This window comes from Aquila chrysaetos, chromosome 4 (assembly GCF_900496995.4).
Source record: "Aquila chrysaetos chrysaetos chromosome 4, bAquChr1.4, whole genome shotgun sequence".
Classification (NCBI taxonomy): domain Eukaryota; kingdom Metazoa; phylum Chordata; class Aves; order Accipitriformes; family Accipitridae; genus Aquila; species Aquila chrysaetos.
Window position 1 is genome coordinate 42215730 of NC_044007.1, and position 72089 is coordinate 42287818.

The following is a 72089-nucleotide window of genomic DNA, read 5'->3' on the forward strand; positions in this document are numbered from 1 at the left end:
TTTCAGAGAAGTGTCTTGCTCTCCAGGAAACATTCACTTACATGGAAAAAGAAGGCAAAAGGTGGGACTTGGGAGGGAACCCTTGCTGCATTGGATTCAATGTGCTTGAGGCCGTGGCTCTCTAAATGCCTTGGAAGACTTTCAATTCATTCCAGAGAAACATTGTCATTAGCAGAAAATTAGCCAGATTTTGTTTGCCTACAGTTAGTCTTCGGAGTAAAAGTCAGATTAACATGGGGTGACTGCAGAAAAATAACTAAGACAATAGCAAAATAAGGAATAAATTTTTATGATAAATAAAAAAAAATCTTTTTTTTTAATTTACATTTAAAGCTCTTTAATATCAAAATACACGTATCAGTCAACAGCACTTTCTTTGCCTAACCAGGAAAAACTGTTTAAGGCATCAAATTTTACTCTATCTAAAAAATATTCTTACTCTTACTGCTCACAAGAATATGAACAATAAAAATCCATACTCCTATTCTAGAATATTTTGTGAGGATCATAACTACATGTAAAGATAAAATGCCAGACTGCAACGTTCAAGCAAAATATAGTTGGTTTGGAACAATTTTTCAAGTAATATCTAAAGATAGTTTGAAAAAACATCCACTTGACTGATGCAATCCCTGCACGTAGTTCTGTTCTGCTTAACAGAGTATTTTATTTGAATACATAAATATGCTTTTTCACCGGCGTGAGAACATTGCCTCATGTCTGACAGCACATTTTTTGCTTATGCGGGGAATGAGAGCCTGAGTTTGTGCCGCTCCTATCCTTAGTCTATTATTTCCAAAAATCTTCATGGAACGTGTTCATGTTCAAAAAACGACAAAGGCAGGCAGCCAACAGTTTGACTCTTTTTGAGGCAAAGGATAGACAAACAAGAACCCCTTTGTTTATAGACGCTTCATTGATGTGAAGATACCATGATAGTGCACTTTTCTTTCAGAAACGTGGAGCAAGGCACTGCCTACACAATACTTGTAAAAACCAAAAGGACACCATTCTTAACAGAGCTCCACAGTTAGGCATGCATTACAATAACAGTATTAGTACAAGCAGAAGGATGGCATTTTTAACAGAGTGGCTGTTACTTACTTAAGAATGTTTCAGCAAAATGTTTGTCACAACTTTTAATGATATCTACACAGACAATAAGTTTCCCATAAGTACTTGAGAACAGCACACACTGCTACTTTACACTCTTCATCCTTCAGCTAACATCCTCCTCTCTTCCCACTGCTCCTTTTCATCTGCCTAGTCTTACACCTAGAAAAGTATTAAAAGGAAAAAACAGCAATTATTCTTTCAGTTATGTCTTCCTGGGTAGTCTTTAAATCTCACCTGTGATCTCCTGATTTTCCTAATTAAAGTCAGAAAACTTTATGATTTAAAAAACATATTTTCCAAACTCAGTATTCTAATGAGGATCATATCAGAAAAATAGACAGAGATAAACATAAATATTTCAGAAGTTCTGGACCAAAATTAGCATTATTAATATTATTAACAACAAGGTAAACCAGTGAGGACTTGATTAGGGGAGTTAGAAGATAATGAATGAGACACAGGCGTGGCTGAAGGGTAAAGCCAAAAGCAACTAATTACCATGGGTTTCAAGGAGAATTATAATGTGATTAAGATCATGATCATTTAATCTCACTTCTTCCTTTGTAAACATTCCCTTGCAACTATTTATAAAGAGCATGAAACCCATTGTGGAATATAGAGAAGAGCAGAATGGAAACTAACCAGAGCCTTCTCTTTAACCATTAACTGGATCTCTGTCATACCGATCATCTTCAATTCACATCAAAACCGATGGGCAATGACTGAGCTATGAAGACATGCTGTGTAATCAGGCCTTCTTCAGGGAACATGGACAGTTATTTCTGATATGGCACTGCAAACAGAGTCAAAGACATCCATTTGATGACAGTCACATATTACCACCTAAAGCCCTGTCAACTGTCCATGGGAACAGAATGAAATCCAAACCCAGGCAGCAGCTCTGAATACTGAGCTGCTGAACACCTAGACCTAGAGGAGCTCTTCCAGTTTATAATTGCTGTAAGTCCTGTGGGCAGTTTGCACTGGAAATCCTGGTTACTACAGAAGATCTGGGGCCATCCCACATGGAGGAGTACTCCAAACTACATGGAACCAGTACAGAGACCTTTGCAGCATGGGCAGAGTATTCACTCAACCCCTGTGCAATTCTTATAAAAGACATTTCACGTGTAACTAGTAAATGAGCCAGTAAAAACAGAATATCTCACATGCTAAAGAAATCTTTATGATATGCAAAGAGACCAGCCAGTAGCCATCAGAACTATTGCTTTTGGCAAGTTAAGAATGAAACACTGGCATTTCCCCTTTGAAAAGTATGTGGTGCACAAGCACCAGCTTCTGGCTGCAAACAAGTCTTCCTCTGTGTTTCTCCTGGCATTAGCCAGCATGTGAGCTGGACCTCCAGCCTACCTCAGCAGTCATATTAAGAAAGACTAAATGAGTAAGTGAAGTCATCACGCCAGTTCCTCTCTTGCTCGTTCTCAGATATCCCTATAGTAATTTCTGAATGTGGACTTCTGTTTGCTGCACCACACAATTAACGCTGGCTGTCCCCACACTGCCTGAATCCTCCTTGTGCCTGAATTCCCTCATGTGGCAAGCCAGTATTTGCTCCAGGCTCAAGCCAATTTCAATTAATGTAGTGGCTACGTGAAGACCTCAAGAGCATGCACTCAAATGCAGAGCTGATGTCTGTGCTAACCTGATACACCTAATTTGAGAGTGATGCCAGATCATTAGGGAAGTGGAATTCAGGCTCAGGAAAGAATTAAATCCATTGACAATATTTAGAATAAAAATTCTGTATAATGGGGGCAGACTTGCTCATAGAAAATATTATTGATGTAATAGAAACTGTTGTACACAAACTATATATCATTGGATCAGTTTAATATAATAGTTATGTTTAAGTCACTGTTACATGAAAGTGAAAAGAACAAAATTTTCTCAAATAGTTGGCAAGCTAGTACCTGTAGAAGTATCACCTCCCCCCAAATAATCTCACAAATACTCTCGCTAATTTTCAAAGAACACAAGAACGGAAACTAAGTAATATTGATTCATCCACTTTTCGAATGGGAAGGCAACCCCTTCTCAAGAACAAGATCCTCTGTCCTGGCTTCAGCTGGAATAAAGGTAATTTTCTTCTTAGTAGCTGGTATAGTGCTGTGGTTTGATTTAGCATGAGAAGAATGTTGATAACGCACTGATATTTTAGTTGTTGCTAAGCAGTGTTTCTACTAAGTCAAGGACTTTCCAGCTTTTCATACTGCCCTGCCAGTGGAGGCTGGGAGTGCACAAGAAACTGGGAGGGGAAACAGCAGTGACAGCCGACCCCAACTGGCCAAAGGGATATTCCAGACCATATTACATTATGCCCAGTATGTAAACTGGGGGGAGTTGGCCAGGGAGCACCACGGCTCGAGGATTGGCTGGGTATTGGCCAGTGGGTGGTGAGAAATTGTACTGTGCATCACTTGGTTTGTATATTCTAGTAGTAGTAGTAGTAGCAGTAGTATTTTCCCTTCCTTTTCAGTTCTATTAAACTGTCTTTATCTCAACCCATGAGGTTGGTTTTTTTTTTCCCCCTGATTCTCTCCCCCATCCCACTGGGTGGGGGGGAGTGAGCGAGCGGCTACATGGTGCTTAGTTGCTGGCTGGGGTTAAATCATGACATCCTCTCACATAAAATTCTGTTCCTAACCACCCTGATGCTACTTTCGGGTTGACAGAATAGCAGCGGTGGCAGCAGCATAAAGATAGAAGCAACGAGATATTCAAAAGAGCCAAAGGAAATACAGTGCACATTTTTCATCAAATCTCAGTGCCAGCTGGCTGTCTCTTGTCTCTAGGTACACAGAAATTCAAGGTGAGCACAGACTGGTATACAGCAGCCAAGGGAAGCAATTTTGTTCAGACTAGTTTAATATTCCTACACTAAATGACCTTCCCATCAAAGTCAAGACTATCAAGCTTATTACTCAGTTAAGAACAGTCTACAGAATAAAAAAAATAAACCTTTGAAGTAGTAGATGGCATATTAACTGTTATACTATTATCCCTGTCTACAGTCTCATGCAATATTGTTAGATTTTGTACTAATGGAAACTCTGGATTGTAAATTAAGAAATTAATTTAAACTGATGTATACAGGATAGACACTCATCTTCAGCTTTTGACTAAGAATGTATATAAAAATAACTATCTTCTACCTAATACCTTTGCTTTTGTTCTGTAATGTTCACTACTAGATCATTGATTGGATCATGAATGGTTACTGAGATCAGTGAAACTGAGTAATTATCAGTAACATCTAGGTTCCCCCAAAACAACCTAGTAAGGTCTCCATTTCAGTTTCCTCTAAATCCCCAAACTAGACTGTTGGCCAGTTAAAGGTTATAGGTTATAAAAGTTGGTAAGTATTAAAAGTATTACGGTATTAAGTATTAAAAGTTACAGGTTGAGAAAAATTTTGAAACAACTAGCATAAAATCATACACTTTTCAACAGTGTCCTCCACAAGCAAAGGTAAAAATACTCACTTTATTTCAACATTCATTATCCAAATAAAGCCAGCACCCCAGTTTATGAGAGTAAACTTCCCTGAAGGCAGTGTTGTAAAGCAAGTTTAAAAGAGAAGAAAAAAAACAAAGGCCAGAGTAGAGGACCCAAAGAATTGCTCATTGTCACAAACTAGAGAGCTGCTTCAGGGAATAATGGAGTTCGTTCAAGCTCCTCAATTTTCAAAGCAAAATTTTCCCTAAATTCTGTTATATAACCCCTTCATAAAAAGTGCCTAGGCAAAGCTTGCTGGGAGGCTTTGCGACAGGATCCTCTCCCCTTCTCTACAGCCGGGTGTCCACTACCAGGAGGCACTCGCCATTCGGGTGTTTCTCACCAAGCACAAAGCACAAGTATCCTGAAACCAGATGTTAATTTTGAGGGCTGAGGCCAGGAGTGAACTAGACTTCAAGACTGCCTTCTTCAAATGGATTAACTGCGGGAAGACCTGGGTTTTATTACTTCCTTTTGAGGTAACCATCCTCAGATGTTCAAAGAGCACAGGCACTTTTATTGAAGGTATTCGCACTCTTTTGCAAAGCTAATTTGGAGCTGCAATAAGAAGCACAGGAGGCAGTTTCACAACACAGGACCTCAGAAACAATACTTAGGAGCCTTAAAGTGTTCTTGACCCTCATTTCCAGCCCTTGGCATGATATCCAGTTCCTCAGGACATAGCAACTTCAGTAGGAAAAAATCAATTTTGCCATCCAAAAGAGCAGCGTAACACCCGATCCTGTGCCATGCCCAATGCTTTCTGTTTGTTTTGCCAGGTTAGTTTTCAGATGGATGAGTTCCCTGGCCCAGCTCCCCATGTGGTTTCACTTACACTAGCTTGCATGGAGGTGGTGGAAACACGCAGTCGGGGACAGCTTGTTGCAGGGAGAGCAGACAGGTTTGGGCTTGCACCAAGTTAAAGAGCTCAGGTGGGCAGAGCCACACAAGGACATAAAACTGCTTTAACTCTGGCTCAGTTCACTGTCCCAGTTCGCAGGACAGTTCCATGAATAGCTGTGCTGGTACAACTGGAGGAAGAAGTGTGGGGCCAGAAATGAGCAGTCATGGATAGAAACTGAGGAGCAAAAACTCCCTTCAGCTGTGATCGCCACCAAACTACTGAGCAATTGATAGCACTTAGTGTCATTTCTGAAGCTTTCTGCAGTGCTGGAAGCAAGAGAATATGCTATCTTGTTTTGAGTGGACAGGAAATCTGTGAATAAACGTGACAGCTCTGAGAGGTGCCGCTGTAAACCAGCATGGTGTTAAAATGAAGTTCTGCCTAGCTGAGGGGATTTTACCACCACAACCCTTTCTGGAAGAGTCTGTTGGAATCCATCAGCAATTAAACCTCTTAGGTGATATATAATAGGCTTTTAAAGGAGAGTCTCCACAAAGCTGTGAAATATGGTATTTCACTGCCTTGTACTTATATAGTCATTTATTCCTTTATAAATTGAATGGGTATTTCACTCTAATGGATATTTCCAATTCATATGTAAATGCTGTTCTAATTTGATAGCATTTTTACTCACTTTACAGACTTGAAGATTTGCATTTAAGACCAGAAACGACTATCAGGTCATTTAATATCATCTCTTTATCTTGGACCCCTAACCTTACCCCACACTAAGCTAAGTAATTTATTTGATCAAAGTGTAGGTTGTGCTTGATAGTTGCCACAAAATCCCTTAATATTCCTGCAGTTCAGTGCCTTCCCCACTGTTTTATCATCATCACAGCAGTTTCCTTACTGTCACCAGCAGATTTTTCTGCTTTTCCTGATTTTTGCAACACTCTCAGACTGCTCTGAACAGCTTCAATGCATTTCACCTGTGCTGGAGTGCTGGGCTTTTCCTAAGCTGAAATGCCTGTGCACTGTGGTTCAGATTCTCCACAGCCTTGGACTTCAGTTACCAGTGAAATCACATTTAACTCTCAAGCTGTTTACAATTCAAACAAAAGGATTTGTCTGTACGGCATCCAAAACCGACAGTTACAAGTACTTAAGCTTTTTGCACCAAGGTCAAATATAAAAAAAATCTCCCTCCTATTTCCTGTGCTTGCAGTCTTCTGCATACCATACAGCTTAGGCTGCATCTACAGAGCCTCTTTTTATGTATCACATAAGTTTTTACAGATAAGCTCGCTCTTCTAATCCTCTAAGGGTTCCATACAAATTCAGCCTTTTCCCATCTAAACTTCTTACTTTCTTACTTATTCAGAAGATATTTCTGCACTTGACTTCTTAAAGACTTTTTCATTTCCTTGGAGATATAATAATTTTTTTGCAGAATAGCTGTTAAGCTCTGTACCTAACTGGACTATTAACAAATTTGTGACTCAACAAGTTAGTAAAATTCTGCCCTTTCCCACTGTCCTAAACCAGGTTTGACCGCACCTGTAAGATGGCATAATGTCTTGAAGGAGCACATTAAAACTTTTGCACTCAGATGAGTGCCGATCTGATTTATAAACACCGTGCCCATTAAAATTTGTTCCAAACATTTTGGCAAACCAGTTTAGTATCAGATCAAGCAGCAGGTGCCTATATCAGAATTCCCCAGACCACCCACAGGTCCTTTCAGGCCCCTTCTTATTCCCTTCCCACTCCTTGACTCCTGAGCTCATGGCACCTGGCTGCAGCTGCTCTTCCACAAATGCAGGCTTGGACCGTGCTCTTTCTTCCTGGAGCCTCACCATAGTCAGCTCTCTCTCTCTGTCACACTTTGCATGCCACTTTCCATCTGTCTTTCACCTTGGATGCCCTCTCTTGGACTGGGCTCTTCTGCCTTCCCTTAGGCCTTTTCTTGAATCACAAGTATTGCATAATAATCTTGGCATTGCCACTAAGCCAGAACCAAGCTCTAGCACAGAGCCAGACTTGCCATAAGCAGCATTCCCTGGATGCAGTTCAGTGCACTGAGATGTTCATGGGATCGAGCAGGGGGGAAGGCAAAGCAATCTCCCCTGGCAATCGGACAGTGAGGAGCTTTTCTGCATTGCTGCTGGCTGAACATCTCAGTATCAGCACTAAGCGGACTTGGAGCAATGCAGAAGACAGGCTCTGAACAGCGCATAACAGGGGACCATGAATGCCCATGACAGCTCTAGTTCTGGCAGTGTGATCTGCTGCAAGCTCCAGGAGCTGGATCCTATCCTGGTGAGGAATACAGACATAATTCCCACATGCACTGCATATTATGGCCCCCTCCCATATTTGGATTTGGATCCATTTCTTCTCCACTAAGGAAAAGGAAGCATCCGTAGCCAAGGAGCACACTGCTATGGGGAGGAAACCTTTGAGAAAAGCTGGGCTACAGGTACCTAGGGACTCTTCAGTTCCTACAGGACCTCAAGACAGATCGAGGATCAAGACCAAGTAAGAAATTCACTCTGTGGGACCCTTCCTAACACAGTTGTTTTCCCTTCTTTTGTGGGAATCCAGCCAGGTCTTAGGCATTTAACCAACAGAGTGATCTAGTGCAACAACTGGGATGCCTCACCTCCAGCAGTGCCCAGGCCTGTTGTCTTCACCATGCTCCAGACCCATCCTGCAGCTGCTCCCATGTTTTTAACAACTGTCCCATTTAACCTGTACCACACACGCTTTAGCGTGGGTCCTACTAGTTGACATTTTATTCCCAACTATGAAAAACCTTGCTCCAGTGCCCACAGACAGAGCTAAAGGTGTAGCCTGTCTGTACCACGCCAGGTAAAACTGAGCAAGATTTCACACAGCCTGTCTCTCTCAGCGAGTTCCAAAATTGCCCCAAGAATGCATATCACTTCAGATAGCGAATCCACAGCAGTGTGAAGGCAGGGAAGACACTGCAGTAGGGCTGAGAAGAAATGAAGTGGATTTTCATGCTCTTATCAGTGGTGGGTTGTTCTATGGCAGCAACAGGAAGTCATGTGGCAAGTACAAAATTTTTGTTTCTTACCAATAAACATAAAGTTGGTCTGGGAAGGTGAACAGATAGCAGAAGTCATCTAATCAAGGCCCTGCAGCAGCCATAGAGTCCTTCTGTACATCTCTTACTACTGCACTGTCATCTTCTACACTACACATGCAGCCTCTACAGCGGGGGTTTTACATGCCTCTCCCATGCACTGAGAGCACTCACTTCATGCTCTGGTTGAGTGGGTAGTAAAAAGCATGGTAGAAGCATTAGCTCACCCCTATTTGGGATACATGCTAAAACATATTCATCCATCTTCTTTGCACTGTTTAGTCCACCTTCATGCTTCACACATTTTGTAGTATCCTGCTTTTATTTTACATACTAAATTAAATAAAGCCCATTAAAAATACCCTGAAGTTCAGTAGGTCTCTGCACAACCCTCCCGAGGCTCTCAGCCCTGCAGAGCCAGCCAGGATATAAGAAAAAGCTGGCTATAACTGGGACTGCTGCTGCAAACAAGATTGGGTGAGGTGACGTTACAAGCAAAATTACCAGGCAAGCACAGGAAATATAAGGAGAAAAGAAAGGAGAGGGGAAGAAGGAAGAACCCAATTGCATAAACCCCACAATGACTATTCATAGCTCCCCATACACACACACTGCACCAATCAAACGCTCTATGCAAGGGAAAGCTACCCCACACTACAAAAGACTTTACGCTCAATAGTAAGTATGGGTCTCCCTCACGGACTACCTTCCCAGCATGGGCAGGGAAGTGAAGTGGCTGCAGCTGGTGCTGGCACTTGCACAGCAGGTTCCCCTCAGGTACTTTGGTCCCATTCAACAGCCATATGGTCTTTCCTGGCCTCTCAGAAGCACAGACACAGGAGATCTTTTTCATGTGCTGCAGATCAAACTCAGCTCTGACCCTGAGAGACTCCCCATCTCTTCCACAGATATACTACAGCTGCAGACACAAAACCCAAATGCTCAGGGAGGTTGCCCGTGAGTGCCTTCATAAACCGTCAGGGTTAGGCAGGAGTCACAGAGAAACAACCAGCAAGACAGCACTTCTGTTGCTGCTGACAGACCGCGTTAACCTGCTTGCACCGCTGCAGCTCTGGAAGATGTGGGCACCGCTTCCTTTTCCATGTGAGTCAGCGCTGACGCTGGCAAAGCAGCTATGGCAATATACTACACTGTAAAGTACTGTTGACAAAAAACTGCTAGCCCAGGCAAGGATGGGAGCTCGCTACTTTATACATTCTTGCCACAGACTCTACCCGTCAGAGACGCAAAACTCCCTGTGCTCTGCCATGCTCCCCACACAGCCGTAGCACGAGCAGGAGCTTTGTGTACGGCCATGGCTCTCTCTTCTCCAGCACTGACTTCCCTCGCAATGGTCAGAGGTTACCAGTACCTACATAACCTTCCTCATTGTGCTCCCTGGGGATCCCCACCTGGTGCTCAGGACATCTCTGTTAATGCCTTTTCCCTACCAGCAAGTGACCGCTTCACTTGTCAACTTCCCGAACTGAAAGTACAACCCTTCTGCCAAAGTCACCACCGCTTTTCTCATGAATGCTGCAGTGAACAGCACAACCATTGGTCTTGATAAGTTCAGGGAGGGAGTCAGACTGCAGTATCGTATTGCCTCTCTGTCGTGCACAGCCTCTGCTAGATGAAGCTAACAGAAAGCAACACATTTCACTCCCAGGACACTGCAACCCATTTGAGAAGCTCTGCCAAGCCCTTCCACAGCGACTGTTTCTGTGGGAAGCTAAAGGGGCACATTACTTTCAGCACATAAGCCCGTTGTTTGGGTCCTCAAGGTCAGGGCCGCCTTCACATAAAGCTGACTCTTCCTAAGATGGCAGCTGACACAGATCTAACAGGGATGTATGTAACATCAGATTTGCATCCTCAGCTTCAATCCAGGTTGGAGCACCTTTTTTTTCACTCAGTTAAGGATCACTTCAGTATTAGAGATGGATGTAATTTTCCTGTCAAAAACACAAATATGTTTAAAAACTTGGTTTGATTCAGGCAAAACTATTTTTTTTCAAATATATCAAATTATTTGGCCCACAATTAGCTAAAGTGTCCAAAATAATAATTTTGTATTTTCAGAAGGAAAATTTCCATTAGATTTTTACCTCACGCCACACGTAAAGGGATAAATCTCCTTTTGCTAAGAATGGAGACAATTTTTTTTTTTCAAGTTTATTTCATTTTGTGCCTACATCATGGTCTCTGGAAACACATCTTACAGGTTGAAGCCATAAAGAAAAGCTTTCCTAAACTCCCTTTATGCCAGGAGCACTTTGCAAATATCTCTGTGGTGATCTGGAGCCCAGCTGAAGTCAACGGCACCCTGGATAAACATGAGGAAGCCAATCTAGGGAAAACAGCATGGGAGGTGCCAGACTGAGACCTTTAAAAATTATATTGGTAATTACAGAATAAGACTGTTAGGGAGAAAAAGGATGCCAGCATATTGTCTATTGGTTATGTGATTGCATTCATCAACAAACACTGTTTATTCTGAAACCTGGCACAGATGGTACATACAGTATCACTGAAATAAAGAGCCCTCTGTGCACTGTCCTCTCCACAGTTTACACTACTGTTAATATTTACTGTCTATATTTACTGCAGGCATAGAAATGTTAGCAGCAAGTAATAAATCCATCATTCTTCTATGCCTCTGTAAGGTCTTTGCAAACTTCAGTGGGACAAAAATCCTAGTATTTTATTTTTCTTCCATTAAGTAAGAAACCAGTTCAGAAAGTTGCAGGTTTTCTTCCTTCTAGTGGGTTTCCTCTACCACTAGTTTAAAAGTCCTGTTTACTGAACACACATAAAGTGTTACTGATAACATCAGGCAGCACAGCTGTTGACTACTTTGCCCAGCATTTTTTAAAAGAGGACAAATTACAAGCATGCCTAGTTGTTAGTCTTGCATTCATGGCTCATTACAGACACAAGTTTACTCTTTGAGCAACACGAACCCTGTGTTGCTGCATAGCTTCTTACCATTAATTATTGCTATATGAAATGCTGAATCGTGAAATCAGTATTAACGAAAGTGATCAGTGTATCCTTTCAAGCCCCCTTTCTGCCAGAGAAGCAACTGCATAGAAAAAAACTTGTACCTTAAAAAGAATGGGAAGCTGGAACACGTGGACTTTCTAGTTGTTGCCTGATAGCATATAAAGTTAAAACTCAGCATAGCTAAGAGTAAAATCCAGCTCTTTTGAATCCCATTTCAAATGGAATGCTTTCTCTTCCTACAGTCCTTTCTTTCATTTCCAGTCCCTGCACATGCATGTACACTTCAGAGAGGGTATGATTCTGCAGGACACTTGGTATGTAACCATGTAATTCAAGATGCCATTAGAAAGGAAATGCAGAGGAGATGATATGGCAACTTCAGTTTGCAAGGCCAATCTTAATTTTGCTCCTTCCTAGTTTTCACATTCTTGATTACTGTATTGCCTTTGTGTGGCAAGGTTTTGGTAGTGGGGGGTGGTTACACCGGTGGCTTCTCTGAGAAGCTGCTGGAAGCTTCCCCTGTGTCCGACAGAGCCAATATCAGCCGGCTCTAAGACGGACCCGCCGCCAGCCAAGGCCAAGCCCATCAGCAATAGTGGTAGCGCCTCTGTGATAACATATTTAAGAAGGAAAAATAGTTGCTGGGACAGACAGAAACTGCAGCCGGAGAGAGGAGTGAGAACATGTAAGAGAAACAACCCTGCAGACCCCCAGGTCAGTGAAGAAGGAAGGGCAGGAGGTGCTTCAGGCGCCGGAGCAGAGATTCCCCTGCAGCCCATGGGGAAGACCATGGTGAGGCAGGCTGTCCCCCTGCAGCCCAGGGAGGTCCACGGTGGAGCAGATATCCACCTGCAGCCCAGGGAGGACCCCACGCCAAAGCAGGGGGATGCCCCAAGGAGGTTGTGACCCCGTGGGAACCCTGCACTGGAGCAGGCTCCTGGCAGCACCTGCAGACCCATGGAGAGAGGAGCCCACGCTGGAGCAGTTTTCTGGCAGGACTTGTGACCCCGTGGGGGACCCACACTGGAGCAGTGTGCTCCTGAAGGACTGCACCCCGTGGAAGGGACCCATGCTGGAGCAGTTCAGGAAGAACTGCAACCCATGGGAAGGACCCACATTGGAGAAGTTCATGGAGGACTGTCTCCCGTGGGAAGGACCCCACGCTGGAGCAGGGGAAGAGTGTGATGAGTCCTCCCCCTGAGGAGGATGAAGCGGCAGAAATAACATGTGATGAACTGACCGTAAACCCCATTCCCCATCCTCCTGCGCCGCTGGTGGGGGTTAGGTAGAGAATCCAGGAGTGAAGTTGTGCCCGGGAAGAAGGGAGGGGTGGAGGGAAGGTGTTTTGAGATTTGGTTGTATATTTTATTACTGTACTCTGGTTGATTGGTAATAAATTGAGTTAATTTTCCCCAAGCTGAGTCTGTTTTGCCCGTGACAGTAATTGGTGAATGATGTCTCCTGTCCTTATCTTGACCCACAAGCCCTTTGTTATATTTTCTCTCCCCTGTCCAGCTGAGGAGGGGGGAGTGATAGAATGGCCTTGGTGAGCACCTGGCGTTCAGCCAGGGTCAACCAGCCACAATTACACAAGTTTAACACTTTTAAAAAAACCAAAACACAAGATCCCAGGAAAAGAGTTATATTGTATGATCCCTAGTAATTACTTCTTCCCAGAGTCACTACTAAGGTCTGCTTTTATAAGCTGTATATCAGCAGACAAGAACTCAAACAATGCTGAATTAATTTCTTTTGTTTCTGATATAACTTACTCAAAACTGCTAGAGAGAATTAGAAAAGAGAACAGAAAAGGAATCCGAGATTTCCTGCTTTCCACCCCAGATGTCCATCCTGGTCATAAACATGCAGTTTCACACTCCCCCAAACCAACTGAGGTGCAAAGAAAAGTATAAATTTAGACAGGTAGGCCTTTAGCACATCACTTGGCTGAGAAAACGGTTGGATTTGCTTCATTCTACTGTATAAAAGGAATCCTTAACTTCGAGCCCCTTTCCTGCAGCACAAGGGGGCACAAGGGAGCTGAGAGTCCCAAAGTTCCCTAACCAGTAGGTGAAAGACACGAGATGCTGCTCAGCAAGGATGCTCAGAACCGTTAACGGCAAAGCTTCAGAAATTAAGCGGCAATTTATGCGAACAGCAACTTCCAACAGAAATCTCCTTCCCGGCCTGTCGTGCCGTCCTTCCGAGCCGGCCCCGGCCCCGGCCCCCGGCGGGCGGTCGCGCTGCCAAGAGCGGGCAGGGACGGCTCCCTCGGCCCCACCGCTGCCCGGCGGTGCGTGCTCCTCACGCACCTGCTGCCTAGAAGCAGATGAAACAAAACAAAACAAAAAAAACCCCACCGCCCCAAACCACTCGTTTCAGGAGAACCAGCGGGCGAAGGAGAGTGTGCGCTATCAGGCACGCCCGCGGTAGGGAACAGGAGAGATCCCCAGCCTCCCGCCGGGACACCCGCAGAGAAGGGGAACACCGGGTCGCGCTGCCCGCCGAGCGTGCGGTGGGCGGCGGGGCATGCTCAGTGCGAGCGGCGGGCCCCGCCTCCGCCTGACCCGGATACAGACGGCGTTGCCTCCCCACCGGCCCGCTGAGGAGCGTGGAGCCGGGCCGGCTCCGCCGCCGCACCAGCAGCAGAGGGAGCGGAGCGCCCCGGCGGCACCATGGGGCTGTGGTGAGCGCCCGGTACCGCTGCCCGCCCGCCCCGCCGTGCCCTCCTGCCCCGCGGCCATGGCCCCCATGGGGATCCGCCTCTCGCCGCTCGGCATGGCCGTGTTCTGCCTGCTGGGGCTGGGCGTCCTCTACCACCTCTACTCCGGCTTCCTGGCCGGCCGCTTCGCCTTCTTCATGCTGAGCGAGCCGGCGGCCGGCGGGCCCGAGACGCCCCGCGGCTCCGCGCTCGCCGGCGCCGTGGACCTGCGGGAGCTGCTGGCCGTGTCCGTCCTGGCCGCCGTCAGGGGCGGGGAGGAGGTGAAGCGGGTCCGTGAGGGCAACGTCCTCAACGCCAAGGCGAAGGGGAAGACGCGGGAGGGGGCCGAGGAGCAGCTGACGAGCGGCGACCTCCTCTCCAACCGCAGGATGTTCTACCTGCTGAAGGGCGCCTTCCCCGCCGTGCAGGTGGGTGCCGGGCTCCCTCCCGTGAGGCGGGGAGCGGGGTGTGCGGCGGGCCCGGGGCCGGGCACCCCCCCCCCTTCCCGCCCGGTGCAGAGCTCCGGCGCCAGGCTGCTCGTTACCGGCCGGGTAAGGGCCTGAGGCGAACCGCCGGGCTGCCGCGCCGCGGGGGCTCGGCCGTTTGCGGGGGGACACGTGTCACCTCCCCGTTTTGTAACCGCCGACGGGAAATACTGCCCTAGTTTTGCATTTTTTCCTTCCCCTCTTGCTGATTTTGTGGCGGTGCCGGCTCACAGTTGTTGCCGTGGGTGTTGGGTTGCAGGGGAAGGAGTTGGATCATGTGTAAGCGAAGCCATGCGAGGTGAAACAATATGTTTGAAATAATACGGGCCTGGGGGGGGGGGGAACGCCAAGTCTAACCATCGTGGATTATGTGCTCTCTGCTTATGGATAAAGGTTATTTCATAGCTCCAATTCTGCATATGTTTATGGTGCTGAGACTAGTGATGCTGTTATTTTCTTAATTATCCTTCCCGCCGCAAGCTATAGGCAGAGCCGGTAACGGGGAGAAGGGGTTGAGGATTTGACGTTTAGGAACATAGTGTTACAATATCTGACTTCTCAGCTCTCGTGACTTTGGGACAGCAGATAAGCTAACAGCTGTGCCACACTGTGGATCACTGCCTACGTGGGCAAAATGTATTTACTTTTCTTTCAGAGGTGTACACACCTCCCTGCTCTCACTCGCTTCTGAAATGTGGGTCTAACACTTCAGGTCGCACCCAAACCAGAACTATACTTTAGAGGCCTTTCGGGTTTTGTTGGCTTTGTTTCCACTTTAGCTTAAGTAAATGGGAACTTCTCTTCAGTGTCTTGATGTTAAATTCTTTAGCTTTTTACAGTCATTTGAAACGGATAGAAAACCCTAAGTTTGGATTTCAGAGGTGGTGATTGCATGCTTTTCCTGGACAAGTTGAGAAAAAAAGTAGCATAGTTTATTTTTTGCTTAAGTTTAGTTACTACTCAGTGAGTTTTCAGTGGCTGTTTTGGAAGTTCGTCAGCGTGGTGTGTAGTTCTTTGGGGTTTTTTTTTGTTTGTTTGGGGGTTTTTTAAGTTTGTAGAGAACCTGTTGAATATGAAATCTAAAGCAAACACCAAATACTTCAGTATTTGAAATAAACTTGATATGTGATTAATCGTCCTCTACAGAAAGATTATGAAGGTTATGTTCTGAAGATTGCTGGATTGTCGGTCACAGGCCCTACATTAAAGGAAGAAAAAGTATTGTCCCTTGTTCTCTTTTGCTATGCAGTGTCCTCACGGAGCGAGGCATTACCTGTATCGCTGCCTGAAACCTGTACGCTTTCTCCTCTTCCACGGATGGAGGGACTTCATTAGTTCAGATATAAGAGTTGTCTGTGCTTCTAGAGAAGGCTGGGGGTTCGGTTTGTGCTTGTAGAGCTCAGGGAACTGTGTTGCCTGTTCTGTGTCTGTGGTCACATGCATAAACTCCGGTGCCTGGGGTGCATAGCAGTGACAGTCTGACTTGTGTGTCTTCCTCTTAGAGGGTGTTAACTTTGAACATCTGCTTTTAAAGAACTTCGCTGCTCCTTTTTGTTTTCCCCATGGTCGACTTGTGCTGCTAGCCTTTAAAAAATAGTTGGTACTTTCTAGAGTGCAGATGTGTTCTCAAACACAGTATGAAGACAAAAATGGGTGTGTACATCTGTGGAACTGGAAAAAAATCAGGCATATTTCTTTTTTCTTTTTTTTCTTTTTCTCCCTCTCCCACCCCCCTTAGATTGACTGAGGTTGAGCACTGAGGATGACTAGGAAGAGTTTGTTCGACAAATCTTTCAGCTGATCTAGAGTTACTCAATCTGACAGATCAGCTCTGGGATATTTAGTATTCTGAGTACATGATCTGGATAATAACAGCTTATCTCATGCAGCGTTTAAAAAATATCCACTAAGCTGTATATACTGATAAGACATAGTGTCTCTTAAAGTCTATACTATGATGAAGTTGTATTCATAAACATTTGTCCAAACCAAAATAAAAACTTTTGGTTTACTGTATGCATGCGGCACTATACAATTTTCAGGTGCGAAGACAAGGTCTCATCTCAATCTGCAAATCCTTCATGTGTACCTTCAGCACAACACATCTAAAACTGCTGCTGTTTCATAGAACAGTTCTACTGTAGTTTTGGCGTGAATACGAGGATTATAGAGGATTTCCCGAGACACCTTTCATGTGATGCGTTATAAAGCTGCATCTTGTAAGAGGCATAGTACTTTATATCTGTAGCCTTATCCCTGTGTACAGAGTGACACCCCAGAATAAAAAACATTGAAGTCAAATAAAACGCCTCTTCTCTTCTTGCTAGAGAAAGTGCAGCTAACAAAAACTGTCAAACAAAAACTGAAAGAATTTGAAGAGTAAATTTATGCAAAATGCTGATTTACTCACATCATGGAGTCCTTGAGCCTAGCAGGGGTACCTCAACATTTAAAGTGGTGCCAAATGCTGCAGCCAGGAAAAAAACAAACCAGCGCAAAAACTGGGTGCCAAAATATGCCTATAACGCAAAGGAAATGATCCATTAATTGTCCTCTAAGAATAGCTATGGCTTTCCAATGTTTAAAAATAACCAGGGGGAAAAGTAATTTGACGGAAATAAAGTTAAATCAGTGAGCAGCCTTGGATTCCCTGTATTGTGCTGCTGGACATAATAAGGGAAAGCATGCAAACAGTCTGTCTGAAGCATATCTTTTCTTAAGGTATGATTATTAAGAGAAGATGGAAGAGTTAGGCTTCTCACTTGTGGAAGCTGAAATAAATCTGGAAAGAGTCTTATAATCCTTACAGTTGTGATTTATAAAAACACTTTCAAAATCTGAGGGGTGGAAGAGAGGGAAAAAAAAAACAACATAGAAATGTTTTGCCTTTGTCTGTTCTTTTAAGTAAAGGTATTATCTCTACAGAGGAAGAGGAACTCCGCTGCTTACATCACCTGCTCTATTTGATATAAATAGATGCATTTGCGTCAGTTCAAGACTTCTCACAGCTAGGTTAGGTAAGACCGAAGAGAAGGAGATTGATTCTGTTTTATCACTGTGTAGTAAACTGAGTGGTGCTGAGTGTTGTTGTTATATCCCTTAGAAATAGACGTGAGAAAGATAAGGGAGGAAGGGGCAAATCAGTTATTTCTAACTCAAGTATTACCCAGTGTTGTCTGATTGCACTCAACATCCATCAATGAATATTTGCATGCATCTTCTATGAAGTATGTTTGTGCAGTTGATTTTAAAATACATTTAATGCTAAGATATATGCAGTGGTTTCTCTTGATAAAGTCCTCAACTGCAGTTACAGGCTTGAGGTGTTTACTGCTCCTGCACTACCAATGTGTTGTCTTTGTCTATTTGTTTGTCATGCTGAGAATGAGTTAAAGCTCTGATCCAGCTATAATCATCCCCTCTGCTCCTTTTCATTTTTTTCTTTATCTTATTTATCTTTTCTGGGTTACTTCACTGCTTTTCTGGTTGGTTCTCCATGCAGCCCTATTTATTCCTTGTGCTAGCACAGTGGTGGTGCGATAAGAAAGACTGAGATGGGAATCAGGTGAGGGGATTAAGGAGATGCTCAAGCCAGCCCTGCTGCTGGGGGGAGAGGGGACTAGGGAGGCAGTGTTTCCAAATCCAGTTAAGAGACTGGACAGAAACACTGGTATGTTCTGCCCAAAAGAGCTTCGCCGTTTGAAGAGGTGATCTCATTATACAGGGGTTTCAGCAGCATTACCTCATAAAAGAGCTTCTTTCTCAGAGCCATGCATCAGAGTCTTCCATCTTTCTAACTCTGCTTGTCCAGGGGTCAGTGTCAGGAACTTGATACCTGAATGTATCCAAGGTAAAAATGTAAAATAAAGGTTATTTAGGAATACCCTGGTTCACTTCACATTATGGCCCTACCAACAGCCTGTGTCAGCACATCTGAAGGAGCAGCCTTACTTGCTCACAAAGGCGGGAGTGATTGACAGAGGAAGACGTGTTCCTTAAACAAGCACTTTGGCCACATTCCCTATGTCCTCTGACTATCAAAAAGCCAATCTTAAAGTGACCCACACAATTCTGCTATTTCGTTTCTACACTATACTAGTGTTATTTTCACAGGATGCAGACCTCAGTCTTATTTGCCAGAATGAATTCTGCCCTATACTCTCATTTTCAGCTGTTTGGGCTTAATATTGACCAGTGCATTGATTTATATTCTATAGTTGCACCAGCTATATGTCTTGCTTTCTAGTGTAAATCCTAGTCTCCAGGCATCTTTTTATCAGTCTGTCGTGGTTTAACCTCAGCCAGCAACTAAGGACCACACAGCTGCTTGCTCACTCAGCCCCTGGTGAGATGGGGGAGAGAATCAGAAAAGTGAGAAAACTTGTGGGTTGAGATAAAGACAGTTTAATTAGTAAAGCAAAAGCCGCACATGCAAGCAAAGCAAAACAAGGAATTCATTCACCACTTCCCATGGGCAGGCAGGTGTTCAGCCATCTCCAGGAAAGCAGGGCTCCATCACACCTAACAGTGACTTGGGAAGACAAACGCCATCACTCCGAATGTCCCCCCCTTCCTCCTTCTTCCCCCAGCTTTGCAGGCTGAGCATGACGTCCTATGGTCTGGAATACCCCTTTGGTCAGTTGGGGTCAGCTGTCCCAGCTGTGTCCCCTCCTAACCCTTTATGCCCCCCCAGCTTCCTTGCTGGTGAGGTGGGGTGAGAAGCAGAAAAGGCCTTGACACTGTAAGTACTGCTCAGCAGGGAGGAAAACATCCCTGTGTTATCAACACTGTTTCCAGCACAAATCCAAACCATAGCTCCATACTAGCTACTGTGAAGAAAAGTAACTCTATCCCAGCCTAAACCAGCACACAGTCTTGCCACTGCCCTGAATCTGAATGTTCTTCTACCCAGTGAAGAGGGATGATAAATACCTCATTTCAAGTTTCTGCATGATAATGCTGGAATTGGGTGTCAGTGTTTGAAATGGAAATTTAAGAACATGTCAGTTTAACTTTTAACAAGATTTTCCTCTAAATTAATTCCACTGTTTGAAGATTAATGTCTCCAAGCACTCCTTTTTTTTTTTTTTTTTTTTTTTTTAATCAAGCTACCTGAACTACTTGTGAGGTTTAAACCTGCTGTTTACAGGCTTCTGACTACAGTGCCAGCTATCATACTTAGAAAACTGGAATTTCATCTGAGATGGCAAGCTGTGCATCTGATGCCGATTCTGTGGGAAAGATAGATATGTTAAAGAAGTAGGTTTAAAAACCAAAATGCTGCTTAAACTTCAGAAGGATTTCAGCGCTTTGCTGAATAAGTTCAGTAATTTATTTGTCTCTTCATGTTGTGAGAATGGCATCCTCAGGTCTTGGGGTTTTTAACAAAATTACTGTTCTTCTGACCCAAATGATCTTAGCAACTGCCAACAGGTTTCTAAGTAAAGCAAGAAGTGTGAATGTTAATTGGGTATCTCGGTAATAGGTGTTGTCTGGAGATGCATCTCTTAACATGGGTTTGAATTGATGCTAGATGACTTATGCTGTCTCTCTCTACATAAAATGAAATTAAAGCCTGTAACTTTATGGTAATGAGGTCTGTGATGATCTTTCAGATGTAATGACAAGTAGTTCATTTGGCTTGTGTGTATCCCGGGGGTGTTTCATCTGTCAGCTGAGCATCTGGAGGTTTGAGTTTCTTAGTAGTGTAACCACTCACAAACAGCAAAAGTTTTCTCAGTGTTATTTATTGTATTGGTAGACTTCTAACCTGGCCTTATTTGGATGTTTTTTTAAAATGAAAAGTAGTGTTGCAACTCTCGTGACAAACTAGTCATCCCTTTCTCTTTGCTAGACTTGCATCTGTATATAACTGTAACAGAGAATTTTGCCATCTACTGAAACAACATGTGTGAGCTAATGAGCGAGTGGCTTTATTACTTTTACTGGCTTTAAATTCTAGTTGTTTCTACAGATTACTGGAGGAAACTTTGGATTCTGTGATCCATGCTGATTCCCTCTGTTGCACTTTTGTTGTTTTCACTAACTTCTATTTGTCTTAAGTCAGTAGAAGCAGAGTTGTAATCTGATACGTCTTTACCATTTGTGAAAACCTGTTTGTTTCACTCTGCTTCCTGCTGTCTTAATGACCAAACCATGTAATGAGTTTTGATAAGTACTAATTGAGCTTTTTGACATTTAGGTTTGTCCATATTCTTCTTTGCACATCCAGTAATCTTGTTCCTGCATGAAGTGACAACTTCGTATTAAAATAAATGAAGATGTAGTTGATGGTAGAGGAAAACTTCTCTCTGCCTGGACTTCTGTGCCTTGAAAAAAATGCGTGCCTCCTTTACCTGTTCCGTGGCATTATTATAGAAGTATTTGTTGTTTTCATTTCAAATGAATGACAACATGAGACCAGCGTTTTTTATACCTTTTATTATTTTATATATTAATCTATTTTTATACCTTCCACATTTATATACAAATATACTTTATATTTTTATTAAACTTTATTACCTTTTAACAAGCTATTTATTTAGAGAACCATGTGATTCAGCAAGGTCCTCTCTATCCTTTCATAACAGAATCTACCTTGCTAAAACTCTTTGTAAATTGGACCCTAGCAAGAGGAAACTTTTTGAAAGGCATGAAGGTCACCTGTAAAAGCTCATTTTTCCTTTCTAATAGGTTGAGGTAATCTAAGGAGGAAAAGAACCCTTTCAAAAGGAAACAGCTGGCTTTAAAAATGTCAGTGTATTGAATAAAACTAGAATTTTTTACTATGCTGGCAAGGTTACTATTCAAACTGTTTACAGCTTCAAGGCACTTTAAACTTAAAAAAGGAAGTGATATTTTGATTTCCGAGTTTGCGTTCTTTTCAGTGTCAAGTAACATAAGCTTTCAGGAAGCAGCTTTCATTCATAGTGAAAACTGCTACTCACTGCCCCAGAATTCAAAAGTTGGAGGGATCATGAGTGGTCCTGGCTGCTGGTGAGCTAAGTCTTGGTGTGAATGCAAGTCCGTCCTTCTGTAGCAGATTCTGGAGCCCTGTTTCATAACCAGGATAAGTTAAATACTTTCCTTGGTTATTGGAAATACAGTGCTTTGACTGCTTCTTGCTCTCCTGGAGAGTGCTCTCCTGTTGTGCATATTTATACATCATGACTCTTCAAGTGGGTGTTTACGTTCAGAGGTTTTGGCATCTGATTCCTTCACACAATTTGTGTATGTACAGATGCTGTGAGAAGATGAGACAGCTTTCACCTCTGATATATTTGAGGGAAAAAACAGAGAAGCTGAGCAAATGGAGTTAAAACAGTCTGACTTGTAGTGTAGTGGGCATAAGGGCGTGTTGCTTTTTGGTGAAACGCAACAGCAGTGGTTGGAGGGGTGAGATGTGAGGCTTGGCCCATAAGCGGGGGAAAGCCCAAAGGCTGCTGGTTGAAGTGCTCTTCCCTGAGTTGTGACATCTCTGAAGCACAGTCAAATAACAGCAAATCAAGTACAGTCCCGTGCAGACATCTAGTAGGTCAGTATGCCTTTCAAGGTGCTGGTTTCTCTGGACATAGTCCAGAGGATGCATATAGTGACAGGGGACATATCTCGGTCAGTGTCATGGTTTAACCCCAGCCAGTAACTAAGCACCACGCAGCCACTCACTCACTCCCCCCCCCACCCAGTGGGATGGGGGAAAAAATCAGGAAAAGAAGTAAAACTCGTGGGTTGAGATAAGAACGGTTTAATAGAACAGAAAAGAAGAAACTAATAATGATAATGATAACACTAATAAAATTACAACAGCAATAATGAAAGGATTGGAATATACAAGTGATGCACAGTGCAATTGCTCACCACCCGCGGATCGATGCCCAGTTACTCCCTGAGCGGCAATCCCCCCACTTCCCCCAGTTCCTATACTAAATGGGATGTCCCATGGTATGGAATACCCCGTTGGCCAGTTTGGGTCAGCTGCCCTGGCTGTGTGCCCTCCCAACTTCTTGTGTCCCTCCCAATTTCTCGCTGGCTGGGCATGAGAAGCTGAAAAATCCTTGACTTAGTCTAAACACTACTTAGCAACAACTGAAAACATCAGTGTGTTATCAACATTCTTCTCATACTGAACTCAAAACATAGCACTGTACCAGCTACTAGGAAGACAACTCTATCCCAGCTGAAACCAGGACAGTCAGCCAGTAAGAAGGTATCAGAATCATTGTTGTTTTATTGTTTGTAAATGTTTGCATTTACTTATTTACTTCTGTCCCTCTGCTCCATTCCTTCATCTCCTGTCATGTGAATGCAAATGGCAAAGTTAAGTTTGAATCTTGGGTATGCATAATGCTTACATTGCATAATCACCGGTGAAGTGGCTGTGTATGTCATGCAGAGTTAGTGCCCTAACAAAACAGAAGAACAAAGTCAAACATCTATTAATGTTGTACTAGCGTTCCTCTGTGCATGCTATTTTGTCTGGGCCTCCAGGCTTTCCATTTTCATGGTCCCATTCAAATCAATAGACTTATTCATTGAATCATAGAATCATGGAATAGTTTGGGTTGGAAGGGACCTTTCAAGGTCATCTAGTCCAACTCCCCTGCAATGAGCAGGAAGGTCTTCAACTAGATTAGGTTTCTCAGAGCCCCATCCAACCTGACCTTGAATGTTCCTAGGGATGGGGCATCTACCATATCTCTGGGCAACCTGTTCCAGTCTCTGTTCTTGAAATGTAATTCGTGGAATATTCCTGTATTCGTATTCGGACTAGTGAATAGTATCTTTTGTTGTTACCTAAACTGTGGGGTGTTTTTGTTTTGTTTTTACCTTGATAGCTTAATTAGTATTTGTTCTTTATAATACAGGTGGGATAGTATTTGTGTTGCTCTTGTTTTGTTTTCTATTTTAATAAAACAGTACTGAGATTTGGATTTGAGAGGACTTAATTATCAGATGAGGATATTGACACTCAGGAGTAACGAGCTGTTCTACCTCATCTTTTTTCAAGATACTGGTTTGTTTGCATATTAGAATACAAAATGAGTGTTGGGATGAATAAGGATGTGGGGAAGGAGGGGGAGTAATAAATTCAAATAAAATTCACATCCCACCAAACACTAAGAAAAGCATTGCATTTTCATGTACTGATGTTTATTTTTTTAAAAATAATTTATGTATTTTAACAGAAACTTCTATTTAATTTTTTTAGCATATGTTTTCGGTTTAATTTATCCTTAATGGGTGAATTCTAAACCAAAACTACAGCTGTGTCCTACTCTTTCAAACCAGGAAAAAGCCTGAGTTTGTTCACCTCGCCACAGACAGCTACCTAGTATTCAAGCAGTTTTGTTGGGTGATGATCTGCCACATAGACATCACGAAGTGCTGGTAGGGAGTAGCCCAGCACAGGACAATGAGCCACTGTGAGGTTCCCTGAAGTCTTTACGTGGTCGGGACTGTTGGCTGTTTGTTCAGAGCACTGCGTTTATCCACACGGGTTTGTAGTACACTCCTGAGTTGCTTCCCGTGTCTCTGAGCAGATCTGTATTCCAATCACCAACGTGCCAGAGGAGAGGGTACAAGGGGCTTCCGAAGGCTGGGGACACCTGGGTGTTTCGGAAGGCACACCATGTGCTGATCCCGATGTTGCTGTTGGACCTCTGCTGCCGGCTGCTGTGAGCAGCATCCCTCATCCGTTATGGGATTCCTGCACCTCTCGGACTCGTTTTGAAGAAGCTCAGTGCTGGCGAGATGCAGCCAGACTGCCTTTTTTATGAAATAATTTTTTTTGTTGACCTGTCAATAGTAGTCCATTCACCTATTTACATGTATTTTATTAAATCTCTGTGTTTGATGCAGCTCTTTGTGAGATGGGCTTTCCCTTCAAGCATGACTGGGGAAGATTGCTTAAATGTAGTTAAACTCTGTCGGTGGGCAGCTTACAGAGCTTCCTGAGACAGGCTTTTACAGCTTACAGCTGTTAGTTGGCTAACCCCAAATAACTATTTATTTCTGTCTTCTGCTTGCTGTCTCAAGTTCTTGCATGATGGGTTGCTATCTAAATCTGACTCTCAGGAGTAGGCAAAGTTATGTATATGATAGAGAACATGCAGACTTTATAATTATTTACATTAATGTAGCAGTTTGACTCAGAGTGTCTTGCTGGAACAAGCTCTGTTGTCTGAAACATTTGGTGTTGTGATTGTCTTTCTACCATAGCTGCTCCTAATTTCTGAGTGAAGACTTGGGAATGCAGTCAACCTCATATCCATATTGCTTCAGAAAAGCTTGAAATGTAAGGTCATGGCCTCTGGAGGCTTTCAGCAAATGAGAATGACAAGTAGGAAGGGAACATCGTATTAACACAAAGGCATGTTTTCCAGGTATATTCTCATGCATTAAAAAAAAATAAAGGGCGGGGGGCGAGATAAGTTCCCAGTGTTAAGGGTTGGTGATCCTCTCTCAGGCAGCTGCGTCTGGCAAAACGTATAATGTAGCTTTAGCTTCCTAACAATAAATAAATTTAATAACTGCATGTGGTGGAATAACTATGAATTTCTACTTGAACTGTAACTTGTGGAGTATTCAGCCAGGGCTACAGAGTAAATGGTGATATGAATGGAAAACTAGTGACCCAGTTGAATTTTTTTTAATTTATTTTTATTTTCTCCAGATGGCTCTGCAACCTGATCGCTATTGCCCCCGCCTCCCCCCCTGCCTTTTTTTTACTGGCAGACTAATTGTGACTGTTGAGAGAGACTCCTCAGAAGCATTATAAATACTGCAGCGTCATGGCCACCTCTACAAAAGTTGGAACTACTAGCAGGTCTTTCTCTGAAAACAATACCTTTCAGATAGTTTCAGTCTTTTAATATTAGTGTACTGTAACAACAGGTTTAACAAGATATTCTTCCTTTTGAGGATTGATTCCAAATTCCAACCCTTTAACTTTTGGAGGCCTCTTTCTTCTGTTGAGGAAATGTTTGTGGGTTTTTTTTTTTTTTTTTTTTTACAGTAATATGCTGTAGTGGAACTTAAACTGCCCAGGGGCTGTGTTGAGGCTGCCAAGTCTGTGGGACTAGTCATCTTGACTTTGCAGGACTGTTTTCCCTAGGGGAAAACACAATCGTCAGGTTTCTTGTACAGTGACAGATGTTTAATTTATAAATGTCATGGCAACTTCAAGGACTCTGTGTTTGGCACACAATGCTTCAAATACTGGTTTTACGTGAGAAGGCAGCTATGATGTATGGCTGGAGTTGCTGCAGTTCTGCTTGCTTTCTTTTTTTGAATTCTCTTGGAGAGATGGCCCTTAACCCTTTGCTAATAATGTGTTACAGTTGAGGTGTGTGATGTCTTTTCTTGTCATGATGTGAATTATGTAAAAATCCTGCTGTTACAAGTCTGTAACATTCAAATGTAGTCAGATTGTTTCTTTATTTTCATTGTCTTTCAATGTCACTTGCCTACAACATCTGTAATAACAAGTCGGTTTAGTTAGAGAGGATTTATCTGCTCTAGCAGTAAGCTGAATCTGAGCTAGCACACTACCTGTAGCAAGTAAAGGGAAATCAGTGGTTCTACGTTGTAGGCGCATTGTACCCCATGTGTGCCTACTATTTTGCCTTGAATGGACACAAGAGCTAGTCAGTTTGGCATCCATTTAGAATTATATTAGAGGAAACCACCTTTAAAGTTAGCAAGAATAAAAAAACTGGTTTTCCTAATATTCTTAAATGTCCCAAAAGTCCAGATTGGTTAACTCAACTTCAGACATATAACCTACATATCTAAGCCATAAGCATCATTGTCCTACTGAGTAATTAGTGATGTGTTTCTGAAGCATTCATACAGGCTGAAGCTTGAAAGGCATAGCAATGATTTCCTTTTTATTGGCAGTAGAAGGAGCATAGAAATACTAGTCTCCTACTGTAACTAAGGTGCTAAAAGTAAATGGGATGAATTTGTCTGAATTTCTATTAGCACTACTTATGTCCAGTTGCATTACAGCTCTCCTATAAACCACGTTTGTAGTGGTAGTAAAGCTGGTATGGATGGGTTAAGACAGATTGATCCATATTTCCCCAGCAGTTCCTCCTGACAGGTTATGTCGTGTTTTGTAACATGAGAGATCATTACATACAGTGTTTTGTGATAACCGCATCTCTTGCGATCCAAAAATACCTTGCTACTAGAGTCACAATGACATCGTATTGGGTTTTGCAGAACGTTCTTCCATTCAACAGACTGGAACTGTGTGCTCTGCTACTGGACCAAACTCTGTTCGGCATACTAAAATGCCCTCTGGTCCAGAATAAAATTCATTAAGCTGGGCAGCCAGTGACAATAGGCTTAAATGTGACCTTTGACTTCTGCTTATAAATGTTCTTCATGGGCCTTCTTAGGTCCTTAGCCCAACTTACCCTAAAGACAGGTAAGGAATATTATTAACTTGTTTATAAAATAACATTCATCTTGCAATTGTGTAATGGTTACATCCAGTTGAGCTGCTTAAATTGCTAGTTTTAACTCAATGCCGGAAGCAGGAATATATACTAGGATTCCTACTCCCCTAAGTCATACTATAGTCTGCAAAATATTTGTTGATAAAATATCTGTACATTTCAATCTGCATCTACTGATGTGTATAAATGGAATATTAGACCCCTGCTGTATCTGTATACCACATGACTCTGCAAAGTCAAATGTTCTGCTTGTAGTCTTTGAAGCAACTGCATTTAACTTTTGATTTAAAAAAGCTGTGATTCATACTGTGAGAATGTTCAGTAGGAAGAGTTGCAGCCAAAGAAAGTGTCCAGCTGTGGTGTGGTTCATAGTAAAATTCTGGATTGTAGTTTTCCATTGCTTGTCGCATGATGGTAATAGCTTGTGAGTTGCTGAAAAATGAGTAATTTGTGCATTTTTAGCTGGAGGTGAAGGGAGAAAGAGAAGATGTGAGCAAACCTGTAATTTCTCCGAGTACCACAGTTACTGTATCTGATAAGTTAACGCAACTACTTTCGTTGTCTTATCATAGATAAACTCTGAAGAGCGTGTTGATACAGCTGATCAGGAGACAGTCTCTTGGGATCGCAGTATTCCTGAAGACATAAAACAAAAAATACAGCCTAAAGAGGTTCCAGCAGAAAGTGTTACTGTCTGGATCGATCCGTTAGATGCTACACAAGAATACACAGGTAGCTGATTCTTGTTGACAAATCATGTGTGTAATTCTGATGTCTGCCTTTTATACTGGAGACAAAATAGTAAGTATTTAAAATGACATCTCTTGTTAAAGTGTGTTATGTCAAAGCTAGTGTGATTTAATTGAACAAATTGCATCATGAAATCTCTATAGTTATTAGACCACAGCATTTACTTTTATATATTCCAACTGTGAAATTACTTTGGCGTTCCTTGGAAGTAAGCAATTGCTAAAATAAATGGTAACTGTCATTTATGGATTTTGCTGGATTTACACATTTCTTTATTGAAGTTATTACTGTGGCAACACTAAATATCTCAGAATATTTTGTTTGTTTACTTAAAGGGAATACTAAGTAAATATTCTATTTAACCTGATTAAAAAAATTGTTATAGTTTTTCAAAAAAGCATGCATAATTCAATCTTCCCCTTTTTCAAGTGTTTTAAGATGTCACATAAGCAGTTCAAGGCAATCCAACTAAACTTCTTGCTGATAAGTACTGAAGAACAAACAGAAAAATGGGGATTTTTTTGTGAGTATTCCATTGATACAGTCACCTTTTCTGGTGAATGTTCTTTGATATTTGAATTATCAGCTTTGAACCAATAGAGGACAGGAGGTAAGGCAGAGAAGGGAGAGTATAGGGGCACAGATTTCCATGAAAATACATGCTGCATAAGACACAGCTGTTAACATTAGACCTGGTAGGATAGGTTACATCTACTGAACAGGAGAAATTGCTGGAAAACTGAAGTCTTTAAAGTTGTTTGAAAACTGCCAAGGTTTTTTGAAGATGCAACAAAGTTACATAATTGTAGGAGGCAGAATATAGACTAGTCTTGAAAGAACAACTTTTCTATAATGTCAGGTCTGCTTTCTTTTTGTGTTCTTGGCATCTGGCTGTAAACTTGCTCACTTTCTCATTTTGCCCACAGAGGATCTTCGACAGTATGTCACGACAATGGTTTGCGTGGCTGTAAACGGTAAACCAGTAATAGGAGTGATACACAAGCCGTTCTCAGCATATACAGGTATCTTTATGCCTTCACATATTTCCAGCATCTTCAGTCATACTGTTAATTAAAATTTGATGTTTAAGAGAACATCTGTAGGTATAAATGAGAAAATAGTACCTGGGGCAAAAGAGTGCTGCTGCAGACCTCAGAATTAGAGCTGCAGATGTGTTCTGTGCTGTAAAACCACAAAGGAAAATGGTGCCCTTGTTTAACATAAAAATGATGCATTTAAAACAAACTAACTGAAAATGTGTTTAAGAATTAAGATCCCTTCAGTTGGAGTGCTTATAGCAAAGCAAAGTGAAACCTACACATACTGGCCAGTCTTACGTGTGCTATTAGTCTTTAGCAGAAGAGCACTTTGCTCATTCAGCAGAAGAACTTGGGTCCGTGATATTATACCCAGAAGCTGCTGTTTATGAGTGTGAATAACAAAGATTGATTAAAGATCTTAATGGCAGCTGTGTGTAACAAGCAAGACTTTCTAGCATAGCCTCATTGACTATCTGACATGATTTTAATGCCACAACTGTGAACTAATTAATTCTTTAGTATTAATAAAGTATCGGTGAGCATAGCTGCAAGTTTGGCAATGTGTATGCACTTCTGAAAGCTTCAAAGTAGTTTTAGTATTCATGTCTGTGGTGGTTTGACCCTGGCTGGGTGCCAGGTACCCACCAAAGCCGCTTTATCACTCCCCCTCCTCAGCTGGACAGGGGAGAGAAAATATAACAAAAGGCTCGTGGGTCAAGATAAGGACAGGGAGAGATAACTCAGTTACCATCACGGGCAAAACAGGCTCAACTTGGGGAAAATTAACTCAATTTATTGCCAGTCAACCAGAGTAGGGTAATGAGAAATAAAACCAAATCTCAAAACAGCTTCCCTCCACCCCTCCCTTCTTCCCGGGCACAGCTTCACTCCTGAATTCTCTGCCTAACCCCCCCAGCAGCACAGGGGGATGGGGAATGGGGAATGGGGTTTACGGTCAGTTCATCACACGTTGTCTCTGCCGCTCTTTCCTCCTCAGGGGCAGGACTCCTCACACTCTTCCCCTGCTCCAGCGTGGGGTCCCTCCCATGGGAGACAGTCCTCCATGAACTTCTCCAACGTGGGTCCTTCCCACAGGCTGCAGTTCTTCCTGAACTGCTCCAGCATGGGTCCCTTCCACGGGGTGCAGTCCTTCAGGAGCACACTGCTCCAGTGTGGGTCCCCCACGGGGTCACAAGTCCTGCCAGAAAACCTGCTCCAGTGTGGGCTCCTCTCTCCATGGGTCCGCAGGTCCTGCCAGGAGACTTCTCCAGCGTGGGCTTCCCACGGGGTCACAGCCTCCTTGGGGCATCCCGCTGCTCCAGCGTGGGCTCCTCCACGGGCTGCAGGTGGATATCTGCTCCACCGTGGACCTCCATGGGCTGCAGGGGGACAGCCTGCTTCACCATGGTCTTCCCCACGGGCTGCAGGGGAATCTCTGCTCCGGCACCTGGAGCATCTCCTCCCCTCCTTCTTCACTGACCTGGGTGTCTGCAGGGTTGTTCCTCTCACATGTTCTCACTCTTCTCTCTGGCTGCAGTTTCTCTTGCACAGCAACTTTTTTCCCTCCTTCTTAAATATGTTATCCCATCACTGATGGGCTCGGCCTTGGCCAGCGGTGGGTCCATCATGGAGCCGGCTAGCATTGGCTCTGTCAGACATAGGGGAAGCTTCTAGCAGCTCCTCACAGAAGCCACCCCTGTAGCCCCTCCCCGCTACTAAAACCTTGCCACGCAAACCCAATACACTGTCTTACTATATATTTGAAACAAGAATTTCTGTTTTCATTTTCCCTTAGGCAATACTGACCTCTAGAGTTGTGAAGTTATGCAGTAGCTCTGGCACAGAAACTAATTCTGAATAAATGTATTTCCTATTTGTTCTCTTTTTTTGCCCACTGAATGCTCAATATTTTGTGCTAAATATTTTACTGTCTTTAAATATGAGCTTAATTTCCAGTCATTTAAGTGTGTACTATATTCCAATATGCTTTGAGAATCTTGGGGTTATTGGAACGTTTTTCTAACTATCAAGATCTACCTGAAGAAATGTTTTTTTAGGACTGTAATTTTGAAAATTTATCTCCTTTAGTGATAGTAAAGTGTGAAATGCTCAGACATGGCATCAGATGAGATGCAATGAAGTCTGTCATTCTATGTGAACAGTATTCATTTCCCAAGCTGGAAATAACAATATGTTGTGAGTAGGATTGTTCCTAATACTACCACACAAATACAAAGCAGTAAAGGGCAGTCGGCATTGTTATTACACATAACTCAGTCTGTTGCCATACAATGTGGCCCTCTACTGAGATGAAATTGCTGGTTAGTCTGCTAAGTAAATGTCAAATTAATGGTTAGGGGATGCCACCTACCAAGCTTGGCTTTGAACTTCATGATGAAACAAGTGGGAGGCTGTGTATTCTAAATCCAGTCCTCTGAAACACACCATCAAATGTTTTCCTTAGTATTACTATCCTCCCGAGCTATTTCCTTCCTTGCTACCTGCTTTGAAGGATAGTGGGGCTTTTTGTTCTTATAAAAAGTTTGTTTGAGGAAATACTGGATCTGTTTCTGACTCAGAGCCATCCTTTTAACTTCAGTGGCTTTCCAATTTTAAGTTCCAAATATTCCTACTTGGGATTTTTCCCTCTTACTCTGTTTTTTGGAAGTATCACACAAGAATAGTTAGGCATGGGATAATGCCATAAGCACAAAAGTGTGTTTTTGTGTGGGTGCTGTTTCTCTTCCACTTGTGTGCACATGTGGGCATGCCCCCCTTCCTTTTGTCAGCCCTAACTCTCTTCTACAATAGGGAGGGAAATTAAGCCAGAGGCATCAATTCCATTTTCTCAGATAAGTATCCTTTTATCTTTACACTTAACAGAGATTGTCTTTGTAAATCTTAGCAGAATTTGTGTTTTTCTTGTAGCCTGGGCAATGGTGGATGGTGGGTCAAACATAAAAGCTCGTTCCTCCTACAATGAGAAAACTCCAAGGATTATTGTATCCCGCTCCCATGCAGGAAAAGTTGAGCAGGTTGCACGGCAGACATTTGGAAATAAGACTGTGATAATCCCCGCTGGTGGAGCAGGTTTGGTTCCTTAAGCATCCTATCCATTTTATTGCTTCCGAATGATTTAAGGGGATAGCTGTTATTAGACAAAAGGATATAACTGTGGCATCTCTTCTTTTTCCTCTTATCTTTTGTCCTTTGCATCCCTAAAAGCAAGCACTTGACAATGGGACACAGTTTTTTCCTGTATATAGAAACCTACATGGAAACTTAGTTCAGGCTTCAAGCTATTCACAAGTTAGTACGTTAGTGAACCTAAGCCTGGGCCAGCAATGTTCTTGTGGTCCTTTCATTGAACACACTGATGTGCATTCATTGAAGGCACTGGTGCCTCTGTGGAGGAAAAAGGGGTTTGTGACCACATACGGAATCATGGAAGAGAATCTGTTGGTTCTTAGTTAGCTAGTAGTATGTTTCATTAAACAATTTTTTTTTTTTTTTTTTTTTTGAGAAAAAGCCTTTAAAGCTTGGTACTATGTCTTGCATTTATGTCAAAAGAGAAAACTAGTGTCACTGAAGGCCATTTTTATCTGCCTCATGTTCAGTCCAAAGACGTTTTAGCTTAGCTTTTGTAAGCTTACACAATATCCTTGTGTGTGTTGCTGACAGAATGGAAATACGTGAGACACTGGTGTGAAGCAATAGCTGTTTCAAAGTCTCAGAAAAGCCATGCAAAATTTGAATTTTACAGAAATGTATCATTCTATGTCTTTAATACGGGAAGCTAGAGCTCCCTTACTGATTGTTTAGTCAAGAAGATGTTGCATAGGTTCTTGACAATGAATCTAAATGAGTTTTCTTATGATAAAGGAAGTGAAAGTGTAACTGTTTATAGCAGATCTTCTCCAGGGCTTGACTCTGTGTAAGAAGATAAAGAAAGGAACAGTTTAATGAAACAAGGATTTTGGTTGAACAGTTGAAAAATTGAAAAAATTCCATAAAAGAAAGAATACTATTTTGAGCAATGACTTTGTACTGCATAATGTATGATAAAGAGGAATGCCCTGGGCTGAGTGGTATATGCATCTTCCTTCTATTGTAATAAAAATCCAGGAAGAAAAAGGTTGACTTCAGCATAATACAGAGATTGAGAAATAAGTGAGTGAACATTAAGAGCAAAACTGTATTTGAGTTTCTGGTCTTGTTCTTTTACTGTGTCTCTAGATAAATCTATAGCATATTGGTAAAGGCTGTCTAAAGATAACGTGTCTCAAATACCCAGGGTTTTAAATGGGGTGCAGTGGAAAAATCTTGTTGGGGGGTGTGTGGGGGGTGTTCCTTTTTCAAATTTTCTCTACAGGTTAGAGGGCAGACAAAGTTTATTGGTGCTTCTGCCATTATACTGGATGGCATGATGTAATTAATGACATCACTTTCCTAAATCTTGTATGTGCATGTTAACACTTACTATTAGATTTATCCTTTATGAGGAACAGGAAAACTTGGTTTAATTTTTTTTTTTTTTTTAACTTCTGCCTGTTTCTTCTAGGTTACAAAGTGTTGGCCCTCCTTGACGTTGCTGAAAAGAATCAAGAAGAAGCTGATGTGTATATCCATGTCACCTACATTAAGAAGTGGGACATATGTGCTGGAAATGCAGTGTTGAGAGCATTGGGTGGCCATATGACTACCCTAACTGGTGAAGAAATTAGTTACACTGGCTCAGATGGCAATGAGGGAGGACTTATAGCCAGTATCAACATGAACCATAAAGCACTAATTGAAAAACTTCCAGATCTGGAAAAAACATCACACAAATAAACTTGACTGATGGAGAAGTACAAGTTGTGCTTTTGTAGCCTCCAAATGCTCTGTCTGAAGAAGCAGGTGTGAAAACCTGCTGGGAAAGATGCACAGCAAAGCAGTTTGGTGTGGGTTTGGGGACTATATAGTGCATTGGGTTTCTTCAGTGGTGGTATTTAAAAAAGAAAAAAATAATAATAATAATCAGAAGTAGAAGGGGGACTGACTGCCTCACACCTCAGTTTCCACATTGGGTTTTTTTTTTCCAGACTGTTTTTATGCAGTTCTTATACTCAAGGTGCATATACAGTATATATTGGTGAACGTAGGTGAACTAAAGAAAAATCCAAATTTATTCATAAAATAACCTAAGTAGTTCTCACAGGAATTTCTTGGAACCTTTTACATCTTGTTACTGTAGTTGTAGCAACTCCATAATGAATTAGGTAGGAAAAAAGGTTGATTTGTATAGGCATCTGATAACTCTGTAAACAGTTTAGCAGGAAACATGACCCTGTGTTCTGTATCCCCTGAACAGAAAGCACAAGAAGGTTGACACAAATTTATATGCAGCAGCAATTTATCTTTGACAGTGTGGCATTCCTTCTGCTTTTTAAGAGGAAAAAAAAAAGAAATGTTCTATACTGTTTTGACTTTTTTCCTGAAGATGTAAACCAGTTTAGTTCAGATGGGTTGTGAATATCAGTGTTTTATTAATCAGTGTAATTATTTCCATATACCTTTTTAAAAGAAGGCAATGTTTCCTTGTATAGTTTTTAACAGGTACTTCTTGTCCTTGATTTCTGCGTACAGTGTTGAAGATGCATGCTAGATTTTTCTCTAATGTAGGACTTGCTCATCATTTCGTATTTGTGCCTATAGAAACAGCCTCTTCCTTCAGTACCTGTTTTTTTGTTTGTTTTCCATTGGATAGAGTCATATGGAATGAGTTTAACAGATATAGTAAGTTGATTGGTTGTTTCCATTTGCAACATGACATATAAACCAGCAATTTTTCTACAACCCCAGAAACTACTTTCAGTCTTTTTAGATTAAGGCGCACTCTTTTCTGCAGAAAGCTCTTGAGCCATCCCTAACAGCTTGCAGTTACTTGGTTTGTGGAAATTTACATAGAGAGAGACCATTTAAACTTGAATCTGTTTAAGCAAGTTTGAAGAACATGTGGCACTTGAAGTACAGCAGGGTCTGCAAAACTTTACTGAAAAATGTTCTTTGTCAATCCAGCATATGCAGAACAGAACATGGGCCCTTTGATATCAAATGACAGTTTGTTGCATCTCTAAAATCTGTGGACCTCTATCTGCAAAAATGTAACCATCTGTATTGTTCTCTGCATCCCTCTGAAGGGTTTTAGAAGGTTAAAATGTACCTGTTTGAATTATCAGTAGATAAATTTCCCATCTCTCCTCAAGAAAGCTAAAGTTCTTAGTTAATACAGATGTTTTCTGTTCAAAGTTTATTCAGTATAAGCTATAGGCTGTTTAAACCAAATTCTTAATTACTTTCATTTTAACTTCTTTCATCATACTGCTCTTCTGATTAAAAAGGGGTTTTTCTCCTTACGTAAGTAGCGGAGCATGTCTAGATACCTCTTCTAACTTCTAGCTAATGTTCACATTTCCAAAAGATGTCCTCACATGTTGCATAACTACAGATACAGACTTTTATTCTGTAACCTTGCTGGCAAAGTAGACTGAAGCTTAGTCTTACTAGCCTTTTGGTACGGGTAGTTTTCCAAGAGAACTGTTTTTCCAAAATTGATGCTATTGCTGCTGTTTGAAAATAGCTTTTACACATGTAGATAATACACAAAGCAACTTAACTTCCAATTTTTAAATTTAATAAACTACTATATGCTATGACTAATAAGTGAATATGCCCTCTTTAAAAAGGGTCTGATCTATTTTGAAAAACTTCTTGAGCTTCCAAACCTCAGTGAAGAATAAAAATCCAGATATTTATCAAGGCTTTAGTAATATTTTACAAGAAGAGTGCAGCTTTTTTTCCTTCAGGCTGATTTAAATTACCTAAGGCCTAATAAAAAAGCAGCTCTTCTCTTTATTAGTTGAAGAACACGGATTAAAATTTAAATATGAGAAATAGCCATAGTTAGCCTAGTATAAAAACCTAATTGTGTCACAGAGGTTGAATGCACAATATTTAAATAGGCAATTAAGACAGTCTGTGGCAGGTTGTGGGTTTAGATTCAGGTTGAAATCGTGTAAACTTAGCTTGTGAAAATGTGACTGCTTTTATTTTGGGTACGATTCTATCACTTCCTTGCATAAGCTGTGATCAGACTTAGCTTCTGTATGAGAAATGAAAAATAAGATGTTACATATTGTACAAGGGCTTACTTGCATCTTAATTGAAGATATAGAGCAGTAAACAGAAGTAGTTGCCTAAATTATTTTTCCTTAGGAAGATAAGGTACAAAGAAGAGCTTCAGCCCTCCTTTCCTTCTTCCCGTATGCTGGCTAAAATACCTAGTCTGCCATTAGGAAGACATGCTTGTTTAGAGCCATTTATATCCTAAATTGCTTTGTTGCAATGGATTACAGTGTTCAGTACCATTCACAGTAGACCCTTATTGGCCCAAGCTCACTTCTTGTGAAAATGAAGAAAAGGTGAGAGTGAGGTGCCCAGTTAATTACTTCTGGTACTTCTCAGGCATGAGCCTGAGCTCATGCAGCTTTCCCACAGCTGAGGCCCATGGTGGTGCTTGGAGTCTCCCAGTCTAGTTTAAAGAGGAACTTCTTTGATATAAGAATAGGTAAACACCTGGTGAATAGCAGTTTCTGATGTCATTTTACAATAAATGCAACTCTTATGCAGACCAGCAGGTATTCAAAAGTGCTTGCTTAGTGCACATGTGCCAGTGCACTTTGATATTTGTTTGTATAGTGTTAAGACTCAGTATATTCTATTTCTTTGACTATGTTTACACTGCACTTACAAAAAACATTTTGCTATTCTGGTTTAAATACTTGTTTGGTCTCAGCTGTGTGGATGTGACTTAAGCTTACGCCCAGAGTCGTAGGAAATCATACTGTACCCATGTCTGTGTCTCGCTACTGGGCTAGAACATTGTTCTTTGCATTGTAGCCTTTTCCACATTAAACTGTCATACTGGTTTTAGGGATGCTACTTAAAACAATTGCATGTTGTAGGTGGTCCTACAAAGTATGTCTTTTCTAAAAATTTTAATTAAAAAAAATCATGGTATCATTCTAGCTCCAAACAAGGGAAGTAAGAGAATGTATTATTTTAGCATTGGTTTTCCAATGATGGATTTTTTGAGTGGCTATTATGATTAAGGTAATTGCAAGTGAAATTATTCTAAAGCCGTATGTATTTTCTCTTTTCATTCTGCTAAAAAGAGTGGATGGTAGCATAGATGATACCTCATACTGTACCAAGAGTCCTAACTTTCATTCCTTGAATGAATGTTTTAGAAATAAAAGGACACAGAAATAAAAGGGTTGAATGTTGTACTTAACTGGTTTTGAGTTTAACCTATTTGCCAGACTTTTATAGATGGAGTTTTATAAAAGAGCTGTTTGTTCTGATTTACAGAGCACGTAGTAATAATGAAAATATTTAGCAGAGATGGCTTACTTGGATGGTGAATTAACCATATAGGTGAATCTGCAAAGTCATCTAGTGATATTGTTTCATATATTTGCTTTTACTTCATGGTCATTAGAGTGGACAGATATTCTAAGTGGCTTTAGGTGTGAGAAGAGATTTTTTTTTTTAAATAGCCAGTGGTTGGAGATCAGGGGCATGGAGGGGAGTCAGGACTGGAGTTCATCTCTGCTTTTTTGTTTATAAACAAATGTACCCCAACATCTTTGTGGCATCCTCTTATCTGTTGGAGTTGAACAACAGCAGTGCAATACTGTATACTCGTGGTGTAATAGTGTAAAACAAGTCCACATCCCCCAGAGCAGTGCAATGAGAAATGACTGAGTGTTGTGCTGGGCCTTGTCTGTTATGCCAGCTGAGGCTGGCTGCTTCGTTGCCTCGTAGATGTTGTTCCAGCTGCAGTTTCTCTGATGGCAAAACTGATTTTGTAGGCTACTGTCTCCCCAGTTATGCCCAACACCTTTGTGGATCTCTTTTCTAAAGTAAACTAGAGAAGTGGAGAGGAAAGAAGCAGATGACTGTGCTGGAGAAATTGTATCAGAGAACACTTATTTCCATTTCTTGATTAAATTACATTGATAGTTCCATTTCTCTTGTCCTTCAGAGGTTAGATAACCATACAGTTAAGATCTAATGGACCACAGGTAAATGCCTGCGTGATTTTAAGCCCAAGCATGATGAGGGTGGGGGAGACTGCCTCTAACCAAGGAGAGCCTGGATGGATGGCTTCCTGTCAGGCCATTCACACTGAGCCTTTTTTCAGTGCTTTGTTGTAGAGACCTAGGCCCTTTCACACAAACAATTGCAGATTTGACTTTGCCAAAATATCATTCATAGTCTATCTTCTGACCTGCTCTCCTCAATGACAAAATTGCGCTATATCCCCTTCACTGTAATGTAACTCGCTGAGACAAGACTCTGGTAACTGAGAACTTAAAGATTGCTTGACTTTTGAACCACACCTTCTGTATGGCAGCTCTTATAATGAAGTGCTAGCACCTGCTGCAAATGTCTTCCCACCCTACAAGCAGGTTGTGCCACTCATGGGTTGTATTGAGAAACTGCTGAAGCCTTATACTTCATGGTTTTCAGATGCCACACCAGCTCTTTCAGCTCTTCTGAGAGCAGTTCAAAAGTGCTCATCCAACTTCCTTCCAAAGCTCCCTCTGGAGCCAGCAATTAGCAGCCACTTTTCCCTCTTTGCTGTTCCTCATTTTTCTGTTCCTTTCTGATTCTTGCTCCTTTCTTAGTCCATATGGACAAGAAAAATGAGAGATCAGAGGTGCAAATACTCCCAGAACAAGAAGGCCACAGCAGCAAACTATCCAGTTTATCCTCAGGCTGTTAATGTTTGGGACCAAGGTCTAAGGTGCTGATCCTACCAAAAGTGAGATAGATGCCAACAAAATAAAGGCATCTTGAAGAGAGCTTCATGTGATTGGCGGTACTGGCCATGCAGAAAAGATACAAATGGACTAAGGAGAAGTTAAACTGTCTTAAAAAGGAGGAGAAGGAAACAGCTTTTCAGTGTAATGTTACAACCATATGGCATTTCTGTCCCTCTGGGTGCAGAGCTTTGTTGCTTATGAAAGAGGCTCCATTGGCCCTCTGTGAAAGACCTGATTTTGCTGAAGTCAGTAGCGGCATTCCCACTGAATTCAATGTGAGCAGAAGCAAGCCAGATAAAACACGAACAGTAAATTCAGCTAAGTTCCGAAGAGGTCGGCTTCTGCCAACAGAGCAAACAATCTGGGTTGTGTTAAATTCGCCTCTGGCGGCTTCAGTCTACGTTACTAGAGAACTTGGAAGCATCACCCCAGTGTCTCAAGGTTCTAAGTCTTTCAGGGTTTTTTTTATGGTCTACTGCTGATAGAGCTCACTTTCAGATAATATTGTTTTCAACCCTGATTGATCCTTATTTGTAATTCACATTTCTTCTTTCTCCCCAAAGGACCAGCAACACTTTGGCATTTTTCCTGTTGTCCCACCAAATTGTATTAGCATTTTCCAGTTGTGTGCCAAATTGAAATAACAATTCTATAAATAAACTCTCTGAAAATACTGGTCTGTGATGGTGTTTTCCTATATCTTGTCTTTCTGTTGAGTATTTATGTTTCTATGTGCACCAGATTTTTTTTTTTTCCAGTAATGCATGTCAGGCTGCTTCAGCTGTGCTATGTCCATTGTGTGTGCATGACTTTCTGCCTGAGGGATTATGGTTATTGACACGTCCAGCCAAGTTCATGATAAATATAATTCAAGATCTCCACTGGTTTTGCTTTCATATGTGTGTTTTATTGTGAAATTTGGTGGATTTGTGTGATGAAAAATGAGTGCTTAGAAATTCCTTATATAGTATTGTTCCTTGGATCTGAAGTTTTCCTTCCAACAGCATCTCCAGGACTCTTCCTAATTATGTTACTTCATTCTGCTTGAGTCTCTTGTTTCCATGAGAATAGTAGTAATAGAGTAGTAACTGTACCATTACTAGCCCTTTTTCTAATAATGTGCTACTCTTAAGTGAAACCATAGAATAAGTTGAAAGATGCTTTCATGTCCCACATCAATAGGGCATGTTGGGCTGTTCTTGGGTGCAGCTTCAAATACGGTGGTTATCACCCCTACCAATATGTGCAAGACTGGATGTACAATGAAGTCGTGTATCATCCTGGCAATGGTGGCCTTGGCGTGCTTTGTTGATTCTCATCTTTCCCCAGGTATGAACCAAAATTGCCAGGTAGCCTCTGTGCTAGCATGGTCCAGTCAGTATTTAAAAAAGCTACGTTTTAGCGTGCCTAAAATTGTGCTCTAGCACTAACGCTCATTGTACATACTATTGAACACTTTCAGACTCCAAAACAGGGTGGCTGCATGTGGACTGCTCACTGACAAGCGTCCCAGGATCGTGCAGACTACTGAACTGGGAGATTGTTTGGGACAGAGCTGGTTTGCTTAGGCCAAACACATGCTGAGGATCATGCTGTAGTACTGACCGGTGACCTGTGGAGTCCAGGATCGTTCTGGACTGTATAACTGACTTGTATGGACATAGGCAATACATGCCACAGGAGCTGTACGTGGATGTTTTGAAAACCTTTGTTGATCATATGTGATCTAACCAGATAATCGATGTGGAGTATTTGGCAGTAATTTGGAGACACAAGCATCTCTTGCGATGCTCTGAAGAGCTTTTGTGGAAGGAACAATCCAGAGGAGCAGGGATTCTTCCCATCTTGCAAAGTGTGTGTGTGTGAAAATGGATATTTGTGTTTACCAGTGACATTGACATTTTCCCAGCTGCCTTTGATGACACTGTCTGTGCAACAACCTGGACAGCCCAAGTGGCAGGCTTGTCTGAGGAAAGCACAGCTTGTGTCTAGTTGCTGTTTCATGTGACTAATTGCCAGAGTAGTTGATTTCTACGCCCAGTTTGGGTACTTTGCTGCACTGAAAATACTATCTTTTCAAGTACACTGGTTAGGAAAACATCAAAATTGCACTTTACTGTAGGTTGTGGTAAGGCACACGAAGGGCAAAAGCACAAGTATGGTGACACTTGGACAACAAAGGAAATTGCAAAAGTTGAGTAAATATATTAACAGTTGGTAGCTGGCTTTTTAAAAATGATTGTATCTTTTGGGAGGCCTGAAGGATTGAACTGTAGGCTAATGCCTAGTCTGTGCTGTCAGCCATTTACATGAGGCTCTCAAGCTTGCACTTCTCCCACTTGACCTATCGCTGCAGTAGGGCATAAGAGCTGGGTTGCTTGCAGCGCTTCTTCAGGCTCTGAGTGCTGCCGCGTTATACCGGTATCACACCAAAGACTTGAACTGTGCTTGGACCTGGAGAAGACACCCGCTAGCCACCAACACTGGTCCCAGCAGCAGCCTCCCGCCTCACCTCTCACCTGGGCTCAGCTTTGCCTGAGCCACAGAACCTGCCCTGGGCCAGCATTTTTTTCAGGTTTCCTTATTCAGAGCAGTGTGATAGGTAACAGGCGTAACACTGTACAAAACCTAAACAGCCCGCAGTGGTATCCTGCTCCCCAACAACATAAACCCAATTTATGGCTCCCTTTTTTCTGTTGGATCAGCTCCTCCTCCTTTTCATTTTCTTCTTTCAGGTGGTCATGTTGTCCATATGCTATTTATAAATGCAAGCTAAAATAATTAAAAATACCGTAAGTTCAGTTCAAGTCGTGCGTGCCTAAGAGCCATTTGCACGTTTCTTTCTTTGTACAACAGTAAGACTGTCCTGAGTAGACTTCTTGTCTGTTGGCACACAGACATCCCGCACACTAGTCTAATGTCTGAGAGCTTTTCAGTCATGGTCTCCAACTCCAAATGTCAGCTCACTTGTAGTGCTACAATAAATAATTAAACTCTGTTTTTCAGGATAACACTGCACAGCACTTTTCATTTGGTCTGGACCCTAACTCAGTTGCTGAAAGGCATTCTAGGAGTCTCCGTCAGCCAGAGGGGAATTTCTCACGCCCAGGGAAAGGGCTGAACTCCCGCTGCAGAGGATGGAAGTTTGACCCTGCACCACAGGTGAGTACGGAAGCAGTGAAAGCACGGTCAGGCAGCTGGGAAGGGACTATGGGAGTGCTTTGCAATCAGGTCAGACGAACTGGAGTGGGTGCCCGTCACCTCCGCTGTGGGCCTGGACTTGGTGACCCCTTACTCGTCAATTACCTTAAGTAAAATGACTCCAAATTACAGGAATTCTTCCAAATTAAGTGGTATGGCCTAAATGGAAACTACAACAAGCACTGTGCTAACCTATAGTAATTCTGTTAGGGCAATGGACTGACATGAAACTACACAGATTTGGCTTTTATATTTTAAAACCACACGGTTTTCTTCCAAAGGGATATTTTTATTGTAGAGTTAAGAATGCATCAAGTTCGCACTCCTCTCATGTGAGGGTTCGTCTGGTGTCTTTGTATTTGCAGAGAGCAAGTAACACAGTGCATGCTCTGTTTCTGCAAGGAGATAGTATTCAACTAAAATAAATAAAGGGGATCAAATATATATGAATTCTGTACTAGGGGAAAAGCAAGTGTTTTAACCTGCTTCCCATAATTTTCTGAAATCTTAGTACCCGAATCTGTTGCAAATATTTGCATCAACAGCAAAGATTTTCAATTATTTTGGCAAAAGAAAAGCATCTCTTGTATGTAATGTTTTCTACAGGACTGAACTGACGCATCTGCATGCTAATCTGATAAGATACTAAACTTCTCTTACAGGAATAGTTTTTATGCAGGTGTCACAATGGCTTTTGGAACCTAAATTGCACCCCATGCTAATAGATTTAGACCCAAGAAAACTACGTATGCCAGAATAACTTTTAGCACTGACACTTGGCTCTTTAATACTAAAGGACATGGGTGGGAAAAAAAAAAAAAAGCAGAGGCCAGTAGAGGGCTCTGTCTTTTCATGAATGCCCTGAAGAGCCAGAAAGATTTTGGGGACTATGAATTTACATGCCTGTTTCATTTTTTTTCTTTCTTTTTTTTTTTTTTTTTTTTTTTTTTTTTTTTTGTGGCACATGTTTTTAGTTAAGAGGACACCCGCAGAGTTCTAGGATCTGATTCAGAGGGCTGCACTGAATTGTTACTGTGCAATTTGACAGCTTGTTATTACTTCTAATGCACGCTTTCTCTTGTATTTTTAATTTGATTTAATATGGCTGTAAAAATGCACACCTTTGTACAGTGGGTATAAGCTACTGGCAATATACTTTTTGTTAAGTAGCTCTTTTCAGGCTCCTTAAAATTTATCCTATGAATTCACAGACATCTGTAGCTAGAGCTTGAAAGTCATGGTGTGAATTTCCCATGAATATGTCTGTGTGCGTGCTTGTTTCCTAGAAGTTTTGCTTCTGTAAGTCATGAGAATAAGGTCAGCTGTGACAACTGTACATCCAAGCTTTGTGTGCTTTTAAGTACATAACCACTCCACCTGCCATTTCAAGTTAATCGCTCACATCTGATATTGTCAGAGGAGTGACTCCTCCACTTCCATCAGCTCAACTTCTACATTTCAGTCACATGGAAATACATTTCAGTCGCATGGAAATAATAACTTATTCTCACCCACCATAGACATGACGATGACCCTCTGTAACCCCCCACACACATACATTGGGGGTTTTTTTTACTTCTTTCTTAAAATCTAGGTGTTCTCCCACCAGACAAATTTTTATCAGTTCAGTTTAACAAATAAAAAAGCCTATTCTGTTGCATAAGCGATTGAAACATCCCATCTTACTACCATTAAAATACCGAGACTTGGTTCTCTAGCTAATATAAATTGCCATATATTTTTAGATCTTTTGAACTTCCTTCCAGCTAGCAAAGAATAGGCTTCTATTTTGGCCTTTCTTGCACGAGAGCTATCGTACCCATCTTTATCTGGAAATATTATGTCTTGCAGCAGCATGTTGGGGCCCCTTGAAACAGCTCCATCATACCTTTCTAGGCTCTTTCTGGCCACTGTGCCAGCAAGAACGGAGAGCACACTGATATTTTATCAGCTACTTGCTACTGAAATTGTTTGGAGTTTTTTCTTATTTCTGTCACTGGCATTTGTTGTCCTTTGTGTTCATTTTTCGCATGGAGAAAAAAAAAGTAATTTTCAGCCTTTTACAGGAAGCTTGCAGTGCTTTTCTCCACAACTGTCTTCCAGTACTGTATTAACAACATAAAAATGTAATATTATTGCTTTCTTTGCATTGCCTTTTATTCATGCCACATGAACTTCTAGTGACTGTCACCTCCCTGCCTGTGGAACAGAGAAAAAGAAAAGGTCCATATGCCCACACACCAGCTGCACAGACAAAGCGTGTGCGTGCTGCTCTCTACCTCTGCAGGCTCTCGCGTCGATAAACCTAAGGCAAGATGAAAGAGAGGAGTTTTGAAGAATATACTTTGCTACAACCCAAACTTCAGTCTTCAGCTGCAATGATTGTTGCTCCCACAGTGAAAGCTAATGTAAATGGGTCCTTGCCTGCCAGAGGTATGGTATGGATACCAGAAGGTCTAACAACAACAACAAAAAAGAGCTGGAGAAAAATAGGCATCCTAATTTTAAAGAAAGAGCTGACAGTGAGCAGAATAGATTGGGAATTTTATGGGTTGACATTTGTGTCCAAATATGATGCTAATTTGGGAGTTGTTATTTGTGTATGCAAGTAATTCCTTCTGTTAATTATATATAGCTGCCTATTTAAGTACAATACTTCAAAATAATATGAAAACTAAGTTCCTTGTGTACTTTGGGAGTTGAAAGAGAATGAGAAAAAGAAAACCAGTCTTATGTTTAAAAAAAAAAAAAAAAAAGCAAGCAAGCATTTTCTGTTCGTTTGGACAGCCGTCCTCAGTATAAATTGAAATGCTTTGAATCACTGAGTCTTTCATGGTCCGTGTTCATCACAGGCACTTTCTGCGATGCTGACTGTTTTTACCAGGATTAGGCTGAGCTTTGCTGTGCATCTGTGTTCTGACTGTGGGGATGGGCTGGGGGTTGGCAGTTCATTGTTCTACACACTATGTGGGGTCATCAGAGAAAAATCCTACTGAGTAACACCCTCTGGATTTCTGTTTCCACGTCTAATGCTTTCACCTGCGGAAATTGCATTAGGGCAAACAAAGTCCTATGGAAATAATCTCCCTGGTGAGGCGCCTGTTAGGATGATGCCTGTTGCTGCCTCCAGTTTGGCACTGTTTCTGTTAGGAAGAGAGGAGCAATTTTCCTCAGGCCACATCTGCTGAGTCACTTGAAAAAGGAAAATATGAACAGTTATTACCATGTTTGAAATTCTACATCTGAGATTCAGCCTTCTCATGAAGATTGGAGTCAAGGGGGAAAAAGTACATGAATAATTCCTAACTTCTGTCACCCTGATCACTTGTGGAAATGTGATTTGAATTTCTGTGGGTTAGTCACACATCCAGGACACTGGGAGGAGGAGAGGGACAGAGGAGGATCTAACTGGAAATGAAATTAAGATTACTTTATATCATAGACTCATGGAATAGTTTGGCTTGGAAGGGACCTTTAAGGGTCATCTAGTCCAACCCCCCCTGCAGTGAGCAGGGACATCTTCAACTAGAGCAGGTTGCTCAGAGCCCTGTCCAACCTGACCTTGAATGTTTCCAAGGATGGGGCATCTACAGCCTCTCTGGGCAACCTGTTCCAGTGTTTCATCACCCTCATCATAAAAAATTTCTTCCTTATATCTAGTCTGAATCTACCCTCTTTTAGTTTAAAACCATTACCCCTTGTCCTATCACAACAGACCCTACTAAAAAGTCTGTCCCCATCTTTCTTATATGTGCCCTTTAAGCATTGAAAAGCTGCAATAAGGTCTCCCTGGAGCCTCTTCTTCTCCAGGCTGAGCAACCCCAACTCTCAGCCCGTCCTCACAGGAGAGGTGTTCCATTCCTCTGATCATTTTTGAGGACCTCCTCTAGACTCGCTCCAACAGGTCCATGTCTTTCCTGTGCTGAGGACTCCAGAGCTGCACACAGCACTCCAGGTGGGGTCTCACCAGAGCAGAGTAGAGGGGCAGAATCACCTCCCTCGACCTGCTGGCCACGTTTCTTTTGATACAGCCCAGGATGCAGTTGGCTTGCTGGGCTGTGAGCGCACCTTGTTGGCTCATGTCCAGTTCTGCATCCATCATTACCCCCAAGTCCCTCTCCACAGGGCCCATCTCAATCCCTGCATCCCCCAGCCTGTATTGATACCAGGGGTTGCCCCGACCCATGTGCAGGACCTTGCACTTGGCCTTGCTGAACCTCATGAGATTCACATGGGCCCAATTCTTCAGCTTGTCCAGGTGCCTCTGGATGGCATCCTGACCATCAGGTGTATCAACTGTACCACTCAGCTTGGTGTCATCTGCAGACTTGCTAAGGGTGCACTCGATCCCACTGTCTATGTCATTGATGAAGATATTAAACAGTACTGGTCCCTGTATGGACCACTTCTCACTGATATCCATCAGTATGTTGAGCCTTTGACCACTACTCTCTGGATGTGACCATCCAACCAATTCCTCATCCACCAAACAGTTCATCCATCAAATCCATATCTCTCCAATTTAGAGAGAAGGATGTTGTGGGGGGCCATGTCAAAAGCCTTACAGAAGTCCAGATAGACAACACCTGTAGCTCTTCCCTTGTCCTCTGATGTAGTCATTCCATCATAGATCACTCAGATCAAATATTAGACTGCAAATTTCTTATCAAAATGAGACAAAAAATCGTGATTATGACATATTGACAGCCAAGAAGAAAATTTCTATCAATGGTATTTTGTAAAACTTACTTTTAAGCCAACACAGAAAAATGGCATAGCTGAGCTACTTAGGTTTTGGGTTGGTTTGGGTTTTTTTTCACTTGAACTAACATCCATTAACACAGAAATTAATTAAAAATACAAAGTTCATTCTTGTATGCTTCAGTATTTCAGTATCATATTGTAAATACATAATAGACAAAGCACAGGGAGTTTGCTTGAAATGATAATGAACAATTAATGTTTCAAAGATGTTTTCAGCATTGGAGGACCCACTCATCTGTATTTGTCTGCCCTGCCCTAGTTTGTGAGTGACCCTATCAAAAAATGGGACAAATAATATAAAATAAAGATTTTCAGGATCAGCAGTGCAGTCTTTGCAGCATCTCTAGAAATGTTTTTCTCTTTGTGGAAAAATCTTATATTTCACTATATTAAATATTAAAATTCTTGACAATGACAGACTATTCCCATGTCTTCCCTTTTTCAGCCATCAAGGGTTCTGTTTTGTTTTTTTTTACCTTTTCAAAGGCAAAAATCTGAAAAATACTACAAATACCATATTCTGTGCCTTTTATTAATGCTTCTGCCTTCAACAAGTATGGAATAACAATGGGCAAGGAACTACCTGAGATCAATGCGATCATATGCTTCTTTTTAAGTGGTTCATTACAGGAATCCTTTAAAATGGTTGCCTTGCCAATAAATAATTTAAAATATAGAGACTTAACATCTTGGTGTTGGCAGTCTTCTGCCCAGACAATAAGGACAGAGAGACTTGAGCTTCTCCTATGTCACCGTTATGGTGCCCTTGTTTATGGACTAGATGGAACATCTCAGGTCTGAGGCACTAGAGGTGATGGATTACATCCATTTCCCACTGCCTCGGTACAGCCATTTTTCCCTAAAAAATTTTGAGCACTAGACAAAGGGCATAACTATATTGCATTAGGTGGAAATTCAAGTCATCCTCTGTGTCAGGACATGAGGTGGGCTCAGACCCTGTTTCCTCCTTGTACCCCTAAGTGTAAATCCTTGATGTTTATGCAGGTGACAGTAGTTTCATCTCAGAAGACTCTCCAAAATATTTTATGATTGGGGCTGATTTAAATCTAGACTGTGATATTCAGATTGCTACAGTGGGAGTGTGCGAGTCTTTAGTGAGAACTGCAAATACTTGAGCCCTTTGAAAACTCTTCCAGGATGGATTCCCACAGAAGCCCCTGAAAAGAAAATTCAGGATGGGAATTTAAAGGAAAACTAAATGATGAAGTTCCAGTTTTTGTCTCATCGGTATGACTGTGGTTTTGCCAAGAATAGTTTTTGAGTTTCCCTTCTTTGCATGGATGGTAGAATAGGTATATTTCTGAGCATTTTTATCAATAAAGCTTAGACATCTGAAACTTCAGAGACAATGCTGCTTTTCTATTTTGTCTTAGAGCCCTTGGGGACTCCAGATACTTTGCATAAGGGAACAAGTCTGTAGAACAATTTCTATGATGGCAAAAGTAGATTTGAAGACAAAATCTGTTTCCAATTTCTCTCTTGTTGTGAGGCATTAAATGATTTATATCTGACCTAAAAATCAAAACCTTTCCAAATTGCCACTTCCTCTCTTTTATTCTAAGTTCATGATACATGCCTGCATCCTAGTAACCAGAAAGTTATGTTAGGAGAGGATTAACTGGGAAAAGATGGGGCTGATGTTAAGTGAACTTGAACAGTCTCAGCTCCTTCCTCCGGTGCTATAGACAGTGGAAGCAGAGGCAGGAGTGCATTTATCTAGAAGTACAGCATGTCCTCCACTTTGCACTGAAAGGACTAAATTGCAGGGAATTAGCAGCTCTTCCTCTTTGCGGATATATGCCTGGACTCTGGGACTGACTTGGCTTGTGTGCTCAGAGAGCAATTGGTTCTCCCCTACCTGCATTTTGATTTAGAAAATTTTGAGTTACGTTTAGAAAATTCCTTTAAAGCACAGTATAATGTCAACTTTAAAAATGAGCATGAATTTATACCTATGTTGATCTTACTAAGCTCATTGCTGTGCCCTGGCAATAAGGTTAAGCTTTACCTACATTTTTACTGTTGCAATTCATGCTTCTTGAGAGTGCTAAGGTATCACACAGCCACCCAATGAGTGCTAAAGTGTCAAAAAAACGATGTTCCAATGCTTTTCTTTTTTTCTTGTGAGGCGAAGGAAGGAATGATCCTTTTTATAGACAAGTAAGCTTGTGGTGGACACCATAATATGAGCCAGTAACGCTGTCTCAGTGCAAGAAAAGCAAAACACATGCCAGGTGTATCGTGGCTAGTAGATCAAGGGAAATTATTACCGTCCTTGGTGACAGTGAGACCATACCCAAACACTTTGCCCAGGATTGCCCCCCACCTTCCTGCAAGAGATCTGCAGAGAAACTGGAGAGTCTCCAGCAGGAGACTGCTAAGAAGGTCGGGATCCTGGAGCACCATGTACCAGGGAAGTCTGAGGGGGAGGGTGGGCTCGTTTAGCATGGAGAAGAGAAGGCTGAGGGGCAATTTAATAGCATCTTGAAGTGTAGCTACAAAGATATCAGGGTTGCACTCTTCTTGGCAGTGCCAGATGGTTTAACAAAGGGCGTTTGCAAAAACTTGTTCACTATGAGGGTAGTATGTGCCGGGAGAGGTTGTGGAGCCTCCAGACTTTGAGGTTTTCAAGAGCTGGTTAGACAAAGCCACAAGCAACCAGATCTAGAGCTGGTGACAATTGTACTTGAGCAACCTCCTAGGAGGTTAGACTAGCAACCTTTAGAAATTTCTTCCCCTCCAACATTTCTTGATGTTACAAGGTTAATCTTAAAAAGTTCTGACTAGTTGTGGGGAAAGCCCTTGGGCAGCGCTTTTGGATCCCTTAGTATTATAGAAGGTCTCACAGGGTTAGAGCACAGGTCTCACTGCCTTCTTCAAAGCCACGAGCATTCAGCATTTCTGCAAATCATGGGTCAGATCAGCAGAGGATGACTGTGGAAGTAGACACCTGTAGCTGAATGCAAGGCAGAAAGAGGTCTGAATTAAATCTTCATAGGATACCTGAATTCTAGGATTTTTTAGTGATTTTTCATTGGATTACTATTTGCCTTGTTTGCTTTTTGTTTTAATGCAAATTTCTCATCAGTGATTTAAATAGTGCCTAGTAGTTCAGAAGAACATGAGGAGGAGCAGTATACATGAACTTCAGCCCTTTACAGACATAGGCCCTTTACTGACAGTCTCTGTATAACTAAGTTACTTCCATAAACTGTAGCTAAGCCAAGACAAGCAGGGCAAACAGATTAGTGAGAAAAGAGAACAGGCAAAACTGGGATTATTTCCAAATTCAGCTGTTTCTTAGCAGAAAAGAAAGGAATTTAATAGACCTTTTTGTGCTATGCAGAGCATGTGTCCCCAGCAGAATAGCTGTAGTTGTTCAGGCACAGGCTTAAGAAGGAAAATGTGGTTTGTCCCTGCAGTTGAGAGGCTGCAAGGCTAACTTTCAATGGGGTACTTGCTTTGTTTATTCTTTCTCTATTTCTATGAGACAGATGTAACAGAGAAAACCTTCAGGAAAATGCCCTCAGAAATACACCCAAAGGCTTCAGGACAACACCTCTTAGAGGAAAGGATGGCTTCAGACCTCTCCTTTCATCTCCTTCCCGCCATCCCTTACCCTAACCTTGGCACCAGGCGCTGCTCTGCTGTGGATTCAGCTGTTACTGCCACAGCAGACCAAACCCATCTGACCACATCTGCCACTGCTGCCCTCCTCTGCCTTCTTGCTGCCTCGAGCACTTGCCTGACCCTGTGCAGAGCTGTGTAAGCTCTCTAAGGCAACACAACAACTCACCTGACAAAAAATAGAGAAAAGTTTCAGGTCAGGGCCAGGCAGTCACTCTGAAGGAGGATGCAAGAGGCAGCAGCTGAATTGCTCTTGCTTGCCACGGAACTGCCTGCACGACTCTGACCGGCTGTCGCTTTGTGCTCGTAGCCCCTGAAATGCAATTCTACAATCATATTCTTTTTCTGTTTCCAGTGAAGTGAAGAAGCAATGTATAGCTCTTCTGGGACCTATGTTATGTCAGTCTTGGAAAATGTTTCACCTTCATACTGCTTGACAGAAGAGTACAATATACTAACAATTAGGAAACGACTATAGATCATCTTTATAGCTTCATAACTAGTATCATAAAAAGACCTATGGAAGATGCTTGTGTGAGGAGGCTTCTGCAACCCTCACACAGTGCTGCTCTTGAAAAATCACAGGCTGGCTATCTGCTCCTTGAAGATGTTGTTCTCCTGTTTAAAGTTTTGGATTGTGATCTGTCCAAAGGATCAGAGAAAGGAGCCTGCACTGCCCGTGTCTCAGCTTCAGCTGTAACATTGATACGATCCCAGGCACTGATGAATGTTAAGTTCTAACTTTCACAGAGAAAAAAACATGAATGCAATGGGTTGCAATTCTAGAGATCCAAATTCCTGCCTCCGCTTTGTCTGTGACTTCGGGCAAGTTTGGTACCCAGTACAATCAGTAGTAGTTTCCTGTGCTCCTCTCCCAACTCTGCCACAATCAGGATGCCCACATTTTGTCAGAGTATTTTCTACATTTTATGATTGCTGATGTGTTCAAATCCTTATCCATCTGTCCTGTCACAGTCAATTTTAAGTGTTAGTTTTAAATCCATCCATATACTGTCAGTGTGCAGAATACCGTCTCAACCAACTCCTTACATACAGATCAGTCCAAAAAGGAACTTTACCATGGGACAGCTAGCCAGGAATCTCCCAAAATGACCACCTTTCAGTTAAGAGACCATTAAAACAGAGGATTTCCGATGTCCCGGATTTGGTCATTTCTGATTAGGGTGTATAAAGATGCCCACTGTATTTTCTCAATCTCATTTCCCACCACGCAGTGTTAAAAATCAAGCGTCTTCTCCTTCCCTTTCGCACGGGTTAATGATTTCTTTAGCCAGGAATGACAGCTGCCTCACCTGTTGCAATGGCAATGCAAATCTCTGACTGGCCTTTTCTGGGTTCTCAGGATATTGTTCCACCTGTTCAGGATGGGTAACTATGCCACATTCTTCCCCATCTGTCTCAGATCTGTGCCTACATAGGGGCTTAAGCAAGAAAGGAAAATTGTGAGCAACAACAGCTGAAAGAGCACATCTTATTTTATAAATACTGTGTCTAATGCAGATAAGACAAAAAATAAAAAGAAAATGGAAGATGTAGAACAGTGAGACATTAAGAAATGGTCTATAGAGCAACAAAACCATTCTATAAATCACTGTAATAAAAGCAATAAAATTTCAGAGATTCACGGGTCAATGGTTTTAAAACTGATGCAGCGCCATTTTTAATTATGTACTTGCTTGCATTATTAAAAATACCAGTATATTATGTTTCCTGGGATATAGTAATAATTAACTTTTAGGCTATGGTCATATGCATTGTCTAGAGACATAAAATACTTTCAGATTAGTAAGAGAATTTTGATTTAATAAATTATAGAGAATCTGCCCCCCCAAAAAAGAATTGCAGAATCAGAACAGAGCAATGAAATTAAAATACCATTTTTTACATTTAAAAGAAATAAATAGAGGTTATGCAAACGCATCATCGAATTACCTAAAATTTAACACGGTCCTCTAGCAACTACATAAAATAAGCAGACAGTGGTTGCCAATGTGTATGTTTGGAGTCATGTTTAATTAAAGTATTTTTAGTCATCAGGTTTTATTGTGCCTTCTGTCTGTGGGTTGTTGGGGTTCTCCCTCTAGAGAAGAGTTAGTTGTTTGAATGATTTAACTGTGACTCTCTGCCCCTGGAAAACATTGACTTGTAATCCTGGGATCTGGTTTCCTTGTACGAAAAGGAAATGGCGCACCTGGATGGACCTCCTATTAACCACTTCAGCATAGACCCTGGAAAGGGCTCTCTGGGGCTGCCTCCCTTTTTCTTCTGCTTACAGCTTCGACACAGAGCTGAACCGAGGAGCATATCTGCTGCACCCGGCGGCAGAGAGCCCCGCGGGGCTGTCCCACCGTGCTGGTCCAGCTGTCCCACCACGCCGGCACAGCAGCGTGCCGCAGCGGGATGTCGCACAGATGTACCCGACCGGGCTCTGCAGCAGCGGCACCCGGGTGCGACAGTGCCCAAATCAACAAGCCCCGCAATGGCAGTGATGCTCCTTTCAGACGCCCGGGTGCCCGGGCGCAAGGCCGGGGGTCCTGAAGACGCCCACCTGCAGCGCAAACCCCGCTCCCCACTGCTCTTCCTCTTCCACACAGCTGCGAGCCTGAAGTCTGGAACAACAGGAAGATTTTTAAAAACCTACCTTGAAGTGCAATATATGGTGACAGAAATAGTTTTGAAACAGGTGGAAGATGGGAATAAAAATGAATGACTGTAATGAAGTGATGAATACCATTGAAACTGTTCTTGATAATCATTCCTAATTTCTTTTTTCTTCTCATTAAAATTCTTTAATAAATAGAAGTACAAACCTCCTCCATTCCTTGCTGTATTGCTGCAGGACTGGTGAGCTATCAAACTCTGCCACAGAGGGGAAGTAGAGTATTGTTGTAAATCCATGGTGGTGCAAGCAACAGCTCTTTCTTTCTGATGGAGTTAAAGCCTTGTCAGTAAAAGCTGAAATTCTGAACCTTTTCGTGCACCAACCTTTTTTTTTATTTAGAGAAGGAAAATAAAACCTTTGCTTTTCTGTGTTGTAAACTTTAAATCTTGCAGTAGTTCTCTTTCCTTAGTATTTGTTATGAATGAGGGCAAACTATCTGGAAACGGGATGCTCACGCGTCAGTTCTCCTTTTGGACTGTAATGTACTGCTTGGCTTCAGAAGAACTTCCCTAGCCTTCTGCTGGGATGTCAGGATTATGACTCAAAATGAAGAATGGTATTTTAGAAGCTACTGATTAACTGTTAAGGAGGTGCCTTTTCACTGAAATGGCTGATGAGGAACACAGAAGTTTAATGTCAGTGGAACAGAAGCATCATTAATATCTAAGGAGCATTTATTTGTATAAGTCATTTACATGAATAGGCTTGCAAACATGACTGCATTATTGCAGGATGTTTTTTATAGTCAGACCTTTGGGTAAGTATTTTCTAGAACAATCATCTACAGAGGTGAGCGTGACCCAGACCAAGCTCTCTCCATGCAGAACTTCCTTCAAAGAAAGCTCTGAGGTATCAGGGAACCTGAAAGTTCCTGTGACTTGGGCCATGTGCAAAGGGGATGTAACACTATTGGGTACTAGGTATGTGCCAGCTTGTTGCTTTTGCTTTCTAATGTTTGTGTGTGCACGCTTCAGAGAGACTGAAAAGCATCTGGGTTGTTAACAATCCGGAAGCCTGCAAAGCGCTTGCATGGAGCTGTTTTGCCTTTTGCGAAGAAGAAGAGACTACAAATGCATATACGGCAAGAGGGGTGAATGGTAAAGATAAAAATTGCCTAAGTTATTTCAAGCATTCTCTGCTACGAAGAAGCTTAATTTGGAACCTAGGTCCTACTAACGCCATCAGATTTACTGACGCCATCAGATTAATATTCTTATTCTTTTAGAATTACAAGTGTTATCAACATGGAAAGCTAATAATAGCCCTGCTGCCTCTGTAGAGACCGTAGTGTGCGCTCAGATAAACATAACAAAATCAGTGCTGCAGCCCAAAGAAAATCTCATGTGGAAAACCATCCCCACTGAAGTGAGTGGGAGGGGTTGTTTTTTGCACAGATGTTAACATGGCAGGACACTGTCCTCTGATTCAGGCATGCTGCTTAGGGGTTTGCTAATAGGCAGCAAAAGCTTTCTTTGAAACTTCTGTTTTATAATTAGCTGTCTGGTAAAGGCTAATGTGAAAAGCCCGAATGTTGATCTGGGTAAGGCATTAATTACTTTGTCGCTTCTTCCTAGCTCACAAGAAATTGTGGAGAACTTTGAGAGCCCAAGGAGCAAGAAATTAATCTTACAAGAAGGAAAGGAGTTAGAACACAGCATCTGCAATAGCGAGCTGGCAGATGTACTGTGGTACTCCAGCCCTCGAGCCTCCTGGGGCTGTACCACCCGTGTTCCTGGTTTGAGCTGGATTCTCCTCCCAGACAGGATACAGAAAAGGGTCTGGTGGTAGATCTGAGCGCCTGATCAGGATTGAGGTCTTCCAACTCAGATGCAAGAAGCAGGATCTGTTCCTGTAATCCCCATAGTAGCTTAAGAGTGATTTGTCACTGTAGCATTCAGTGAAAACCTATGGGCATCTTAGTTGCTGACCTGTAAGCTTCAGGGATATTAACTTAATCTTTTTTGTTCTCTTTAGCTGGCTCTCTTTCCACTGCTGTAATGAGTACATTTAGCCCATGTTCACACCTCTGTCAAGGGTATTTCCCAGGATGATGTGTATTTCTTCGTCAGGCTGCACTACAGCACTGATATTGAGGCTCCCTTTGGGTGTGGAAATTGGTCTTCTGTGGCAAAGCAAAGCTCAGCAAAAATGAGTTTCCCTGCCAGGATAGGGTGCTCAGCACCATCTCCTTGTACGGGAAGAGCACTGGGGCCCGTGCCACTTGCATCACCAGTGCACGTATCCACACCTGCACCCTGGCAAGCCCAGCCTGCCTCTGCCAGCTCTCCAGTTACTTCCAGGAATTTCTGGCAGTCCATTTCATTCCCCATGTAACCTTGTAAGTGATCCAGACTGAACTGTCCTTACAGCTTGCCTCCTGCTGACAGCTGCATGTTGCCCTTTTCCCCATATTTCAGAAAAATTCTGCAGAATAAGGACTGCCTGCTAGAAGAGAAAACGAAAAACCTTCGTCATCCATATTCTTCATTGAAGAATCACAGGAAAACTTGTGCCAGGAGATATGCCCTATTCAGCCAGAGAAACTTATGTTCAGCTTATTTACTTTGCTGGAGGAGATGGGTAAAGATAAGGAATCTCCATTCCAAAGCTTCTTTTCCTTTGCTAGGGTACAGAAGAAAACTTCTGAAAATACAGGTATTTACTATTGGAAAGGCTCCCAGAGGCACACCTAGAGTTTTAATACCAGAAATGCTAAATACTTTAATAATCTGTTTGTAATAATAATCTGTTTATTAAACTGTTTGTAACTGAGAGGCAACCACAGGCTTCTGTATTGATCAACACCCACTTTCTCCTTTATTTAGAAGCCTAATTGTGGTAGTATACCAGATGCATGGTCCACCTAGAAGCCCACCTGTGACTATTAGTTCCCTGCTTTGGCACCAGGCTCAAATTACAGGGGAGATATTATAAGGTTCTTCTCATTCTCCATGACTTCTTTTTATTGTCTGACATATATCCTGCAGGAAACCTGGAACTAACTTTATAATCACGAGGCCAGAGGCCAGTCTTCTGCAAAAACAAAATCCTATGTCATTGACATCCTGCAGCCTGACCTTGCTCTAACCTCTTTCATTGTGGTTTCATTCAACAGGTGCCCACTTCGTGTGTGTGAGGGTGGGCGGCTGCATGGCACAGGCAGGAATAGTAGCCCCCTGCTTACTTTCATTCCCTTTCTGTCATAATTTTCAAGGTGCCATGAATGCTCCCGTTGGATGAATTTCCCCTCTCCTCACTTTCTGTGGAGTCAGAGATTTATCAGTGGGTTTGGAATTAACATTTTGGATTTGTGATGTCTTCCTCTTTCCTGCTGCTTGACCAACCTGTAATCTTTTTCTTCAATTAGGAAAGATTGCTCTGCTGATGCAATTGTCCACTCAGCTGGAGTGAGGCCAATCTCTCATCACTTCAGCTCTCCTTGATTGCTTCCTGCTCAAACTCTAATGCAGAAGTTTGTACAAGAATTTGAAAAGTGATTACAAAATCCCATAAACCTTCAGAAAGAGGAACTTGGTTTTGATTTTTACCCAGAAAACAGTTACAGTGAAGATTATTTTCATAGAAGAATTAAGTCATAGTGTGGTAAAGTTTGTGTTTGTTTTGTGGGTTTTTTGGGGGGTAGTGGTGGTGTTTGCTTTAAAAGGAGAGCTTTTATTCAAGGGTCCCAAACACTTTAACTTCACTACTTTAGTCAGATTGTTTTAATTTTTCCTAATGCCTCTGCCTAGGCAATCTATTAGTAGAACATTTGTGTCAGAATGTAAAATCAACTCTTTGTACAATACTGGAAGTCCCGTGCGTTTCCTAAAGTAAAATTGCTACAGAGATAGGAGTTTTAAGTGACTGTGATTCCAACAAATGGCATATATCATTGTTTATTAAGTATTTCTTGAAAATGTTAAAATACAGATGATAATATTTGTTTTGACTCTCCTTAGCTTCCTTATGATTCTAATTCAAAGTAGGGAAAACTTTGTATTCCTATGTGTCACAGTTACTGAGTTTCTCTTCCTCATCACCCATTTCTGGCAGAACAGGCGACAAAGCATCCAGATCTCAGGTGGATCTGTTCCTAGTCGGGGGTGACAAGTGTGCATAACAACAGAGCAATGCAGAAATGCCATACCATGTGAGACTGTGGGATCCCAGCTGGAAAACAAAATCCTTGACATCTAATCTACCTGCCATAAATAATGTTTTACCCCTCTTCAAGTTAGACACATCAGAAAGGTGACTTCACCGTTGTTACAAGGCAAAAGAACGGCTCTGGAGCTGGAAAAAATAATGATGTTTTATACCTATGTGATTACTGCATAAAAGTATTACTAATTAGTATGGCTGATTGTTTCAGTATTACCTGTCACCCTTGCTCAGAGGCTGGATAAATGCAGTGATTTCAGACAAATTCGTGTGTATGTTTGGTCAAGATGTCAAAATACTTGGAAGCTTGCTGGTATGCTCCAACAGTGATACAACGCTGTTCCTGCTCATGCTGTATCCTGTAGCACTTCAGCCCTCGAGCACTTCAGCACTTACTTTTCATTTATGAAACAATTTCAGAAGGCTGAGCAATAATTAGTAGTTTCTGCTCCTTTGGCAGCACAGGTTTTGGTTCAGTGTTAAGCAAAACCTGTATAGTAATTGCACTGTTTGCTGGAACGGTCAACATGCTGGCTATCTGTAAGAATAACCCTTTTCTCTTTTCAACATTTACAGAGGAAAACACTTGAACTCAGAAAGGGAAAACAGTGCAGTGAATTGTCCAGTTTAGGATACGCAACCGAGAGCACTCCTGAGAACTGCTTCCCTTAGTATGCTGTTAGTACAAAATGATCTCTGTCATTTTCACTGCTGCTATAAATTTTCAGTGAGAACTGGTGCTGTTTATTTTTCAGACCTTGGCTGTCACCTTTTGCTTGGTTGTGAGGATTTTGGCATCAGCTCAAAGTCCATGGGCGACAAAGGTTTTACCGGAGCAGCCCCAGAGTTGTGCAACTCCCTGTTCCCTGCAATTTAGCTTCTCTTTTCTCCATTCTGTCCTCATTTTAATGAACATTTTCATTTCTGAAGTATTACTATTTTTTATTTGCTTATCTTTCTGTATTTTGGGGTATTTTTAAAAGAGAAAGACTATGGGGTTTTATGTGTGGCATTCAGCATTATTGAAGAAAAGTGGTCTTCTATACTCTTGGAGGAAAGTAACTTAGGAACTGAAAAGTAATTCGCGGTAGTCAAGGAGGACAAGTAGCACGCCAGTGAAGTTTCTCTAATAAGGCTAGCCAGTAAGCAGTGCAAAAGATCAAATGGATTAATTCAGTAAAGAACAGACCAAGAAAAAGTGCTGCCAATGTAATGCTCCTTGTACCTGTGATCAGCATGAAGAGCTGCAGGAAGGGCTCTGTGCTGGGTGCTCACCCCAGGCTGCTCAGCAGGACTGCCCCATAGCATGAGGTTTTTCCTGCTCACCTCTAAGGGTGTAGGGCCCCTGTCCAATTGTGTAGGATTTTCTAAGAAAACAAGGGAGAAATCCTTCTCCTTACTCCTCCTACAAAGACCTACCGCTATGGTTTAGCTGAGGCTGCTCTTTAAAGGGACTTTTCCCTAGTGACCTGCAGGTGAATAGCTGCTGCTTCAGGGCTCAAGAAAGCTCTGCTCACTCTGTGCTCCGGCCTCAGTGCCCAGAAGCAGATCTCAGCTTTCTTGAGGAGACCGCTGCTGTATAAATTACAGCAGGTAGGACCTGGACACTTAGGAGGACAGGCACAAGGGGGATATGTAGTGCCACGTGTTGGAACGTGCACCTACGGATGAAATAACACACCTCTTCCTCTGTCTCAGGCTGATGAAGGCTAGCAGAATAGCCTATGGCAAGCTTCAGTTCCCAGATATAAAACATCAGTTCAGTGATTTTAAAATAAATAGCAAAAGCAAAACAAAACAAAACAAAACTACCCCTGAAAAACCACCCCTCTAGCCTTTACCAGATCAGATGCAATTATAGTGCCCAGTCCAAAATGAATCCCGACATGCAGTTAAACCCATGTCGAGTCACTTAAAAATTGAATTAAAGACAATGTGCATGAGTCAGAACATTAGTATTATTAATATCGGTATTTTATTATTATTATTTTTCTCCCTTAGGCAACAACAGGATTCGAGAAGTATTTCAAACAGACATTTGAAATCCTGTTCTTTAAACATTCACCAGTATTGTCATTTGCCTGAAAGCATCAATGCCAAAAAAGTTTCCATGGGAACAGTATGTGATTCTGTCATGACTTTAACCTCTGTAATCCCAGGGGTGGAAGATTGAACCAGAGTCCTGAACTCGGGCAATTATACTTTCACTAATGGTTTTCAGTCCAGAGGGGAACATATTCAATGGGGGGAAAAGGTGATCCAGATGTGTTAGTAATATAAGCTCTACCTTGAAGTGTCATTAAGAGCACCACCCTCTTCTACCAAAAATAGCCAAGTAGCCACATTACTCAGATCAAGAAGCCATTTGAAAAAAAAATATTAATCCTCTAGAATAAACCTGTCTTGTGTTCCCAGTCTGAGCCACTGGTATTACTCTTCTTCTTGATTAATTACTGTTTAATTACTCTCAATTAACATTAAGAAAGAACATTTGCATCCCCTCATTTCTCCTGTTTTATTTAGATCTGGAGCTTTAACGAAAGTTTCTGTTTAAGTCCACAGTACTTGGAATATTTATCACAGGAACTATATCCAATGCAATAAATGCTCCTGGCCTAATTCTGCTATTTGGCATGCATGTGTGAAATCTGAAAGCAGGAAAAACTCAGTTTAAAGCTAAAAGCCTCCATATCAGACCCCATGTCTGATACAAGAGGCATAGTATTTTGGGATTTAATAGCTATAAGGAGATTTAATGCATCATTAAACCTCAGTCACTGCAATAATCTCTCATATTTTCTATAGAAATCTTGAAAGAAAACATGATAACAAATGGGTAAAGACAGAATTTCATTGTTAATTTGTACATGTCTTGACTATAATACACCTGCAGTTTATTTTAAACTAGTCTGCCAAGGTAAAAACTTCAGTAGGAGGAAGAAAGCCATTGCAGGTCTTGTAAAAACTGGTCAAATGCCATGTCACTAAATAACATCATTAAAAAAATCTTGTGTCAATTGCAAAGCCAAAATGAGCATTTGGAAATCACACTCTGTTTCAATCTTGGTAGCACTTGCAAACTATGTTCTGAGGTCTCTGGTTAATTTTGGAAAGTCCGAGTTGCTTATTATTTTCTTTCCTCTGAAAGGATGCCAAATATGTATCCTCTGAGCTGGAAGAAGCTAATCATGCTATGTTTAGTCAGTCCTGGATGAAAGAACAGCTCAGACGTGTGGAAAGATGCATATCTCAAAAAAGTGAAAAAAAAAAAGAATTTTCAAGTGGACCACAGGTTTTTTTGTTCTTTCTATGTCTCTAGTCAACTAATAGGTCAATATTTTTTGTAATTTAAATGCTACAGCAAATGTCCAGTCTTTCTGTTGTTTTATGCTTTTGCACAGACTCTTCTATGGAACTGGTATTAGTTTGTACTCAATTATTCCCAGCCAGCTTGCAGGAAAGTGCACTGGCAGGAAATATGTATTAAGACATACTGGGAAAAGAATTACTGGGGCCCAGACACAAAAGGTGTCACAGAGCATGGAGACTGAGATAAAGTGGTATGAGCACAAAAGGTGACATGAATAAAGTAGACCAAAGCAGGTCAATTTTAGCTGAAGAAATGCAGAATAATTTATTACTCAGGCTCAAGCAGGTCTAGTAGACACTTTAGAAATAATCAGATCTGAATGAATTCTTGACTCATAGATGGTCCAAAGAATTGCTTGGACGTAAAGGTTAAGATTAGGCCAATAGTATTTCTCCCGCATTACCTTTAGCTGTATTACAATCCTGCTTCAGCAGTCTGCCCCGCTTTCCTGGGTGAAATCATCCAGCCTGTTAGAGGATCAATGTGCCTGGGGGCATGGGCACCTGCTAGGGAGCAAGGATTTGGTGCAAAGCATCCCAGGTTCTGTCAGAGCTCAAGAACTAGTATCGACAAGGCCTGCACGTGTGTATATATATGTGCACATGTATATACATATGTGCATATATGTATACACATAAAAAATCCTGAATGTGAAGATATACAAATTAGGAACTTAAATGTAGGACTGCCCTATTTATGGATCTCTCTGACAGAAATATGTGGGTATATGCCTTCTGGCAGATATGCAATGAGTCCAGGGGCATCTACATGTGTTTGACTAACCATGCATGTGCTGTACAAATTATTTAAACATAAACAGAATGCACAGGACCTAGCAGGTACGCACTGGGGATATTGCTCTGGGATTTCTTGACATCCATCAGCTTAGTCAGGGACTCTGCCCCAGTGATACTACAGGATGTCCAGGAATCCCAAATAAATCATTAAAGTTCCCATTCCTCCCAGACAAAATTTCCAGATGAAAAAAAGGTCACTGTATCCAAGGAAAGCTCACCCAGCTGGTGACCCTACTACAAAGGCACTTTTTAGCTGCCATCATGTTACTGTATGGCGCAGAAAGGTCTCTCCTGACCCCCTGGTCACCTGGCACATTTCTGGCATGTCAGGATGCCCTCCCGTGGCTTCACAACATCCTCATTCTGGGCATGGCTGGAGCTATTTTGCATCCCGCCACCTTAGATATCAGAGATATTGCAGCAGTGAGCTTCCTGACAGCTACAGCCCTCCCTGAATCTTGCCAAAGTAACTGCTCCATCGTATTCTATAGGGATCCTGGAGGCTGGGGGTATTTCTATGGACACACAACTTTCATAACATTTATTAGAAGTAGCATAATTCTCATTATTTGGGAACTGGAAAATAAACCACTGCACTCTCCTATTATTTCATGCAGCAGATTTTGAAACTCTGCAATTAGAAAGAAGGAAAACTAAAATCTGAAAATTGCGTTCCTTTTCTTGATCTTATTTTGTACTAAGTGAATGCATATCATTTGGAGACAGAATGCATGAATTTTCTTGGAGTGCTGATGAATATATTTCTTACAAAAGTCTCCAGTAGAGAAAATCATGAGCAGGAGCAAATAAATACCAATGCAGTGCACAACAGCTCCATTTATGATCACAGAATAAAGTGAAGGCAAAATTTTGTCCAAGAGCAATAATCATTTTGATACCCACTGAATAGCAAGTTTGCTAGGACTAACTTCTAAAACTCTTGGGCAGTTACCACATTCATTCACATATTCACACAGCTCCTGTAAACTGCTTTTCTTCTGTTTTGTTTTGCTTCTTCCATGCTCTAGAAGTCATTTTCAAAATTAAAGAGATTTCAGCCTGCTGTAATAACTAACAATCCTGGCATGTTTTAATGGGTTGTCTTACTTGGCCCTCTGAGTATGTATCCTTGCACAAACAATCCTAAAATAAGATTAGTTAAGACCAACAAGCTTATTAGTCTCTATTAATGACATAATGTGTTTCCATTCCTTGACACTGATTTAATTAAATCTTTGTGGAGAAGCATTAGCAGTAGTGAGCCCTCTGACTAAAACAGCCTGGGAAAGTGGTTCTCACGCTGTCTTGCATTTATACCATCTTTATAATGGAAAAAAGCATAGTAAGAGGAAAAATCTGGGAGGCTAGGGGAGGACAAGGGTATCTGTTTGGTGTCAGGCCTATTATTGCACTGAAATCCTGCCACTGAAATTAGTGACCTTCTGCATGGGCTACTTTTTAGGCCCATTTTGATCTCCAATATAAGCACTGTTGGAAGGAAATACTTGAAAGACTGATGGTGATCAAGCATAGGGGAAGATTCAAACGTTGTGTTAAGCTTCCCTAAATTATGCTGACCAATACCAGGACCAAGAAAATAAATTTTTAATCCCGTTTCCTTCCTCTTTCCCCAACTGAATTTGGCAATAAATTGGCTCATGTCAGGAATAGGCTTTGTGCATTCAAACCTGGAAAAGTGACCACTTGTAATTCCACAGTGGCAGTCAAGTGCCTGTCTCTACAGCGGGGGACACAGCAGGAGCTGGCAATTTTTCTCAAAATTGTGGGAGTACTTTGAAAACAAGCTTTATCCCTTCTTTTTGAGAAACAGCGGTCAAGGTACAATGGAATGTTTATGAACATTGTTTTAAACTTTAGGTAGATTTACTAAATTATTTCATTCAGAGTAGATTTTCCTGCGTTCTGTGTATAGAGGTTGACAATTTCTGTCTTCTATATTCGTTGCTCATATGCAAATCCAAGTGATATGAGTACTCCGTACTACACTGCAAATTGCAGTCATTTCTGTGTGAACATGGGGATACATTTTCAAAGGAAGGGGAGGAGACTGACATGAGGAATAGAAGTGAATAAAGCTTTTGAGCTCAACCTTGGCATTCAAAGCCACTTGCTTTACTCTTCACTGTTCTGGTGCAGAAATATGGAACACAAATATAATACAAGTAAAATATGGTAAGAGGTGAATTTTGCTGTTATTTTGAAAGTATCAGTCAAGGGATGAGAATAAATGAGAGATGTCTTTCTTTGTTCTTCATCTGTTTTTTTCATTTGAGTCAAGAGGTTGGTGTATCTTTAGAGAAGCAGGACACAATACAAATTCCATTATATGACTTCTAAACCATTACAATATTGTATTATAGTCAGTAGCTTCAAAAGGGTACTCATATCTGAGTTCAAAATGTGTTCCTGCATCCCAGTTGCACTCTCTGCAGACGTTTATCTGCATAGACATTTGCTTCTCATGAAAAATGTATGATCTGTATTGTGAGAATAAATGAAGAGAAGTGAAGCAAAGAAGTTCCATTTCCAGCTAATTGCTGTCTGTCAGACAGCACACTGTTTCAGCTCTCAATTGTCCTTTGGTTTCTGTCAGTGCTAATATTTGTATTTTTTCAAACATCCTAAGCTTCAGCGTGCAGATTCAGCCTATCTAAGATGAACTGCACTATGGGCCTTGCCTGCAAAATTTTTGTTGAAGTCAACAGGACTTTGTGCAACTAAGGAAGCAGTACTGAGTGATGCTATTGTAGCTTCTTGAATGTAGTATGGATTAAACTGGGCCAGGTGATGGGGTAAGTTGTTCAACCTGCCCATGCAGCCCCTCTCTGAGAAGTACCACCCTGACTCTGTCATGGCTCAAGAGGAGGTCTGGCAGCTCCAGAGCTTTCCAGTGGCACGGTCAGTGAAGCAAAACAAACCAAAATCATTGCCAGTTTACTTTAGACAGCCTCTTACAGGAACGGCCGTATGGTGTGATCAGCCACTGCAGAGGACAAGTAGAAATCATGGAGGTGAACCATTTCAGCCTTCCAGCTTCCACATGTGAGCCTACATCCACAGACGCTGTTTGGCAGTAAGTTTGCAACAAGGACTTCAAGCGTGTGCACAAGAAAAATTAATGTCTCACTACAGGATAAGTTTATATCCAATTTGCTTATTTTTCTTTGTCTTTTTAACTTGAATAGGACATGGCATTCTATTCAGCTCAGAATCTTATTTTATGGAATTGTCTTTATTTAGTTTGTAGTAGTATCAAGAACCTTGGAAAACTCGAGGTAAAACATTGCAACATACAATGCTCACAAACATTGTGAGCCAAGTTATTTTGCTTTGATCTCGTCAGGATCAGGCTGATTCAGTCCCAGGTGATAAGCACCTTACTGACCATTGTATTGCAGGGAAGGACAGCTGTGGAGAGCCTTTCTCAAATAAGCCTGAAGTTTTACCATGTTCAACAGCTTCATTTTGGCTTTTTATGTCAGCAGTTAACAGAGAAGTAGCAACTCTTGCCTTCTTCCTTAAATCAGCTGGAAAATCTATGCTCCAGCTTTATGCTATGAAGGCTTTTCCCAACAGAGGGGAAATTCTCCAGTGGCAAATGTAGACTATTACCCATTCATTTTACACTGTAATATGTGAAGTGTTCCCTGTTGATACAGATGTTGGGTAATATTGTACATGAAGACATATATCTGCCTAAATCATAAGTGAAACCACATCCATTTCCTATGTTTTCCATTCTTGTGTAAAACACCGGTGATTCTGTGGACCAGACATTCATCTGAGACCAACTTATGCCATTGTAGAACAGGCTATGTCTGTACACTTTACAATATGAACGTAACCATGATACCAGTAGGCATCTTAATATCCACACCTTGAAGTTGTGCCTCTATGGTATCAGGAAGGACAGTGTGTCAGGAGGTGCCCAGTGACTGGCAGGGAGGGAGTCCAGGGGTTGCAGAGAGATCACTCTCATCGGTAGGTTACTGATACACAGTCAGGTTTACGACTCAGTCAGAAACCTTTTCCTAAGGCATTTTTTTTTACCTTCAGCCCACACGGTTATTTCTTTTATTACTTAGTACTGTTTAAGGGATAAATTGTTTCACATGCCAGGTATTATGTTCACAGACTTGAACAGCTCTTTGTTTAAAAAGAGAATCCAGGAATACTGCCCTAACCTTTAATTGCTGTTCAAAGAAGGGAGCGTCTCTTCATCTCTTCCTCCTTTCATGTAAAAAACGACTATGAGATTTTTGGAAAATTATGTCCTGCTGCCTTCAAAATGGGCCCTAAGACTTTCCCGTTAGCTCAGTACATTGGGGAATACTTACTTTGCATATAGTTTTCATAATACATTCCAAAGAAATTGGTTTGGTGCTATGCAGTAAGTTGTACAGAAAATCTTTTTTCATTAAGACTGTCTTCATAATTTTCAAATGTTTTAACATAAAGAGTTCAACATAATGACATTCCCCCTAGTAATTTAACCAATAGTTATTAAGAAAAGCAATTTCTTCACAAAGAAAATATCATCCTCCTGTTTTAAAGGCTTTCTGTAGTTCCTGAGCTAAGTATTCTTCACTGGGAGGAGAGAAATGAAAGTATTGCTGGGTTACAGGACCTGTATTATACAAAGCCTTCTGAGTGTCCCCCAGTTCCTAGAACTTTCTTGCACAGTAAACACATGAGTGAAGTCATCAATTTGACTATCATTTCTGCTTATCCATCCTACTCCGTTTCCCTTTCCATATTTACTGTTTCGCAAGTAGTTAGATTTTTCATGTGGCTGTAGAAATGTGCACAGCATCGTGCTGCAAGATGTGCATAAAAATCTACCATCATTATTACCAGTCCTTATAAAGTTATTTAGTCTACCTTTTACATAGCTCATGAAATGCTAAAACTTCAAGAGAAATCTCCTAATGGAGCTTTAGTGCTGCTTTGCCTGATACAAGAATTATAAAGTAAATCCTCACCTATAAGGCTTTATGCTTTATCCTCTAAGTGTTTTGTAAAAAATGTTGCTCATGTAGTATTAATAAATCTCTTTTCTGTAAATTGTTAACCCTTTGATGTTGGGCAAGTGTAGCAATTTTAGTTATGGTTTTTTTGTTGAACTATATATTAAAATGTATCACTCAAAGGATATATTAAAAACAAGAATGTGGCACAGGGTTCTGTTATGACACAGAAATAATCTAAACTTTTCTGTGAAGGTCTAATTTCTCAGGACTTGTCTAAGAAGGAGTAGTTGATTTATTCAAAGATATGAATGTGAGGCACATGTTAAACCATGTTAGGCTTCTGCTCAGAACATTTCACTCAGGATGAAATGGTTTGGACTGTTCAGAAGCAAATTAAGTTTTCATAAATAAAAGCTGTTTCTGAGCATTACCACACAGAGGTCTAGTGCAAGTTGCTCTGTGTGCTTCAAATTTAAATCTTTAGGTAATTCAGTTTAGCTTTGTTGAGTGTCTCTGGAAACAAAGTATTAATGGAATAACACTGATTTGTCTGCTTCATGATTAAATAAAAACGTAAAAATAAGGAGAAAAACAGTTCTCTGGTTTGATCTTTTATGAGATTCAGTGACTTAACAATGAAGAGGAGAGTGGAGTCTCACAGTTAATAGTATCAATTTTACTTTCAAATTTTTGTTTTGTTTTGTTTTTCTTTCAAAGCTTGCACTGACCACTTCACAAAATCTAGAGCTCATTTTCTTTCCTAGCATATGACTTTCCAATGGTCCCTGCTCCTAGTCAAAGTTGTCGATTTAGGAGCATCAGTAAATTATTTTGGTCATACCCAGCCTTCAGTCATCTCCTCTCCTCTGTCCTCTCCCTGATGGCTGCTTAGTCCTACACACAATTTACACCCTCCTTTTTTTTCTCTGGCCTTTGTTCATTCTAGAGGATAAGGGCACATCTGAGTACCAAAACTGTCTTCTGCATGGCACCATTTAAACACCCCAGTCACAGCATGTAACAAGATGTAGTTGACAGTATTCAGTGGAGCAGTAGATTTCTTCACTTGGCACATCATACATATACCACTGCTTTCATTTCAAACAATGTATTTATTGTGTTTCACATGCACAGATAGGGGACTGCCAGAGCTAGGAATCTTGAACATTATACTTTGCATATGTTGCTGTTCTATTAAGACAGTGGCATAAGACTGGCTATGAATTTCAAGGCATTACGAGTTCCTGTATGTGCATAAATATCTGAAGAGACAGAGGAATTAATCCATACTATAATACAGCTTTTTCCTACTGTAGTATACCGTAATACAACTTCACTCACCCTCAGCAACTTTCTGAAAAAGGGATTAGCTACCAGTCAGGCAGGCACTTTCTCATGTAAGGTTGCCATCAGTGATCTTTAAGGAAATATTCAGTCTTCACCAGTGTTCTCTGATTTCTTCTCTTAGGAGGAAGGTCAATAGCCCTTTTTCCCCTCCTCCTTCTCAACCTGTCCACAGTATCAGCCAAAATATATTACAGCTTTTGCTGGTAGCCAATGTGGCCTATCTGAAATTTGGCACACTACTACATTATGTTACACAAAATCCACCTGATTTCATGGCTGTAAGAGCCAATATAATCTAAACAGCCACAGAGAAATTATATCATGCAGCTCAGGATAACTTAGTCCTACTGGAAGAGTGGGAGCAATAAGCATGTTTGGACACGGTGTGGTTTAAAAAAAGAAACAAGAAAAGGCTTTTTCATTTAGTTGTAAGTGCAGATGAAAATCTTCACAATGTGCTATTTACTTCAATATGGACTGGGGAGTAATCCAGTAATTCACTGTGTTGTCAGCTCGAGGAAAGGTGAAGATCAGCTGTTTTCACTGTACATAGAAGAAGAAAGTCATGAAGAGATCTGTGAAGATATTTTCTTCTGAACAAATTTTGTCCTTATTATAATGTCATAGACATGACTTACAATGGAGTAGCCTTCATTTGTATCTGCTCTCCAGATGGGAATGTCAGAAGTATTTCTCTGAGATTATTAGTAGCAAACAAATGGGAGAAGACTTACTAGGTTAATCTCTGCTCAGTATCCAGAAATTTGGATACTTTAATCAGTTCAGGCTGGAAATCAGTCAGAAATATTGTGGAGTAATTTTACTAAACCAGCAGGTCTGGAGGTAAAGGAAATTAGTAGAGTTTAACAGAAATGTTTCAAACCATCAAAAATGTTTACCTTTTATCTAGTTGCACTATAATTCTATTATTTTAATATAATGTTTTGTATAATGTTAGTCTGTGAGGTATATGATCTTTTCTACACAAACTTACAGAATGTTCCCTAGAAACATTATTACCTAATTTGAAGAAGCTCTTTCTAATATTTTAAATTAATATGTTATATTTGCAAATTAATTTTGTGATATTTTAAGTTGAACAATTGCTTAAAACAGCATATACTCCATGTTAAATTTAACTTTTTGTAATGTTACACATAATATGGTTCCTTGTCACAAATGGCATAAATAGTAATAAAGTCCATTTGAGACAGTCTGTATTTACTCTGCAGCAATGACTAATAATATTCAGGCTACCGACAGGATATGTCATTCTGGAATTTGTTCTGGAAAATATTTGATATTTTGCTGAATATCATATGTAGGAGAGCCCAAATGGATATATTAACTGATACAATGTTATGATTGTACCAATCCAATACTCATTTGGGTGATTCATTAATGACAGCTGAAACCAAGAAAGTAATTCTGATGAAAAAAATGTATGCCTCTAAATACAGTGTGCTACACAGTTACAAAGAAACCATTTTAAAAACATTTCAGAACGTTTTAAAGTTCCATGTGTATCTTCTAAGCCTTAGTAAAGTACGTAAGAGTATAACTCTCAAAGAGAATAATCCTGTCTAGCAATTATTGAAAAATAATCTGTTAATTTTGTTGAGATTATAAACAAATCACTTCCATACAATGCAGTGAGGGCAAATAGGAAGCCAAATATCTTTCCAGCTTTTACATTTCCAGGCTTATGTGGCTGTGACATTATCAGATTTTAACTTAGTTATTATAATGCACAGAAAACAGAGCCAGTTGCTAACCAATCTAAAATAAAAATGGTAGAGGTTTCTCTGCAAAATTTTGAAATAAAACCCCCAATTTTTAAAGACCAAACCAAATATTTATTGGTAATTTTTTAGCTTTTGTAGATGTAAAACATTACTTTTAAAAACTGATTTATGTAATGAAAACTTTAAAATGAAATCTCAAAATGTTTGTGTGTTTCAAAAAAAAGAGATGTACTAACTTTTCTGACATTACTTTGCTCCCTCTCTGTTGCACATTTTTGTTAAAATTGTTTGTGAATTTGATAAATATTCATTAACACTTCTGATCATCCAAAACCCTACTTTCTGGTGAATAAACTTAGTAAATACAATAAATCATCTATAATAGAAAACGTCTTCCCATACTGATCCAAATTTTGCACTTCTGGGCTCCTCATTCCTCAGGAGTTATAACTTTGAGACAGAAGCCAATTCTGTGTCTAGGAAAGGTGTAATACATGCCCCTCTCCCAGACTGTTTATATTTACAGTGTGTACATGATCCGAATTTGTCTGAAGTCAAATCTTCTTAACAGTATTGTTTTGATGAAGACTTTTTATTTGAACACTAATCACTTAATATTTCCATGGCAGCAAAGTGATGGTGAATCTCTAAACTGTGTTGTTTAAAATCTCCTTGCCTGGAAAAATAAATCATTCCTACTCAGACATATCTCATTGCTATCTCTGACTAGTTCTGCCAGAGTTTTCACCATTTTTTCCCATCTGTTGTTTCTCAGAATATGGTTTTACAAGCCTTTTCACTTCATGAATTTTGACAGGTTGATAGTCATTTATGTGGTAATCAGTACAACTTTCACTAAGACCTCTCAGCATACTGGTGCTTAGTTTTACTATTACCATCTATTTTATACTAGAGATATGACATGATCAGGAGGTTGCTGGAGTCATTAGTCATCTATAACAATTTCAGTGGACTTCAGAGAAGTCACATAATGAAAAGCATCTGATTTTTTTTTTTTAAATTACGTTAAGACTTTGTTTGAAAGAAAATAAGTGCTTATATGTTTTAAGGTATTTTTAACAGCCATGGCTTTTAAAACTAAAATACCAGCATATAAAATGAGAAAGAGATCTAAAGCACAGAAATCACAGTGAAATCAGAAGTAATGAACTAGACTGTCCTCCACAAGCTATTCAGTTAACATGTGGTATGGACACTCAGTGGTGCTGCCTGTAATTGCTTTGCTGGTTACGAAGAAAAACAGTCAGAAGGATTTCCTATTGTAAATATGCTGCTGAAGCAAAAACAAATACACAGCATTAAAAAAGAGAACAATGCATGACAATCAAATGTTAAATTAATTTGTCTACAGGTCAAGACAACTTAAAAAACATGTGATTGCAACATGGAGGAGAATGGACCCTGAGGTTGTTAATATGCCTTTGATGTGAAAATTGATTTGCTGTAGTGTGAGTGCTAAAGTAAGATGAAACCAGAAAAATTTATCCTCTTGAGCAAGGGTTTGAGATTATAAAACACTAGTAGAACAAGAACAGATTTTGAGGCTGAAGCTTTGGGTTTTTAAAATGCTTAACCAAATAAAAAGTTTTACTGGTTCAATTTTATTCCTCTCCCCTCTTATATTCATAGAAGTTGCTGAACAGGAGTACTTAAATGACTGGTTCAGAAGAATAAATAACTGTGTAAACAAATTACCAAAATCTCTGAGTAAATTCATCCTACTCAGCCATTTAGCTGCAGGAACTGTAAGTTCTCTTGAAAATGCTAATGGCCCCACCCATCTCTTTCTGTCTCTGACTCCAAAATCATTGTCAGAATTTGTCCCTAACAGTAATAAGGGGCCAGGACAGATTTTTTTTTTTCTAGTTTCATTCTTCTTAACTATCTTCCAGTTATCTTTAATTTTAGTATATAGAAGTAGAAAGGCTCCTGCAGAGATCAGTACCCACATCAGAACCTCAGCCGCACTGATTGATGCTGCTTCCGTGAGACAAAGCTTGGTGGAACCCATGCTGTGCCCTTCCACGTGTGTGGGAGCCCCCACAGCTCCTCCCGTGTTCCCCAACACACACGGCTGGCGCTTGCGGTGGGAGACCCCCACCGCCACGTCCCAGGGATTCCTGGTGACAGACAACTTCCAGAGATAACTGACATGCCAGGCTGGCACCAGAGCACGGGCTGGGATGTTTTGGTAAGGAGCTTTCAGCCCTCATTCGGAGCAGAGCCTGTGTCTGTGTTCATCTTTGGACAATTTTGCATCCAGACTGCACAGGCTTGTTCCATGACTGTGCATTTATTCTTCTCCCATAGGTTGTTTAACTGCATATAGTTTTCTGTCGTATTGGTCTATAATGTACCACAGACTGCACTGACCATTTCACAGTTCAAAAGTCTATTGCAGGTTAAGAAACAAACTGTGATCTTCTGAATTTTAAGGGTATCTAAGAAAACATAT

The 72089-nt window shown here is 41.2% G+C and overlaps 1 protein-coding gene across 1 annotated transcript; it reads left to right on the top strand.

Moving 5' to 3' along the window:
* Positions 1 to 14150: 14150 nt before the first annotated feature.
* Positions 14151 to 39579, top strand: BPNT2 (3'(2'), 5'-bisphosphate nucleotidase 2). The gene is made up of 5 exons (XM_030011953.1): positions 14151 to 14723; positions 27817 to 27976; positions 28921 to 29016; positions 31963 to 32124; positions 33596 to 39579. Exons 1-5 carry the CDS (start codon positions 14337 to 14339, stop codon positions 33865 to 33867), a joined length of 1077 nt encoding a protein of 358 aa, XP_029867813.1. The 5' UTR covers positions 14151 to 14336; the 3' UTR covers positions 33868 to 39579.
* Positions 39580 to 72089: the final 32510 nt, after the last annotated feature.

What these genes read in the sequence shown, in the direction of transcription:
- BPNT2 (XM_030011953.1), top strand. Translation starts at nt 14,337, where the DNA reads ATGGCCCCCATGGGGATCCGCCTCTCGCCGCTCGGCATGGCCGTGTTC. An exon ending in GCCGTTCTCAGCATATACAG is followed by an intron (nt 29,017 to 31,962) that starts GTATCTTTATGC and finishes TTTTTCTTGTAG; the next exon opens with CCTGGGCAATGGTGGATGGT. An exon ending in AATCCCCGCTGGTGGAGCAG is followed by an intron (nt 32,125 to 33,595) that starts GTTTGGTTCCTT and finishes TGTTTCTTCTAG; the next exon opens with GTTACAAAGTGTTGGCCCTC.